Source organism: Helianthus annuus, chromosome 2 (assembly GCF_002127325.2).
Source record: "Helianthus annuus cultivar XRQ/B chromosome 2, HanXRQr2.0-SUNRISE, whole genome shotgun sequence".
NCBI classification, from domain to species: Eukaryota; Viridiplantae; Streptophyta; class Magnoliopsida; order Asterales; family Asteraceae; genus Helianthus; species Helianthus annuus.
Genome location: NC_035434.2, coordinates 134,966,515 through 135,038,603, shown reverse-complemented (window position 1 = coordinate 135,038,603; position 72,089 = coordinate 134,966,515). Strand labels below are relative to the sequence as shown.

Below are 72,089 nucleotides of genomic sequence, written 5' to 3'. Positions count from 1 at the left end.
GGACTGTTCAACTGTTATTTTTTCTCTGTTTAAGCGGTTTGGTTTGGTAATGTTGTTAGATTTAGTATTGAGATTGTGTTTTTAGTGTCGGATTAGCTGAATGTGGGCATTTTTTGTTAAAATGTGAAGGCGTAGGGTGGAAAGGTGTGTGCAGAAAAAATGCAACGTCCCGAGTGCATCAGAGAGTGTGATTGTGTAGTTTCGGTGCAAAATACAGTTTCAGGTAACATGTGTTACCTATCTCGTACCTGTTTGTTGAGTTAAATAACTCCGGAAATATTACTTGTGTTATTATGTATTTACTATGGCTGTTGTATTTGCAAGAGTGAGGAGAATGACCAGGTCCGTGACGGGTAGGCTGGCTAATAAGCGAAAGCAGAACGATAAAGAAACAGAACGATAACGAAAGAAGGTAGATGGAGAAACCGATGAAGAATGGGAACAAGAAGTCGATGAAGGGCAAGTGGTGGGTATCTTTGATGTTGTACAGAAGTTACCCTCCAGTGTAACACATGTTACAAACATGTGTTACATATGTTAAACCTCTTTATTACAAAAAATCGGGGCTGCACATATGTAACACGTGTTACAACAGGTTTTTACCTACTTGCACAAAAAATCGGGACTGCACATATGTAACTCGTAAAGATGGTAATGTGGAGTATGTTCTAGATCATCTGTGGACATAGGGATGGATGTTAGTATAAGTTTACGTGCGTTATGAACGTTGTAATACGTTTAGCACCCTAGGGTAACAAAAAAAGATCACACATGACACTTGTCGCCATGTTACACATGTTAATTGTGTGTGCACATGTAACATCTTATCTACAACGTTTGTAACATCCTTAAAAGTTGTGTTCCTACTATGCTTTATATTTTTTAAGTACTTATAGGTAAACATGTTTTTTAAGATACAACATGTAACATGTGTTACACCGAAATGTTACACAAGTGTTTCCAGTTTACACATGTTACATCTTGTGTAACTCTGCTTTATATTTTGTAAGTGTTTCCAGTTTCCAGTTTAAACATGTTTTAAAGATACAACCTGTAACATGTAAGTATTTATAGGTAAACATGTTTTAAAGATACAACCGTATCACCTTACAAGTTATATGTTTTGCTGACAAACACCATGTCACACATGTTACACACTATAGAGTGAAACAACAGTATTAAACGCTGCTACACATTTCCCATTCTATCATAACATGTGTAACCTTTTTGGGGGTTTCGATGTTGTAGGTTTATACAGACTTAAATATATACAAATGATCCAAAAGTGATCAATCATGTGTTACCCTCTAGTGTAACATAAGTTACAAACATGTCTTACATATGTGCAGCCCCGATTTTTGGTAACAAAGGGGTTGAACATGCGTAACACATGTTTGTAACATATGTTACACCAGAGGGTAACTTCTGTGCAACGTCAAAGGTACCCACCACCTGCCCTTCATCGACTTCTTGTTCCCATTCTTCACTGGTTTCTCCATCTAACATATGTAACACATGTATAGCCATTTTACATGTGTTACAACGTCAAGGATATACATGTTACATATAGTTGTTGCATTCCAAAAAAATACATGTTTTTGATAAAACAATATGTTGACCACCCATAGTAAATACATGTTTTTGATAAAACAATATGTTGACCACCCAATGCTCGTCTACTACTTTTCTTACAATTGGTAATGAATAAAACATGTTAACTAATAACACATGTAACTGATAACTGGTAACCAAGTACATTTCCCACCATAATTATTTAACATCCAGACACCAACATATTACAGAGAAGACCAGAATGGTCATATTGTATTTTGGGTTATGGCCATAATTTATCCCATTCATCGTCCGTTTCTTCTCTTTCTTCATCCCATTCATTGTCCGTTTCTTCGTCTACTTTCTTTCGCTTTTTCGGTATCTTACTAGTTTGCGATCTTGTTACTCTCTTTGTTGCTGCAAATAAAACAGGTTTAACACATGTTACTTAATTTCATTAAAATAAAACAGGTTACATAATATGTTTTTGATAAAATAAAGTCAGGTTTAACATATGTTACCTATTTTTATAAAAATAAGACAAGTTTAACACTTCTTACATAACTTGGAAAAAATATGAGAGCTTAACACATGTTAACTAATCTGATAAAAATAATACAAGTTTAACACATGTTACATAATTTGATAAAAATAAGACAGGTGTAACACATGTTACACTAACATGTTTACCTAATAGGAGAGGTTTAACACATGGTAATAAGACATGTTTAACACACGTTTACATCATATGATAAAAATGAGACAGGTTTAACACATGTTACACTAATATGTTTACCTAATCAGGGAGGTTTAACACATGGTAACTTAATAAGAAGGTTTAACACATGTTACGCTAATATGTTTATATGCTTTTGATTCCGTTGACTTGTACCCTAATATCAGACAGGTTTAACATATGTTACGCTAATATATTTTATATGCTTTTGAGACCGATCGGACCAACATTAACACTTTAAAAAAAACCCATCCCGATCGGACCAACATTAACACTTTCAAAACAAAAACCCCATCCCGATCGGACCAACATTAACACATTCAAAACAAAAACCTCACCCTGATCGGACCAAAACACCGATCGATCGGAGAAAGCAGAAAACCCAACATTTCGGGCATTCAAAAAAAAAACATGTCTTAAACCTACATTTCGGGCGTTCAAAAAACATAAGAATATAAAACACTAAATCAAACTTACTTGCGAATCAAACTTATAGTTCTTTCTCCAGCTTCTTTCTTCTCCGGCGAATCAAACTTATAGTTCTTTCTCCGGCTTCTTTCTTCTCCGGCTATAGTTCTTCTCCGAATCAAACATGTCTTATAGTTCTTGTCCGGCTTCTTTCTTCTCCGGCGAATCAAACTTATAGTTCTTTCTCCGGCTTCTTTCTTCTCCGGCTATAGTTCTTCTCCGGCGAATCAAACTTATAGTTCTTTCTTCTCCGGCTTCTTTCTTCTCCAGCTTTTTTCTCTCTCCTGTTTCTTTCTTATCCGACGATGGGTTTTGGGGTAGAAGGAAGGTCTGAGAGAGAAAGAGAGAAAGGGAAGGTCTGAGAGAGAAAGGAAGGTCTGAGAGAGAAAGAGAGAAAGGGAAGTATTGGTTATAGGTAATTGTGCTTCTCTCTCCTTTTCATATCATGCATGTTTAATCAATATGAATATAATATATAAAATGTAATAATATCATAGGTAATTTTACCCATATGCCCTTGAAGTACCTTTTTGACTTTACCACTCTATTTAATTTAATCCAAAAATGCTTCAAATTTTATGAGCCATTGGATGATCATGATCAATGGTCTAGATTGGGTTTCCTAGGTTTTCTTAGTAGAAATAAGTTTTCTGTAGATCCATGCCCTCATTATACATACTCATGCTGGATAATCTCTATGTCACTCATACATATATAGGGATTATTTTAATGCTTGGAGTTAAACTAAGAAAATTGCCATTATGTTGCTTTTTCTCTTATTAAATAATTGTTTCACTTATTTTTTGAAACTCAAATAACTTTTCTATAATAATAATAATAATAATAATAATAATAATAATAATTATTATTATTATTACTATTACTATTACTATTACTATTACGATTATTATTACTATTATTATTACTATTTTTATTATTATTATTATTATTATTATTATATTATTATTATTATTATTGAATGATCATACTATTATTATTATTATTATATTATTATTATTATTATTATTGAATGATCATACTATAAAATCGAGATTTGTAATCTTTTTAGTTACAAGTATATAGTATTAGCATGCGAAAAAAATCGAGATTTGTAATCTTTTTAATACAAGTATATAGTATTAACATGCGAAAAGTTCTAGTGTGCCATTATATTGTGCGAAAACTATGTTGGTTTACCATTAATATAACTCTATTGGTTACAACTTACAAGTTTAGGTTTTTTTTTTTTTTTTTGAACGGCCAACAAACTCAATCCCAAGTACTCTCGGGGCACCCACTGGACAAACGGAGTACTCCAAGAGTAACCCGAGTCCACCACCAATTTCGGGGAAAACCCGGTAACTCACCCGCCCGTAGGCACGACGATGAAATTACCGGTAAAACCCGTTTTGCTCAAGGATCCAACCCATGTTTTCCTGGGTCTCCTATCATTGCCCACCAATACCTCACTCTGCACCAAGTGGGAGTCGAACTTGTCTCAAGAGAAATGCAAACCCTCTACCACTTGATCTAGAGATCATTGGCACAAGTTTAGGTTTATTAATATAACACGCCAATGATTTAATATAATATAACATAACTATATGGTATAATAACATAGTCATATGGTATAACAACATGCACACATTTATACCATATAAATATATTTTTTGCATGCATGCATAAAGATACACAAATACCCATCATCTATAAAACAAAGAATGTATACGTAATCATATTCTCATTATCTAGACAAGACTCGTTTTGTGCTCGCTAATCTCTCTTTGTAATTATTTTTGGACGAAGTACGTTTCACCAGTGGCGGACCCAGTAATTTTTCTATAGGGGTGCGGAACATTTTAAAAAATTTTAGGCCCTTAGATATATAAGTAAAAAAATCGGTTCGTATCGGGTCGGATCGGGTCATGTAAAATAAACGAACATCAAAGTAAATTTATATAATCATAAAAAATATGTCAAAACTTGTTACAAACATAATTAAAACGTCGACGCCCTACGGGTTTTCATTTTTTGAAATCTATCTAAAATATCATCTAAAACTAATTTCTTAAGCAATTCTTTCTTTATATAACATACGTTCATCGCTCCATAACATAATGTTTCAATTTTAGCTTTCAACTATTCAAGCCCTAGAAATCATAACGTAAGTTGTAAGCACCCTAAAAATATATAAACAACATAATCACCTGAAGGGGTATGGTCCCAAATCGACCATTACCCGCATCAAACAAACCCCCACCAGTAAGCATACCGCACCCATGCGGTCACATCTTTCGAATCCAATCGGTCCGAAGATGAATAGCTTACCTTAAGTACAGAAGAAGATGAACATATCGATGCGGCTGGCACCGCACCCTATGAGCATTTTCGTCACGACAAGGGAAGCGAGCAAATAGTCTCCGCAGACGATGATGCGGCTAACACCGCATCTCGTGTATTTCTTGCTCACAAGTAGGAGACGCGGTAACCTCAGACGTTACCGCATGCAGCGATGCGGCTCGCACCGCACCCTGCACATTCAACAAGTGGGACTGACACACCATGCAAGTGGCACCAGCGACAGTCCCCTGTCAGAGCTACATGAGCAATGGGCTGACGTGGCGTAACCTCCATAACCGACAAGGCTGACACACCTGCAAGGGTGCAGCTCGTCGTCAGCCCATCCATCAATCTCCTCCTTCACTCCTCGGCTATAAATACCGACCCCAAACCAGGTTTGAGGTATCTCTTCACAACTCTCTCACTACTACTACTATCTTACTTTGCTTCCCAAGCAAACTACTGATTCTCACGCCGGAGAGTGGTAACAAGGAGCACCCCCCACCCCATCCTCCTTGTTACGAGTCACGGCTTGTTTCCTTGTGCAGGAGATCATCCACCGGTGACCCAGCCAGCGATCCTCGAGAGGAAGGGATTAACCCTTCTTGACGAGACCAGTGTGTTAACCCTGCCCGGTTAACCATTGTTTCATCATTGGCGCCCACCGCTACTCTTAGCACTTTTTAATCCATCCCTCTCCCTCTCAAGATCATGACTGATCACCAAAACACCAATGCGGATAACCCAAATCCCCCAATCCCAACTCCGACAGGGGTCCATCCTTCGACCTCCCAACCCGGACACATTGGCACGTCCACCCAAAGGATCCCATCCTTTGCGTTTGGACATGACTTGTCACAGGCTCCAACTGTGCTCCCACCAGGCACGGACTTACATTCCTGGTACCAACAGCAGACAGACCTGCTGATAGCGGCTTACAACCGCGCTTGTACGGAAGCAAACGTACAAGCTGGGCCTACCCCAATACCACACACCCCTGCCAACCGTATTTTCCAATACGACGGCAGGTTACACTCACGTCCGGCTTCCAGAAGCCGACATGACGACCGTGGATCGTCTTACTGTTCGGTCCACACACTCAATGAGGATAATTCCTCATATGAGTCCCGCTCCAGGGGACCAGTGCACACCCGCCTGGGCCCCTATGGCGAAGATAGGAGGCGATCAGCCTCCCGACGCGGCCCAGGCATCCAAAGCCGACTGGGCCCACAACCATACACTGAAGGGTACGGTCATACCGACCCCGACGATCAAACCTACCGCGGGGAGTCTCACGACACCAGCAGTAGACCGGGGGGCGCAACTATGTCCCTCCCACTCACCCCCGCAGTACATACCTCAGGGCGGCAAAGCGCCCTGTGAATGAACCATACAGGCCAAAGGCCGCGGCCGAAAATTCCAAATTCGTCCCGCGGATCGCCAACGCCCATATCACCACAACAAAATTCCCAGTCAACGTTGGGAAATACAGTGGTTCGACCGACCCGGACGACCACATGAACATCTTCACGGGCGCAGGCATCAACGGCCAGTGGGACGAACCCACTTGGTGCAATTTTTTCCCCCAGACCCTTATGGGCCTGGCAAGGGCATGGTTCGATTCTTTGCCAGTGGGATCACTGGAATCTTTCGAGGACTTGCGTACCAAGTTCCTCGCCCATTTTAGCCAGCAGCGACGCCACAAGCGCGATTCGTTGGACGTCATGAACATCTGGCGAAGGGATGACGAATCGCTCGAAGCATTCGTCATCCGTTACAATAAAGAATGCCTAGAGATAGGCGACATGGCGGACCAGATGGCGCGAAATCACTTCATCCGGGCCGTCAAAGACAGGGAGATGATCATGACCATCTCTGGCAAGGAGGGCTTGCCTAAAAAATGGGAGGATGTCATGACCGCGGTCAAGACATACGCCCAGACACAGCGGTCACTCGAACCGCATGTCAAGAAGGCGAAGCCCCAAGCCGAAACATCCCACCAAGGGTCCAAGCGTAACAACAAACGCAACCGGGATGCGGGAAATCGGGATATTTCCAAACCGTATTTCCCGCAACCCAACACGTTCGACCCACAATGCTACAACTCTGCCCGAGACAATCGGGCACCAAAAAAAGAGTCTCGGGACCGCAAGTGGACCGAGATCAACCAGTCGCCAAGAGAGGTCCTCCTTGCGGACCCTCAATTCTTGCGACCAGCCCAACCAATGAAGTCCAAGAAAAGTCAGGACCTCACACTCTACTGTGAGTACCACAAGGACTCGGGCCACACCACCAATAACTGCATCAGTCTCCGGCTGGAGATTGAGCGGGCATTGAAAGAGGGGAAACTGCAACACCTTTTGCCAGGTGGGCAGAAGCCCACCAAGCGCATCACCCCTCACGATGAAGGTACCTCCTCCGGGAAGAAAGCCATGTACGTGGCTTCCACCCACATGATCTACGGAGGCAAGGGTAAGCCGCGCAAAGCGGCGAGAAGACCGGACAATGACTGGAAAGACGAGCAAGTCGTCTTCCCAAAAGTCTGAGGCGGACCGCGTGATCGACGCGCCGTCGTCATTTCAGGCCAACTGGCCCATTACTGCACCGAGCGTCTATTCATCGACCCGGGCAGTACATCCGATATAATCTACGAGCAATGCTTCAACCAGTTTGACCAGGAGGACAAAGACCGGTTGCAAGCCGTAGATTACCCACTGGCCGGGTTCGTAGGGGAAACTGTCTTTCCCCTAGGCCAAATTACATTTCCCGTGCGTCTTACCAGCGGTAAACACACACGGACAGAAGAGGTAAACTTCATGGTTCTACCTCACACTTCCAATTATGACGTCCTCCTTGGGAGAGAATCCCAAGGAGATTTCAATATGATCATATCTGTCCCACACTCTGCGGTTGGTTTCCCAACCGAATCGGGGATCGCGATCATCTACGCCCGCAGGGACGTCATGATGTCGGATGAAGTGCGTCCGACCAAGGTCGCAAGGCCTACCCCTGTTGACCAACCGGAAAAATGGGTTCTCAACCCTAAACATCCGGAACAGAAGGTCACATTGGGTCACGCCTTATCCTCCACCACCAAGGCGCACCTGAAGCAGCTTCTCTTCAGGAACCAAGACATCTTCGCGTGGACGCCCGCAGACATAACCGGGGTCCCACGCGAGATAGCGCAGCACCACTTGATTACCAAACCAGGTATCAAGCCAGTGATCCAAGGCCAACGCCACCTTGGATCAGCTAAAAATCAGGCGATGCAAGAGCAGATCGAAGAACTGCTCTCCGCAGGCATACTGCGGGAAGTCAAATACCAGACTTGGTTATCCAACCCTGTCATGGTAGAAAAGCCGTCCGGGGGCTGGCGCATGTGCGTCGATTATAAAGACCTTAACAAGGCCTGCCCCAACGACTGTTACGCGCTTCCAGAAATCGATGAAAAAGTCGATAACCTTGCGCCATTCAGGTGGAAGTGCTTCCTCGATTGCTATAAAGGGTACCATCAGGTACAAATGGCACTCGAGGATGAAGACAAAACGGCATTCCGGACCCCAACCGGGAATTACTGCTATACAAAAATGCTGTTTGGGTTGCGCAACGCGGGCTCAACCTATCAAAAACTGATGAACGACACTTTCCGCGGTCAAATAAGCAAAAGTGTCGAAATCTACATGGACGACCTGGTCGTCATGAGCATGGAGGAAGATACCATGCTCACTGATATCGAAAGAACATTCCAAACTCTGCGAAGCGTTAACATCAAGCTCAATCCAGGAAAATGCTCGTTTGGAATGGAGGAAGGCAAATTCCTTGGGTTCATCGTCACAAAAGATGGATTCAAGGTAAACCCGGAAAAAGTCCAGGCGATCGAGCGCATGCCATCGCCTGCATCGATGAAAGATATGCAACGCCTGGCCGGCAGGCTTGCGGCACTCAACAGATTCCTAGCTAACCATGCAGCTAAATCATACCCTTTCATCAAGACCCTGCGGAGCTGTTCAAAGAAAGAACAGTTCCAGTGGACCGCAGAGGCTGAAAAGGCCTTCCGGGAAATGAAGGAGTGTTTGATACAACTCCCAACGTTAACCGCACCACGAAAAGATGAGCCACTCATCTTATACCTATCCGCCGCAGACAACGCGGTGGGCGCGGTATTAATAGTGGAGCGAGAGGGGGTTCAAACACCCATCTATTACATCAGCAAAATGCTCAACGACCCAGAGACGCGGTACTCAATCATGGAAAAGTTGGTACTAGCACTGGTGCATGCTTCAAGACGGTTACGACGCTACTTCGTGAACCACGTCATCACAGTGCTAACCAATTACAGGATCGGCCCGATCCTATCCAAACCCGACATCTCTGGGAGATTAGCAAAATGGGCAATTGAGCTGGGCGCACACACGATACATTACAAACCGCGCCCCGCCATCAAGGGCCAAATCTTAGCTGATTTCGCCGCTGAAGTACCAGTGGATCGCATCCAAGAATGCGAAGAAACACAAACTCCTGCGCCCCCACCGTCCTCCTCAGAAATATGGGCACTATTCACCGATGGTGCATCCAACGAGGAAGGCGCGGGCGCAGGTCTGCGACTCGTCAGCCCTGACGGCCAAGAGCTTACATACGCCATCCGCCTTGATTTCAAAAGCACAAACAATGAGGCAGAGTATGAAGCACTGTTAGCTGGGCTACGTTTAGCAGTCAAAATCAGCGTGCAACATCTGGAAGCACACGTCGACTCCTTGTTAGTTGCAGGCCAAATACGCGGCGACTACGCCGCCAAAGGGGATATCATGATCCTCTACCTTGGGCAAGCCCTGCAACTGATATCCAAATTCGCTTCATTCAATATTCGACATATTAATCGAAGCGAAAACAAATCCGCGGATGCACTATCCAAACTTGCATCCACCAGCTTCCAACACCTGGCAAAGGAAGTACGTATCGAAATCCTGCAAAATCCTTCAGTACCCCTACGCCAGGTCAATGTCATCCAATACGGAACAACGTCATGGATGACACCAATTATCGCATACCTGCAGTCAGGTGTGACTCCCGAGAGCAAAACAGAGGCACGTAAGTTGCAATACAAAGCGTGCCACTATCAAATGGGAGACGGTATCTTATACCGAAAGTCATACCTCGGACCACTCCTCCGATGCGTTAATCCACAAGACGCCACATACCTCATCCGAGAGATACATGAGGGCATATGTGGCATACATGCCGGACCACGCATGGTCGTGGCAAAAATCATGAATGCCGGGTATTACTGGCCCGGCATGCACCTGGACGCCGTCAAAGAATTACGCAAATGCATGGACTGCCAACGCCATGCTCCAAAAACTTTGCGGCCAAAGAACAATCTGGTCCCCGTCACTACCGCATGGCCCTTTCAAAAATGGGCAATCGACGTAGTGGGACCATTCCCCGACGCACCAGGTGCGGTTAAATTCATCATAGTGGCGGTTGATTACTTCACAAAATGGGTAGAGGCGAAACCGCTCGCTTCAACCACTGCTATGATAACAAGAAAGTTCATTTGGGAACACATCATCTGCCGTTTCGGTTTACCAATGTACATTGTTACCGACAACGGCACCAACTTCGCTGCTGACGAATTCCAAAAATGGCTAGAAGAACTGAACATCAAGCACATATTCTCATCAGTCGCACACCCGCAAGGGAACGGCCAAGTTGAGAGTATCAATAAAGGCCTAGTCGAAGGAATCAAGGCACGGTTGGGAACAGCCAGACGTGGCTGGGTCGATGAACTCCCAAGCATCTTATGGGCTCACCGCACAAGCCCAAAAACAAGCAATGGGGAAACATCTTTCAGCCTCGTCTACGGATCTGAAGCGGTGATCCCCGCGGTAATGGGTCTCCCATCTCCTAGAATGTTGGCTATCGAAAAGCTAGACAACAACAAGGAGCGCAGGATTGATTTGGACCTCTTGGAAGAAAGGCGAGAGAACGCCGCCATCAACGAGGCCAAATATAAATCCAAACTTGAAAAGTACTACAACGCGCGAGTCCGCGTCTGTACTTTCAATCCAGGGGACTACGTCCTACGTGATAATGAGGCATCTAATGCCGAACGCCCAGGAAAACTTGCCCCCAAGTGGGAAGGACCCTACCTCATCAGCAAGGTCTTAGGGAAGGGCGCGTACAGGTTACAAACACTAGAGGGCGAGCCTATCGCCAGAACATGGAACGCACAACAGCTTCGACGCTGTTACATGTAAGCCATGTTCTTACGTTTCCCATGTAACCTATCGGGCCGCAGGCCATTCGCAAATAAATAAACAAGTCGTTTTATACATTATTGTTTGTTTACTGCTATTACAAATGCGTGTTTCCACTATGCGGTATCCCAAAAACAGATTGGCAAAATCTTCATTCACGATACCCATACAAAGTGGTAACCACACGCAACTATTGTAATAGGCCAACACAAGGCAAAAAAGACTTAAGTGTTATCCAACCGGATAGACACATTTCTTACCTACTACAATTCCTGAGCCCAAAAAGGCAACCAATGGAATTGACGCATGCTCATACTACAATAGTATAGAGTATACTTGACCCCATTCACAATGGGTAGAGACCCGCATACATACGTTTCAAACATGCAAGAACTGACAATACTTGTATAATGGAGCAAAACACCTTATATTCAAAAAATTCATGCACCAACGTGATGCTTACACGGATTTACATAAGGTTTCCTATTCTATACAAAAGGAAAACAAAAAGGGGGCACACCGGCCAACCTAAACCCTACTTTGTACCACTGGTCCCCGCATCATCTCCGGTAGCACCAGCAGGGTCGTCCTCTTCCACATCCGGATACAACATCCGCAAGCGGTCAACATAGTCCGCGGCCTCCAAACAACTGTCCAATTCCTCTATGCAGGCAAGGGGCGTATCATAAAAGGAGGCCTCGGCTGCTTTCAGGCGCGACTCGGTGTCCACGCCATGGAACCCCGATCGCTCATCTGTATGACCGCCCTTAGTCATCACATTCAGATGACCAATGCAGCGGTTGTACCCTGCCTTAAAACCAGCATCACGAGCGCGGTCCCGCACCAGGTCCAAACCAGCCGCAGTCTCAGGGGCATTCATAATAGCCTCAACAATCTGCAATTCAAGGATCATAAGTCTCAAGTATTAGTCTAAACAAAACTAAAGCAAAGGGATACTTACGCGCCCGATACCGTGAGCCCGCATCCACTCACGGTCAGCCTCCAGCTGATTAAAAGAGGACACCAAGGCATCCTTGGCCTCAACGGCGGAGTCAGCACGTTTCTCCGCAGCAGACACGCGGGCAGTAAGGTCTGTAACCGCGACCTCCCGGGCCTGAACCTCAGCCTGTCAAAAATAGCAAACGGTTCACACGGTAACCATTTACGAACCAGAAAGGCAATATCAAGCAAAGTTAAAGAAACATACCTGCAAGCTGGTAACGACCTTGTCTAAACGACGGCGCTCCGCATTCGCCTCTTCAAGAGCTTTAGAAGCCCGGCGCTCTTTCCCTTCGGCCTCCTCGAGGGCCTTGGCAGCACGAGCCCCGACTTCTTTCGCCTCTTCGAGCGCTTTCAAGACCTCGGCTTTCGCCTGCACCGCTTTAGCCGATATGGCCTCAGCCGCAGCTTTCTCGCTGCCCAAGGCAACATTTGCCGCCTTGGCATTTGCTAACTCCTGCCGAGTATGAAACAGAATGTTATTCTGCTTAGCCCAAGATTCATTCCACTTCTTGCGCTCATTGGATAATTTTTCGTCCCAACTCTTGCGCTCATCAGCAAGAAGTTTAGCAAGGGTACGCACCTGTTTCAGTTGGGCAGCGGTAGCCCACTCAGAAGTCTGTTTCTGCTTCTCAAAAGCAGCTTTATCTTTCTCCAGCTGCTCCGCACCCGCACGGGCAGCTTGGACCAGCTTTTCCGCCTCCGCCCGCATACGAACGGCCTCTTCCTCTCGGCGGCCCAGCACTTTGTAATCTTCCAAAATGGCATTCGCCACAATGGAAGTCACTACCAGCATTGTCGAGAGCTGGTTTATACGCAGCTCCCGAGGTGCGGCACGGGCCCGCTCAACTTCAAAGGGGGTCCCCAGACCGCCCAAAATCTCCTTGCATGCCGCAGGGTCATTGGAGATATCATCCCCCTGCAAAACAGTCCAGGGGGGTCGATGGTAAACAGTACTGCGACCCTGGGAGTAGGTGCGGTAGTAATACTCCAACTCAGTCTCCCCAGGCTGAATTGGAAGCCTATCATACCCCGCACCACCGGCACCAGCACCGATAACCTTCGCACCAGCCACAGAGCTCTACGGCTCAGTATCAGTCTTCTGCGCCTCCGCATCAGACTTCCCTTTTCCAGCATCAGAAAACCGCAGATCCAAATTATCCCCGTCAGGGGGAGTAATAAGGTTGTTGGACGAATCCACGGTATCATGAATCTGGGTCGCCACTTCCTCTGCGGTCCGCACCGTCGACTCAAAAGCCACCTTAGCAGGGGGTGTCGACGGCACTTCAGACGTACCCGCATCAGTGGCACGCGGGGGTGACCCGGGAGCATCAAACACAGAGAAATCTCCACCTTGAGGCTCTGCAAAAACAAAGTCAAAAAGCTATCAATACAAGATTACACAAATACTTAAAGACAAGCTATACTACACTTACCCACAACAACCGCAGGCTGCTTCGGCGCCGGAGCAGATCTTTTGGTTTGCAGCCTCCGACGTTTGGGTTCACCACCACCAGCAGCTTTCCGCTCTGGTTCTCTTTTTTCACCAATAACGGGAGGACCCGCAGCAGTCCCTCCCGCAGCCGCACCACGACCTATAACACCCAAACCCTCAAGGGTGTTAGATACTACCACGTAATCGGTATATCGACGAAGACAAGATCGATAGGTACCTGCGGCTCCCGACACAGAAGAAGGGGCAACTGAGCCTTCAGCATTCCCCTTACCACGACCTCGCGTGGTTTTCTTCACCGGTTTCTTCTCCACCTGCTTCTTAGGGACACGTTTTTCAAACTTCCCCAAATCCGCAAGGGCAGCTGAATTAAAGAGTCCAAAGATAACCGGTTAGCAAGATAATCCGAGGGCAACAAACGCAACGTAATAAATACCTTTTGCATCGGCCGGCACAGGCGCCTCTAGTACCGCACGTGACGGTACGCGGAAATTCTTCACAATTTCCAGGTTGAAGCCCTCCTTCAGCCCAACCGAAACCAACTCCACCTGGCCCTCAAAGTCAGGCTCGAACATCCTCCACAAGCCAATCGCCTCAACTAAAATAACGCATGCATGCATGTTATTACAAAAGCAAAAACAAACAAGGATAACAATCAAGCACAGCGGGCTTACCTCCACTTTTTTCCCGCAGCATGGGCCTGGCCTTCCTATCCGGCCTGGTGAGCATCATCCGTAACACCCACAGTTGGTTGTTATCCAACTTCCTAAGTTCAATAGGCCGCAGCCTAGAGAACCAGTCTACAGTTTGGGCGGTGGCAACAGGGAGGTCTTCATCAGCAACGCCAACATTGACATTCCTAAACGTCATAGCGGCATAAACCGCACAGGCCTTGACATAGAAGAACTTCTTCTTCCAGCCGGTCACACCCTTTGGAGGTGTCATCAACTTCAGGCTCCCATACCGTTGGTTAAACGAAAAAAATCCGGTGTTCACCGTCAACTGGTAGAAACGCCGGAAGTTTTCAACGGTAATGGGCAGATTATGAGCCCGGAAGGTATACTCAAAGTTCCTAATCCGGAACATCCCAAAGGGGCTGAGTTGAGAGATGTGGAGATGATAATACTCCAACACCTCAGCAACAAACACAGTCACCGGCAACCGAAGGTTACCGTCGTAGAAAAAATCAGCCCACAGGGTGATGTAACCGGCCGGGGCATCGGCACCAGTATCCCCCTCCTGGGGATAAGTAAAATCCCAGTCTTTCGACATTTGAATCGTGGTCATCAAAGTCTTAAAACTATTTTTTGACCACTTCAACACCGGCAAACCACCGCCGGCAACCTCTACATCATCGTCGTCATCTTCCTCCTCAGCCACTAACGGCTGTTCAGGGTTCACACCCTCCACATTGTGTGGATTTGATGGTTCAGCCATCAAAAATATTCAAGAAACGGAAGATGGTGAACAGAAACACTAGCAACCTCACCGGAATTTCAAGAAACAACGTCGGAGAAGACAAAGTACAAGTTTCTCTCAAACGGCAAATTTTTTGAATTTTCGATCAAGTGAGGGGAAACCACGAACGGTTTCCCCTTATATACCCATCGCAATTAATGCGGAGGGAGAAAGCAAATCATCACGTTCAAAAAGAGCGTATCGCGCGACACCACGTGTCGAGCGCCGTTTTCGCTAACGGTTATCACGCGCGCGTGGCCGCCCACGCGCCTGACAAAGAAGACGTTTACACTCCTTGCTACAGTGCATTTAATGCCTCGGGCAGTGCAAGTGTCCTTTCATTTCAGCACATGCCAGAAACGTCTCACCAACTTCTACCAACTCACACGTGAGATCAGCCACGTAGGCAAGAAAAAGCGACTACATTATCCAAAAAATAAGCGGCATGCGGTTTCTCTGGTTTACCGCACCATAACCCATACCGCATGTCGTTTTTTATATACCCCTAAAAAATAGGTAGAAATATATCTATCTATACTATAAAGGGATATATTACCTTTTCCGCATCACTCATGAGCACACGTGGAATATGCGGAAGTAACACACACGAACCCATTCAGGTGTGTCAGATGCTCAGAACCAGTGTTGTTCTTTGGACTGAACCGCATCTCAGGAACAGGCAAACCGCATTGCCTTCATTCTCTTCAAGCTTCAAATCCCTCCTGTCCGGTTCACAACCACAGAGGGTGCATGCACAACTTCTTCAGCAAAAAGAAGGAAGGGAACGTACGCGACCGCACATCAGCAGCCTTGACTCCTGAACCTTCAAGAGCTACATCCGTGCAACACGCACATTTTGAGCGAATATGCGACTGCAAAACCGCAGACACTCATAAGGAGCTATAGACATAACCATAGCTTCCGCAGAGTGGTTGCTATGGAAGAGCAAAGCTCACTCCACATCACCGAACGAGGCTACCTCGTTGTAAACTCGGTATTGGAGCGCGAAGGAAAGTGGCTCCAGAAAGAACGCAGATACGTGCTCTGAACAAGCACTTATCAACCAGCAAGCGTCCGAACAGCGGTAACAAGTCTGCCTATGACTTTGTTTACCTGCCAACGGACCGCATGGAATAAACAACGGTGGGCATCCCTTTGCCTATGACCATGTTTATTTACCCATAGTACAGATCCACATTGTTCGACCAAACATGGCCAACAATGACGCAACGAGGTAACCGCAAAGAACATGCGGTTACTTGAGAGCTATCAGGATGAACACGAACACCCCACAAAAAAGGGTTCGTCATCTCATCACCAGATGCTGAACATAGAGCTTGAGCAAAGCTCTCACAGCATCAAAAACCTTTGATCCCAATCTCAAAGATTGGTTTAAAGTTTTTCTTTTCTTCTTCATGCACCATTCTGGCAAATGGTTTGAAGAAGGTACTACCTCCCAGAGGTTAGAAACATGTGCAAACCTTCGAACCACCGTCTCAAAGGTTGGTTCGAAGTTTGTGCAGCATTACTATGAAGGTCCCTAACAGACCTTCAACACAACAACAGGTGGCAATCCACCTGATGACATAAAACGGCTGAGAATTTCGCATCAAGCGAAGTTCCTTCACCGGTACAGAAGAGGCATCACCGGATTTTTACCAGATTACCAGTCTGATCTGGCCTAGAATTTTCTCCAGACTGCCAAACTACCTTCCTATACCATAAGTCCAGTGCTCCTCCCACGTGCAACTTGCACAAGGCAGCAACACTAGACTGGGGGGACTTGAAGGGGTATGGTCCCAAATCGACCATTACCCGCATCAAACAAACCCCCACCAGTAAGCATACCGCACCCATGCGGTCACATCTTTCGAATCCAATCGGTCCGAAGATGAATAGCTTACCTTAAGTACAGAAGAAGATGAACATACCGATGCGGCTGGCACCGCACCCTATAAGCATTTTCGTCACGACAAGGGAAGCGAGCAAATAGTCTCCGCAGACGATGATGCGGCTAACACCGCATCTCGCGTATTTCTTGCTCACAAGTAGGAGACGCGGTAACCTCAGACGTTACCGCATGCAGAGATGCGGCTCGCACCGCACCCTGCACATTCAACAAGTGGGACTGACACACCATGCAAGTGGCACCAGCGACAGTCCCCTGTCAGAGCTACATGAGCAATGGGCTGACGTGGCGTAACCTCCATAACCGACAAGGCTGACACACCTGCAAGGGTGCAGCTCGTCGTCAGCCCATCCATCAATCTCCTCCTTCACTCCTCGGCTATAAATACCGACCCCAAACCAGGTTTGAGGTATCTCTTCACAACTCTCTCACTACTACTACTATCTTACTTTGCTTCCCAAGCAAACTACTGATTCTCACGCCGGAGAGTGGTAACAAGGAGCACCCCCCACCCCATCCTCCTTGTTACGAGTCACGGCTTGTTTCCTTGTGCAGGAGATCATCCACCGGTGACCCAGCCAGCGATCCTCGAGAGGAAGGGATTAACCCTTCTTGACGAGACCAGTGTGTTAACCCTGCCCGGTTAACCATTGTTTCATCATCACCCTAAAAATATATAAACAACATAATCACCCTAAAAATCATCTAAACAACCATAAACAACGTCAAAACACATAAAATTTTAAACCTATTTAACAACTTTATTACCCTTTTTTTCTCCTACAATATCAACCAAAATCATCAAAATAACAAAGAAACTTACCCGTGTTCGGATTCCGGTTAGATTTGGTGTCAAACGACGGTGGTATGGTGGCTGATTACGGTGGTTGCTGGCTGCTGGACTGTTGTCGCTGGGTGATGTTCGTTGGCAGTGCAGGGACGCAAGAGAGAGAGAGCGGGAGAGAATTTCTAAAGGTTTTGGGCTTTAATTATTTTATTATAGTTTGAAACATTGTTGGGTTTGGTTAATGGGCTAAGACTTAGTGGGCTAGCTAGTTAGGAATTATAAGTGGGTAAAGGTATGGGTATTTGGGTTTAAAATATAAATTGATAACACTTTTTACCTAAGGGGTGCGGACGAAAAATTTCAAGGTAGCGGTCGAAAAATTCCAAGCGGTGCGGATGGGATTTTCGACGGAATTTAGCACTAAATTTTTTTTCCCCCGGGGGTGCGCCCGCCCACCTTGGGTTGACTTTAGGTCCGCCCTTGCGTTTCACATGTACTTTTTAGAATCTACCGAGAAAGATTTTCTGCCAGGGCCGGCTCAACCTATTTGAAGGCCTAAAGCGAAATAAAAATTGAGGCTCTTTTTCAAAAAAATAACATTTTATAACGACCAAATTCATACTTTTGATGTGACAAAAATATAGGAAGCAATTAACAAAAATACAAAAAGGAGGAGTAACATAATTGTAGTTTGTAGCTTTTTTTTTTTAAAGTAAACTTTATTAAAAAACACCTCCGACCCAAACGGGCAAAAGGCCAAACAACACACACACCCCCGACCTAAACGGGCAAAGGGCAAAAATTACTGTAGTTTGTAGCTATTGTTTCCCATCCCTTGGTTCTGATTTTGATTTCAATGTTAATAATCACAAAGCCTAACAAAATAGTCAATGTGTTTAAAAGATGAACTCTAACATAAAATAAAAGAAAAAAATAATTCAAAAAAAAACCCTGTCCACTTAAAAACCACAAAAATATAAATTAAATGACTAAGCTCCATGGATTTGAACCAGAGCTTTTACGAAGACAGTAGGGGTATTTTACCACCACAAGACATAAGCATTAGTAGTATCTGTTATCTAATATGGCTTTATAGGCTAGTGGTATCTTGGGGGTGGGATAAGACTTTGGACTAATTGGTCCTAGGTTCGATTCCCACAAGGTGGGGTTTTCCCATATTTATTAGGTTTCCTCCTGAATTGGTGTATAGGCATTATGCCTAGTGGAGATGGATATGATCGGGTGGTTTCACTGGTGGCACGATAATACTCCAATGGTCCGTCAGTGATCCAAATTTGCCGTTCAAAAAAAAGTATCTGTTATCTAATTAAATATTAATATTGAATTAAATTTATATATAATATTTTTGTAAAGAAGCCCTTAATTTTGATGGTCCAAAGCCTTTGCTTCACTTAAATGATCCATGGGCCGGCCCTGTTTTCTGCTATAAAATGTTGGAAACAATTTATACTAGAAAAACAAAAAAACATGATTGATAATTAATGTTAAATATCAATCATATCTTTTGTTTTATAGTTACCAGAAATGTTTACTATTATCTACATTTACTTCTATTGCATGTTATACTAAAAAAAAAAAAAAAAAAAAAAAAAAAAAAAAAACATGATTGATAATGTTAAATATCAATCATATTTTTTGTTTTATAGTTGCCAGAAATGTTTAGTATTATATTTTATATATACTCCTATCGCATGTGTTCAATGTGTGTGTATAAGCTTTAACTAAATATGAGAATTATAATATATGCACTCATTGTTTCTTGTGTTCGACTGTTCAGTGTCATATAATAAACGTGTGAATCATAATTAACTAATACTTTAAGTTTCATTCAAGTGTTATGTCTCTTAATATTTAATAACGTAGTTCTGATTTGATAACTTTATGAATATGAATGAATTAGGGGCTCTTTGACAACTTTTGAATCGTTAAGTGTTAAAACTAGTAAAAGGTCTGAATCATTTAGTATTGAATCAGTAAGAGTTCTAAACCATTAAAAGTCAGTATAATGCTTACCGTTCAAAGGCAAATGTCTGACCAATTCAGATTAGAGGTCCTATCATTCAGACTTAGGTGGTGTTTGTTTTTTCAGATGTAAAAGGTCTGCAGTCTGTGGACCACATCTACAAACCTCTGCACGAGAAGAGGTGGACCAAATGTCTGCAGAGTGAAATAAAAGAGTGGTTGATTATCTCACATCTTTTTAAAACCCACAACATCTGCAAACTATCTTCCTTTCCAAAACCCTAATTCCTACAACCACCTCTCCACCCAACCCACCACCGTATCTCCACCACCCACCATCGTATCTCCACCACAGCCCCTCACAAAACCCCAACTCAAAACCCTAATCCTCTCCCACTACAACCAAATCTGAAATTGACGGTAGCAAACCTGAAATCGACGGTAGCAAACCTAAAATCGACGGTGTGTCGGGTGGAGGAGGTGCAGCACGTGGAGGTCGATGGTGGAGGTCGACGGTGCAGCAGGTGGAGGTCGACGATGTGTTAGGTGGAGGAGATGGGGGTGCCGGCTGGAGAAGGTGAGACGGCGGAGGCAGCATGGGTCGACGGTGGGTGGCGGACAGTGGGTGGCGGACGGTCGGCTGGAGGAGATGGGGTGGAGGAGAAGGGGTGAAGAGATGCTAGGGTTTTGTGGAGGAGAAGACGTCTGCAGACCTATGAAGATATTGATCCATGTCTGCACCAAAAGAGGTCTCGCAAGCCTTTTTTAATGAAAGGTCTTCGAGAAAACAAACAGTCTTCAGACGCAAAGGTCTGCGTGTGGTCTGCGCGGCGCCGACATAAGAGGTCCTGAAGACCTTTTCAGGAAAACAAACACCACCTTAGTATAACGTTTAATCATTCAGAGACAATTGCCTAAATCATTCAGACATCTGCTCGTGAAACAAACAGTCTAAACTATTAAGTGTTGAACTAGTAAGATGTATGAATTACCAAAAACTTATTAAAAGCTAAACAAACAGCCCCTTCTGTAGCATACTACTCTCATATACTACTCTCATATCAATTTGTAATATCTGTTTTATTTGTTGAGAGTTTAAAATTTTGGTTTTATTTTGTATTTTTTTTTTTTTTATTCAGATGACGATTGAAGTATGGGATCATCTATCCATGTAATTTTCAACTAAACAAATTTAATTACATTTAATTATAGAATTATTTTGTCATCCAAAATAAGACATCCATTGGAAACTTTAAATTGGCTTGAATCGGTTCCACGTTAAAGAAGGTTACTGTGGCCTAAACCGCATGTAACTGTCAAGTATGATTTGGTGTAGCTACATGTAATTGTTTGATAAAATATCAAATACAAATACCCTTATCATACAAAATGTACGAATACGATAAAAAGTTAAAGTAGTTTTGTATTTGCATTAACATTCATAAGCTAGCTTGGACACACAATCATTTCATGACAATGAGGACACTGAAATATATGACAATGAGGACACTGAAATATATAAAATTGTTACAAGAAGATAAACATTAAGCCACCGTAACCTCCAGTTGAAAATACTGTAATGCGAGGTGCCTAGACAAAACAGAAGTACCATATGGTAAGTGTAGACATCACTACAAGTATAAGCATACAAAACAAATAACTAATATAATAAATCTGGTGAGGATAATTAGGGTTTTCTCAACATTTTTGAAAGCGGCAAACAAACTATAAAATTGTGTGCCTCTTTTACAGTTTATCATGAGCTCTTCTATTTTATTTGGGTTTTGGACCAACAATAATAAAATCAGAAGTTTATAGTTGCCGGAATTAAAAATTAATAATTTGTGGAATTTGTTTATCACTGTCGCTGCATTGCTGCAAACTTTTTTTGTTATTTAGTATATCTTTACATGTGTTTTGAAATCACTACGAGCGCGTTACGCATGGAATCGTTGGCAAGAATAAAAAGAAAATATAAATAAAAACACTAAAAGATAAGCGAAAGAAAATCAACAAAAAAGTTGTATGGTAATGATGTTGTTCGTATGAAACCCGTGGTCAGAGATAAGTAAACTGGATACCGGTACCGAGTTTCCCGAACCGAAAGATCTTAAGTACCAATTCGATACCAACTTTTTCCGTTCCAGCTGGTACTGGTTCGTTACCGGTTTTTACTTTCATATACCGGTGCTGTAACCGGTATTTTATGTACCAGTACCGATTCAGTATGGGTTGGCACCGAGCTCATCTATTCCCATGAAACTAAAAAATTATATCATTAAAAGTTGAAGTAAATCAACAAAAAAAAGTTGTACAATACCGTTGTTGTGCGTACAGTACCCGTGATCAGGGATGAGCAAATGGTATCAGATAGTGATACCGAATTTCCTAAACCAAAAGATTTTCAATATCAATTCGGTATCGACTTTTGACATTTTCTGTATCAGGCTGGTGCCGGTTTTTACCTTCAGGTACCGATACCGAACTGGATCGTACCGGTATTTTCGATACCAATACTAGATGACCCTAAGCTTATCTCAACCCGTAATATAAAAAAGAAAAGATTACAGTTAAGAAAAATATGAAAATGTATTCGATTTAAAAAGTAAAAAAATATTATTATTATTATTATTATTATTATTATTATTATTATTATTATTATTATTATTATTATGATGATGATGATGATGATGATGATGATGATGATGATGATGTTAAAATAATAAAAGTATTAAAAATATATATTAGTATAATATTAAAATTTTTATTTATTAGCTTGTATTATTATTATAGTGTAACGTAATGTAATTTTAAAAGTGATCGATCGATTAATTAAATCTTCATGTTTAAGGTGGTTTTTTTTTTTCATAACTAGATTTGTAAGTTCCTTTTTAATTTGACACTAAATCCTTTTCATAGCATAAGATAAGATGGGTGAATTACAAGCTTTGTCTTTTATCTTTATATTTAATTTTAGGCTTTATCCTTTGTTTTTAAAATTGGTGACTTTTGTACCTAATGTTTTAAATTCCTGCATTTTATGTCCTTTAGCCATAACCCAATTAGATTTTTCAATTACATCTGGTCATGTGACCTGCACATGAGGGCATATATGTCATTTCACCATTAAAGAGAGTACTGTATAAATATTTAATATCCAGGGACTAATAGTGTAAAACACTATATTATATAAGGAGTAAATTACAAGTTTTGTCCTTTATGTTTGTACCAAATTGCAGGCGGTGTCCTTTGCCTTCAATTTTGACGAGTTTTGTCCTTAACGTTTCAAAATTATGCACGTTATGTCCTTTAGCCCTAACTCAGTCAGTTTTTTTGTTAAATATGGTCATGCGACTTGCACAGGAAGGCATGTTTGTCATTTTATCTTTCAGAGGCTATTTTGCAATGAATTATTATTCAGGGGCTATTTGTAAAAACACTGAAAAATAAAAAAAAGAAATATAAAAACTCTCCCTCCTCTCACTCTCTTCTCTCTCTCTCTCCTCTCTCTCTCATCGGTTCTCCCCTATTAAATAACAATAAGATATTTTCAATATTCAAAATCATGTAATATTGTTTCTAGACATGATTAGGAAACCAAATCAAATAAGTTGATTCCGTGTTGCCGGAATCTCACACGCCTGAAGGTCCGATCGTGCCAGCAATTGACGGATATAGGTATGGAAACTCTTGCTAAGAATTGTAATAATTTGAATAGGTTTTCGTGTGGATCATTTGCTTTTGGTTCTAAAGGAATCAACACTGTGATTAATAATTGCTCGTTGTTAGAAGAATTATCTGTTAAGCGGTTACGTGGCATTGGTAAGGGTGGTGTAGTGGAGCCTATCTGACCAGGTTTAGTTGCATTGTCTCTTAAGTTTATTTGTTTAAAGGATCTGTATAATGCATAGTGTTTCGGATCGTTGATAACCGGATCAAAAGATTTAAGAACATTGAAGTTCTTTAGGTGTTCGGGAGATTGGGATAAGTTACTTGAGTTGGTTTCTGATCATGTGGATGGATTAGTTGAGGTTCATTTGGAAAGGCTGCAGATGAGTGATGCTGAGCTTGTAGCAGTCACATTGTCAAAATTTGGAAATACTGCACATTATGAAAACACCGGATTGTTAGAATTTAGGCTTAGTTTCTGTTGCTGAGAATGGTAAGCTTTTAAGGAAGCTGCATATCGATGGTTGGAAAACGAATAGGATAAACGATGAATGGTTGATTGGCGTGTCGAAGTATTGCGTTAATCTTTAAGAGTTTGTGCTTATTGGATTTGATTGTACTCGTGTTAGTTTAGAGTTGTTGGCTATAAATTGCCAGAAGCTAGAGCGGTTGGCGTTATGCGGGAGTGAAACGGTTGGGGATGCTGATATTTCCTGCATTGCTGAAAATGCACAGCTTTGAAGAAGCTTTGCATCAAGAGTTGCCCTGTATCTTATCTTGGAATGGAAGCGTTTGCAGGTGGGTGTCCGAATTTGGTGAAAGTTAAGGTGAATAAGTGTCGTGGAGTGACGAGTGATGGTGTCGGTTGGTTGGGGATTTTGAATACTGAAAATATCTTATTGTTATTTAATGGGGGAGAAGTGATGAGATAGAGAGGAGAGAGAGAGGAGGGAGAGTTTTTATTTTATTTTTTTATTTTTTTCAGGGGTTTACCAATAGTCCCTGAATAATAATTTATTGCAAAATAGCCCCTGAAAGATAAATGGCAAACATGCCCTCATGTGCAAGTCACATGATCATATTTAACAAAAAACATCTGACTGAGTTAGGGCTAAAGGACATAACATGCAGGGTTTTGAAACGCTAAGGACAAAACTCGTCAAATTTAAATGCAAAGGACACCGCCTGCAATTTGGTACAAACATAAAGAACAAAACTTGTAATTTACTCTTTATATAAATAAAGAAAACTACTCTTATTCTTACCACACACACTCTCTCTCTCTCTCTGTCTCTCTCTCTCTCTCAATTACCACCACCATCATCATCCACATGTCGTCATCCACCACCAACACCACCATCACCATCCACCCCACACCACTTGAAACCTCTGTAAAAACCCATATCTGCTTAATTGTCTATTTAGACCCCAAAATCCTAACTTGCAAAGCTGACAAAACCCTAGAACCCAAAGTTAATGCTTTACACATACATCACACAAATAATCAGATATGTCACACCCTGACCCGCAGCGCAATGGTACGGGGCATGATTGATTGCTCAAAGCTTATAACAAGTATTTAAAAGTTAGAGTATTTAAAGCATCAATATTTAATTGTCACACATAACATAGAATTCAAATATTAACAACAAGTTACAAATTCAAATAAATAAAAGAAACATAACATATCCGGTTTATTACTAAGGCAGTCCTACGTGTCTTCAACTCAAAATCCGCCCACCCTTGCGTACTTGTATCACGCGTAAAAGAGTTTTTGGTCAACAAACATGTTAGTGAATAGATTCGGTTTTTATTTAAAAACGTTTTTAAAATATTATTTTTTTGAAAAACAGTATTTATAACATGCCTTAAGAAATGTGAAAGTATGACGTACATTACAACAAGATGCATAACAAATATCATAAGCAACACAACATAGTAATAATAGTAACAACAGTAGAAATTTGCAACAAGTGAGACATAGAAACACATCGAATAGCATGTTATCAATTTACTTAATAAATTTGAATCGAGCACGAGAACACCCCAAAAAGAGTTAATGGCAAAAAAAGGAAAAGAGTCGAATTTACTCACAGTCTGCAAAGATTGATCCACAAGTGATTTCCGCACGAAAAAATGAATGATGACACGAATCCTATAATGGCGTTGGCAACCTACACGTCTTCGATTAACACATTATAACCTAATCGTTCCATACCTAACCTTCATTAAAATTTGTAATCAACCTTTAAGGTTTGCCATATCAAAAAGAATAATTTAGTCTTTGTTAACATATCTATTAATAAAGGTTTTAAATATAATTTAACCATAATTAAAATTTTAATTTTCCTTTTATCTGTTAGTCTTGTTGATCACGTGAGTTTGGACAAAACCATTGATGTTCCATACCCTCTTTTCATGTACATAAATAAAAAGTTAAACATAGTATATTTACTTATTCCCATTAAAAAAAAATTATTCTAACCCAGTATCATCGTTTGTTGGTAAACTTATCACACATAAATTTATAAGTTTTAGTGACTAAATCAAAACTAACACTTTATGGAGCTCGGATGTATTTGTGTTCAAAAACAAACATGTAATGGTTGCAACTACTGGCCATAAAAAAATTAATCCATATATTAATAAGCAACTTCTATATGCATTCATGGCTTGTACCTTATGTTTATGGAGTGTTACAAAAAAGAAAATTATTTTTCACTTCTAACCCAAACATTTCATTTTTTACATTTTAACCCTTTCTCATTTTTTACTTTTAACCCAAAATTTTGCATCTTTTATAATTTAACACAACACTTTATTATATGCAACTTTCGTACCCCATATTTTTTATCTTTCGCAAGTTTTTCGTTTTACGTGTCGTTCTAAATTTTGCGAGTTAACATGTCGTAGCGTGCATGTGAGGTTCAACGTTTTTGCTCTATTTTTTCATATCTAACAGACCAGTCGCGACGCGTCCATTTTTCCCCTTTTGAAAAGCTGGCCGCAACGAGCGGGTCGTAGATCGACTAAGTTATTATTTTCTACGTTTTACGTTTCTGGTTAATTTCTTCGTATTAAGACACTGTAACGGGTGTGTGTGGTTCGACGATTTTACTCTGCTTTTCATTCAGTATAATTTTTACCATTTCATCTATTTTATTTTTACGATGTTGAGAGTCGATTTGGTTGTGTCATTGGTGCTACTTGGCACGGTTTTACGACCGTTTTTTAACCTATTAAATTTTTTACTAATTTTTTGTTTCGGTTTACCCCTATACTTCCTTTACTTAGAAACTATTTTTTACGTGCATATTTTATGTTCGGGTGTGTGTAAATATGATTTCTTCTACATTCCGACGTAAACTTTTTTTAGACAAGTCAGGTCAAATATAACACGTTTTCGTTTAAAGAAACCATTTTTACGTGCATATTTCTATGTACGTTTTCGTATAAATTCAAGTTGTTCTACGTTTCGACGTAAACATTTTTGGGAAATGATTCAGGTCAAATTTAATATGTTTTCGTGTTTATTTATGTACGTTTCGTAAAGTTTGTTTCGAACTTAGTGGAATCAAATTATAGTTTCTTTTTCTCCTCTTTTTTCGAAAGCTCTAATTAATCCCATTCGATTACATGTGCATATTTTCCTTCATACGCGTTACATTTTCTTTGTATAAGTTGGGTCACATATAATACGTTATGATTGTTCGATATGAATTCCATTTACTTTATGTTTGATCCAATCACAATGCGTATACAGGTTACACTGAGTTCAACTGGATACGTCAAAATGTGTGTTTTCATATGGTTAATGCATCATATAATGTTTGGACTCATGCATTCAATGTTTACGATGTACCCGCACCGCAACGCGGGCGGGTCTTAACCCTAGTTAAATTAAATTTTGAGTTCTTGTTCTCAAGGCTCCCCTTAGGCTGCACGGTATGGCAGCGTCCCCAGCCCCGTCCTCCCCCGCGACGCCACGTCCCTATCGTCACACCACGCCGCCCCCCCCGTCCCGTCCTCATCGTCCGAATTCAGACGTTTGCGACGGAGCAAACAGGTGGGGCCCCTTTCTTTCTTCTCGACGAAACACACGGTTTCACAAGTTGCAGGTTTTTAAGAAGATGGCTCCCTTTTAGGGGGGGCAGTTCTGACCCAAACTCTTTGAGATGGGTCATTTTGGGTTATTTATAAAATAAAATGGGTGGGTTTGGGTGAAGTAATTTAAGTAAAAGGGTTGAAATGGGTTAATTAAAAAAGCAAGAAAGGTAACTACGGGTCCAAACGGGTTGAACATTTTAGAACAACGGGTCTTTAGGGTGTGTTCCCGAGTTAAAAATCCCTCCCCATCCCTCCCCTCCCCTCCATGTCTTTCCAAATTGGAAAGACTATTATCAGGCAAAAAAAACCCTATTTTCCCTCCCCTCCCCTCCCCTCCCCCTGTTAAGTGGATCTCTGGAACACAGCATTAGGGTTGAGTATCATCAACCACGGGTCTCCGCCACAGAGTCACAGGCCTCCGCCCTCCGCCCTCCGCCCTTCGCCATCTCCTACGCCACAGACCCACACCAGCTGATTTAGGTTCTTTCGCCGTCACACCCATCAGATCTTTGATTTTCATCGCCAATCACTTCAAAACAGTTCGATTAAGAAGAAATTTCACCTTCTGGCGAAAGTTGCAGGTAATCTTTGAGTTTATAATCTCTTTGTAACCAGTTTTCAGCAATGTTTTGGTTTGATTTGCAATTTGTTGTCTAGAAGTCTTTGGGTGATTCAAAACCTTCTCTTGATGTAGATTTTGTGTTATTGTTTAATTTAAATTTACAAGTTGAACACAAGTACAACCTCCTGAAGAAGAATATATGATGCTAGATTTGGTATATTTATTTAGAAAAGTAGTTCAGTATACTGGTAAATGCATATGCTGGGTCAGATTTGATCTTTTTTACTGTTGTTTGATGTTTTCTAGGAACACCAAATTTTTATGGGCAATTTTATTGTATGAAGTTGGGATGAGCAGGGTAGATAGTTTAAAAACGTTTATGTTAATCTCGGTTGATTATATACTGTAAGATTTGTTTGATTTTGAATGTTTTTAAAAACAGTATGATTTGAATAGAGTTGTTGATTGGAATAGCGGATGTGAAATGAGGCGATTTAGGTTTATGTGTGTTTTGCTTCGAATTGTATTGTGAGATTTGTTTTGATTTTGGATGATACTGAGAATAATATGCTTTAAGATGCCATAGAGATGGTTTATAAACGCTTATGTTTATCTCGGTTGATAAGATTTTAAGACTTATTTGATTATTATTTTGTTTGTGAAAAGATTCAATCTTTGTGAATGATTTGAAGATACTCATTGTTCTGCAGCAGGTTAGTGTTTTTTTTTTTTTTTTTCAACTTTTAAACTTGTTTACTGCCCCAATATCTTTGCATCCAATTAATAGGCTGCATAATGCATATGAATATGCACTGAAGTTATTTAGTTATCTTTGTCTACTACATAATGCATTATGCAAAGTAAATGATCGGGTCAATATCTTTGTCTACTGAATAATGCATTGATGTTACCATACAAGTAACCAAGACATATGGAGTGATATTTATTTGCTATAAGTAATAAAATTATTATAATTCAACTTGTTTGATCCGGACCTGACCCGAGTGTCCAAAAAAAAAAAAAAACTGACCCGACCCGACCCGAAACCCGTTCTGACCCGGACCCGTTCTGACCCGAACCCGTTTCGACCCGAACCAAAGCAACCCTTTTGTATAATTGACCCGTTTTGACCCATGACCCGACCCGACCCGTTTGCCAGGTCTAATCTACATAGTAACCTTATTGCTTGTATATGCGGTATCCTTTTGCTCATAGCTTGACGCCATCCTTTGCAAATATATAAACTTGTCGACTGGTACTGGGAGGGATTGAGATTTTTGAGGTGTAATGCACTAAAAAGGAGACGCCTTGTGTGCGTGCGATATTAGTCGTGTAAAGTAATAGCAAGATGGATTTAGCAAACTATGTTCCGAGTGCTTTCACGGGTTTGATGAAGAATGCATCTGAATTGATCACATTTGCATATGATGTACCGTTTGCTCGGGCTGTTGTTTTCGGGGTGCCCATTGGAGGTATGTTCTTTAACAGAGGTCTTTGTTAATCGGTACTAATATACTTATGATACGGAGGTTGACTTTTTTTTCAATGTTGACTTATAGGCCATCTGTTTGTAGAAGGTCTACTGTTAGTAGTTATCATATTCTTACTATCGCAGAAGAGTTACAAGCCACCTAAACGCCCTTTAACGACGAAGGTTTGACTTTTTTTTTCTAACTTGATGTCTTATTTTGAATTTTTAATTTGTTGTATGATGTTTGTAGGAGATTGATGAACTATGTGATGAATGGGTGCCCGAGTCTCTTATACCAACTGTAACCGAAGAGATGAAAAAGGAAGTTCCAGTACTGTTAAGGTCTCTCTCTCTCTAAACACACATATAGACATATACATACACATAATGTGTACACACGCCCACCTTTATGTACATACATACAGTGGCGAAGCTTGACCCGAGTGACAGGGGGGTCGAAAACGTATATACCCAAAAATTTCTATACGAAAACTACATATATAACACTACTGAACGAAAAGGTCGGGGGCTCGGACGCCCCCTCCCGCCCCTTCTATACTTTGCCCCTGCATACATATATAACTATACACAACCCCTATTGTACACACACATATATATGAATGGTTGTAAGAATTGCTAGGCGCTAGTCAACCGCTGGGGTACCAACTAGCGATTAATCGGGATTTTATTAGTTAAAGTTCAGTTTTTTATATATATGCGCACATTTTTATATGTAATTTTTTAAGTAGACATGTTTTAACCCCTCCTCGACCCATTTTTTTAAGTATACAAGATTAATCGCCGGATTTATAGGTTTTGGCCGGAATCTGTCAGAATCGTCGATTTCCGGCCGACTAGGGTCGGCTAGCGATTAAATTCACCGATTACCTAAAAATTAATCAGTGGTCGACTGACTAGCAACTAGTCGCCGATTAATCCCGATTTTTCCAACACTGTATATATGTACTGCTATTCATATATGTCTATCTACACAACCACCTTTTAATTGTAGAGCCACAATACTAAAACAAAAGATACCCTTTTGCTTTTTGTGTCAATCTATGTTCATATTTATAATTTATTATGGTTATGATACTTTGATCATTAACTTTATTAGGATTGTTGATAATACCACAAATTTTTAAAGTGTTGGAAATTTATATTATTCTATATTAATAAGAACATGATAGGCTTGACTTTGATGCTGATTGTTCACACAATTTACCTCCGTTCTTCATTTTCTTAAAAACGCAAGTACACAAGCATTCACACAAAAATGAAAATATTAAATGACCTTAAGGTGGTCATGTAACTATGTGATATTCCAAGCGTAACATTCATGAAACATCTGCACAATATACTTTAACTACTGCATTACTTACAGTGCTGCAGGAACTCATACAATAATCAACGGCAAAGAAGTGGTTAACTTTGCTTCAGCAAATTACCTAGGCTTAATGGGTCACGAGAAGTTACTTGTGAGTAACCTACCCTAATAATTTACTTCAACTGCTTACATATAGTTTTAATTATATAAATTCAAAATGGCAGGATTCATGTACTTCCTCTCTAGAGAAATATGGTGTTGGTTCTTGTGGTCCCCGTCAATTTTACGGAACCATTGGTATAAACCTATTGGTGATGCAAATAATCTTATTGAACTTATTTTCAAGCACTGTTGTTAATAGTGAGCATAGCGCCCGCTATAGCGTTTAGCGTGGCGACGTGGCAATAGGTCGCAATCTGATTTTGGCACCTCCATAGCGTGAAAATAGCGGGATTATAGGTTTTTTTTTTAAATATAGATAGCAATAACATTTACCTATAAAATTGCGGGATTTTTGATTTTTTATAATATACATATAAAAACGATAAAATATACAAGTAAATTATTTCTAAGATTTTCTTCTAGTGCATTGCTAAACATAAATTAGCGCCCGCTATTTCATCGCTATTGCTACGTAGTGTATAGGTAGCTTGTCACCATCATCCGCTATTCGCTATTAACAACTATGGTTTCAAGTACTTTAATGTTTTAGAAAGCTACTATAGCTCTTTTAACTGTATCTTTTTATTATTTTATTTAGATGTTCACCTTGACTGTGAAACGAGAATAGCGGAGTTTTTGGGAACTCCTGATTCCATACTCTATTCTTACGGACTCTCAACTATGTTTAGCGCAATTCCAGCATTTTGTAAGAAAGGAGATATCATTGTTGTGTAAGTCTTGTTGTTTTGCTATTTTAAAATCAAATATATAAGATGGACTTGATTGCGAAGCTGTACGTGTAATAAGGTCACTTTTACAAGTCCAACTTTGTTATTTTAGAGATGAAGGTGTGCACTGGGGGATACAGAATGGCTTATACTTGTCAAGAAGCACAATTGTATACTTTAAGCACAACGACATGCAATCTTTACAAAGTACGCTTGTCAAAGTAACTCAAGACAACAAGCGAGCTAAGAAACTGAGACGCTACATTGTTGTTGAAGCGGTATACCAGGTATTTCTAGTCAATTATGCTTATAATTCTTTTTTCTTGAACTCACTTCTGATTAAGTTGAGCACTTGGCTCATATCAAACTAAAAGTGAACATTACATATAAACACACATTTTCTAGAAGGTTACAATCAGAAGAAACAGGCTACCCGTACAGGCTTAGTGTGCTTGACTCATTATGATGTTTAATATATGGTATCAAAATGTTCAGAATTCTGGTCAAATTGCTCCACTTGATGAGATTATCCAACTGAAGGAGAAGTACAAGTTTCGTGTTTTGTTAGATGAAAGCAACTCTTTCGGTGTGCTTGGCAAATCTGGTAGAGGTCTAACTGAACACTACGATGTTCTGGTACACTCCCTCTCTCTCTCTCTCTCTCTCTCTTTATGTATATAATATATATATATATACACATATAGGATGAGGATCAGATGAGAACCACCCCGAGTTGCAAGAACTTGAGAACTCCTTGAAAAAAAGTTTTTTTTTTTTAAAAAAAAATTTCGCCATTTTTTGTAAATCATGTAACTTTTTCAAAATAAAAGCCTAGCGTTCATTTATGTAGGGTTTTGGATTGCTTACACTGCCGTAAAAAGTTACAAAAACATATGACGTCACCCTTTCTTGCGAGTTACACTCATGTAAATTGTTGTTACGCTATAGTAAATTTTTGTATACGTTTTTTTTTTGAAAAACTTGCATAATTTTAATTTTTTTTTTGCGAAAAAATTAAAAAAATAAACTTTCTTTTAAAGGAGTTCTCAAAGTTCTTCCAACTCGGAGTGGTTCTCATTATATCCATCCCCTACTTATATATATATACATATATATATATATATACATATATATATATATACATATATATATATATACATATATAGTGTGAGGTTCATTGGGGAACACTAAAAAAGTGGGGAACAGTGGGGAACCGACTCAAACGAACTCCGATCGGACTCATTCCAGCGGCGTTGGAACCGTCTTGTCGAACCCTAACTAGGATCTTTTAACCCTAAACCCTAAATCATAACCCTTAAACCCTAAATATATTAGGTTTGGCTTTAGGGGCTGTTTGATAGCCTCTTAATGACCATTCAGATGCTACCTCTTAATGGTTTAAAACCTCTGAATGAATAAGAGATAACCTCAAGTCTGAATGGTTAAGAGGTAACCTCTGAATGGTAAATCATCACATGTCACATTCTTCTACCTTCTCATTAGTAAAATTCTTAATGGTTCCATTAAGAGGTAGCCTTTCAATGACCATTCAGAGGCTACCAAACAGCCCCTTAGGGTTTAGCCTTAGGGTTTAGCTTTAAGGTTTAGCTTTAGGGTTTAGAGTTTAGCTTTAGGGTTTAGGGTTTAGCTTTAGGGTTTAGCTATAGGATTTAGCTTTAGGTTTAGCCTTTAGGGTTTAGTTTTTAGGGTTTATAGTTTAGATTTTACGATTTAGCTTAGATTTTAGCCTTATTTTTTAGCTTTAGGGTTTAGAGTTTAGGAGTTAGGATTTAGAGTTTAGGGTTAAGAGATCTTAGTTAGGGTTCGACGAGACGGTTCCAACACCGCTGGAATGAGTCCAATCGGAGTTCGTTTGAGCCGGTTCCCCGCTGTTCCCCACTTTTTAAGTGTTCCCCAATGAACCTTATATATGTATATACATATATATATATAGGGTAAGGTTCATGTGAGAACCACCCTTATTGCGAGAACGCGAGAACCAATGTGAACACAAAATAAAATCTAAAAAAAATCAAAAAAGCACTCAAAAATTTTTTATTTTTAATATTTTTCCTAAAAATATCGCTATATTTTGTTCCCCCCAGAAAAAAAAAACGTTTTTTTTTTCGAGTAACAGTTATCTATGCACATGTGCATATGTATCATTACTTCGACAAATTCGGTAATACGTTATCAGGAGTAGACAATTGCACTTTAATTTACAACTAGATTTACGACCCGCCGCAATGCGGCGAGGATCCTTTAGTTATAACTAAGTCGATTTAAGACGCGCACGTTATGTTGAACCTGTCAAACGGGAAAAAATAGACGATGTAAAAACATTCACCCACACACGCACGTTGCGTCGTGTTAACTCGTAAAATTTTGAACTGTTAGTTGTAAATAATTAAAGGGCCTAGTTGTTAACTAGAGGTCCCTACATGCAATTCTAGGTATACCCTTATGTAAATAGTTATTTACTTGTTGATCCCTCCTTCCCCTATAAATAGAGGGATCCTCTTCATTTGTAATTACACATTCAATCAATACAAGTTCGGTTTTCATACCATTACCATTTACATGGTATCAGAGCTAAAGGTTTCTTAGCTCACGAGTGTCTTTCGGGTGACCATTTCCGGCCAAATTTCCGGTCACCACCAGTTGGGTATTACCTTCCTACTCCTAAAAACCCGTTCCAGATCTGTTCAAACACCCAAAACCACCACAACCCGTCACCTACTTTTTCAGATCCGTTCCTTTTTCCGGCGAGTTAACATACACCACCACCACCATCGTGTTCGCAATTGCCCGATCTACAAAACCCCCAAAAAATCGCCGCCGTCCGCCGCTCCACGCGCCCCCACGCGCCGCCGCCCCTTCCGCCGCCCTCATCCACGCGCCGCGCGTGACGGCGCGTCGCCATCTCTCCGGCCGCCGTTTTTTGCCAGTCTGATCGGAATTACCTCCCCGTCCATCCTGTCAGGTTAATTTTTCGATCCGAGAACTTTTTCGTTTCTGTCTCGTTTAGCGTGTTCGTATTCCAGTTCAGATTTTTCGAGGTTACTGTTCACCAGTCCCAAACCTGTTCCAGATCTGATCAGCCAAGTTTCAGATCTCACCTCCTCAAAACCACCAGTCCCAAACCTGTCCCGGAGTTACTGTTCATCGCAGTACTGTTCATCCGTTACTGTTCATCCGATACTGTATTTTTCAGCTTCGTCGGAATTTAGTTTTGATCATTTCCGTGAAATCGGTTTTCCGATCTGAGCAACTTTCGTTTTCTGCCTCGGTTCGCGTGTTCGGATTTCATCTCAGTTTTCCGCTTGAACATCTTTTCAAATGGGTGACGAACGAAATCACACCATTTCATGCACCAAGGAGGAGTATGATTTGCTTCAACGGTTCCTTGCTTTTTGGTCATCGAGTCCTCAAACCAACTCAGTACAATCAGGTACGTTTTCTGGCTTTGACTTATCCTGGATTATTGATTCTGGAGCTACTCATCACATGACTGCGAATCAAGAAATTCTCACTAGCCTTCATAATACCTTTTGCTCACCAGTTCAACTTGCAGATGGTTCCTCGTGCCCCGTACGCGGCATTGGATCCATTCAGAACCCAGATAGCCTAAACCTGTCTTCTGTTCTTCTTGTTCCTAACTTCCCGGCCAGTCTTTTATCTGTCAGTCAGATTACTAAACGAAATAATTGTTCCGTTACCTTTTATCCTACTCATTGTACCTTTAATGAACTAGGTACTAACCGAGTAATTGGTACCGGCCTCGAATCAGAAGGTCTCTATCGAATGTCTTCATTGTCGCATCCCAAAGCAAACATCTGTGAGTCTAGTATCTTTGAAACTCATTGTCGGTTAGGCCATCCCTCAGCAGCCGTCCTACGACAAATGAGACCTGGCATCTCTATTCCCGATAACTTCCATTGTGAGTCATGTCAGCTCGGTAAACATACTCGACGTCCTTATCCCCCAAAAGTGTCAAGCCGAACCATTTCCATATTTGAACTTGTCCATTCAGATGTATGGGGTCCATGTCCAGTTAAGACTACATTGGGCTTTCAATACTTTGTTATTTTCATTGATGATTATTCTCGTGCCACATGGGTTTACCTATTGAAATCCCGTAGTGAAATCAACTCGATCTTTCGTGAATTCCATGCATATGTCAAGACCCAGTTCAAAACATCCATTCAAACCTTACGCACCGATAATGCTAAAGAATATTTGTCCACCGATTTCTCTACATATCTCAAATCACAAGGTATTATTCACGAGACTTCTTGCGCATATACATCCCAACAGAATGGTGTTGCTGAACGCAAGAACCGCCATCTGTTGGATGTTACTCGCACACTCATGATTCATTCTCATGTTCCTCGTCACTTTTGGGGTGATGCCGTTCTTACTGCGGCTTATCTGACTAATCGTATGCCATCATCCGTTCTTCGTGGTCAAACCCCGTTCTCGGTTCTATTTCCTAGAGGAACTCCGTTTCCTCTTGAGCCACAAATTTTTGGATGTGTAGCTTATGCCCATGATCATCGTCCCGGAGTCCCTAAAATCGACCCTCGAGCCATTCGTTGTGTCTTTGTTGGTTACTCGCGTGTCCAGAAAGGTTATCGATGTTATAGTCCTTCCCTTCGCCGATACTTTACCAGTGCTGACGTCACTTTTGATCCATTGCGTCTTTTCTTTCCAGAATCTTCCATTCCAGTTTCTGATCTGTTTCCCGATCCTGATATACCTGAGTCTCACATCATCCCCACCTTTCCTGTAACTCCTGTTCCATCTGTCCCTCAGGTCTCAGACACCACAACCCAGGGTCCTACTGCTGAGAACCTACCAAACGATCCCCCGCCATTACTCTTTACATATGCTCGGCGAGGAAAGGATCACACGTCAGCAACCGTTGATCCCCAACCTACCCATACCTCTGGTACATCCGTTCAACCTGCCATGACTGAACCAGATACACCCTTACCAGTTCCTACCCATACTACCTTGGATATCCCTTCGGATACTTCTGCTTATGACCCTCCAGGTGCCCCATATCCTGATATACCTATTGCCTTCCGCAAGGAACCCAGACGCTCCACTCGTTATCCCATTCAGGATTACGTTGCCTACGCTCATCTCTCTACTGAGTCTCATGCCTTTACCACTTCCCTGGATTCCTACCCGATTCCCAAGAATGTGATGACAGCTCTGGCTCACCCAGGATGGCGTCAAGCCATGGAAGACGAGATTGGGGCCTTACGGGCCAATCAGACTTGGGATCTTGAACCACTTCCTCCTGGTAAGCGTGTTGTTGGTTGTCGTTGGGTTTTCACAGTAAAACTTAACCCTGATGGTTCGCTACATCGTCTGAAAGCTCGTCTGGTAGCTAAAGGTTATTCTCAAGCTTATGGTATTGATTATGACGAGACTTTCTCCCCGGTTGCCAAGATGCCCTCTGTGCGTATTTGTATTGCTCTTGCTGCCATTCATCATTGGCCGCTCCACCAGCTAGATGTCAAGAACGCCTTTCTCAATGGTATTCTTGAGGAGGAGGTTTATATGGAGCAGCCACCTGGGTTCATTGTTGAGGAGGAGGCCTCAAAGGTATGCAGACTACGTCGTTCCCTATATGGCCTTAAACAGTCTCCAAGGGCATGGTTTGGTCGTTTCTCTAGTGTTTTGGGAGAGTTTGAGATGGTTCGTAGTGCATATGATCACTCTGTATTCTTTAGACATCATCAGGACCAAAGGATCATTCTAGTTGTTTATGTGGACGATATCATAATTACAGGGGATGATGAAGATGGGATTACCAAGCTCAAACAGTTCCTTCAGTCTCAGTTTTAGATTAGCGACTTAGGTCGACTTCGGTACTTACTTGGCATAGAAGTATCTCGTTCCCCACAAGGAATACTCCTTTCTCAGCGGAAGTATGTCCTTGATATGTTAACTGAGTGTGGCTTATTGGGTTGCAAACCGGTTGATAGTCCTATGCTTCCTACGAGGAAGCTTATTCCAGAGGACGGAAGTCCAATGAAAGATCCTGAGCGATACAGACGATTGGTCGGAAAATTTAACTACTTAACTGTCACCCGACCAGATATCTCCTTTGTCGTTAGTGTCCTAAGTCAATTCATGGCCACTCCATACACAGGACACTGGGATGCTGCTCTCCGTGTCTTAAGATATCTCAAGAGCACACCAGGCCTAGGGATCTTATATTCCGATCAGGGTCATTGTCGTGTAGGTGCTTTCACAGAAGATGGAGATGGACGTATATCTGGATTCTCAGACGCAGATTGGGCAGGCTGTCCTATTTCCCGTCGATCCACCACTGGGTACTGTGTTTTCGTTGGAGGAAATCTTGTTTCCTGGAAGAGTAAGAAACAACACACCGTATCTAGATCAAGTGCCGAATCAGAGTACAGAGCTATGGCAGATGTTACATCAGAGATGATATGGGTTCGTCGTCTTCTCAAAGAACTTGGGGTTATCTCTGAAGACTTGATGCGATTATACTGTGATAATCAATCAGCTATACATATAGCCAAAAATCAAGTATTCCATGAGAGAACTAAACACATTGAGGTTGATTGTCACCTAATCAGAGATCGGATAGTCGGAACTCAAAAGGATCCTCCATCAATTCAGCCAATCCATGTTAAGACGGAATTCCAACTAGCAGATATCTTCACAAAACCACTCCGAAAGGCACAAATAGATTTCATATGTAACAAGTTGGGCATGATTAACATCTATGCTCCAACTTGAGGAGGAGTGTTAGTTGTAAATAGTTAAAGGGCCTAGTTGTTAACTAGAGGTCCCTACATGCAATTCTAGGTATACCCTTATGTAAATAGTTATTTACTTGTTGATCCCTCCTTCCCCTATAAATAGAGGGATCCTCTTCATTTGTAATTACACATTCAATCAATACAAGTTCGGTTTTCATACCATTACCATTTACATGAACGAAACGTAAAAACGTTAAACCAAAGATGCACGTTCCGGTGTGTTAAGTCACAAAATTTAGAACGAAGCATAAAGCGAAAAATTTGCGAAAAACAAAAACTATAAAGGACCAAAGCTGAAAGTAAAAAAAAAGTTGTGAGTATAGATTGCAAAAGATAAAAAGTTTTGTGTTAAAAGTAAAAAAAAATAGTTTTGGGTTAAAAGTAATTCATGAAATACTTTCCGGGTGAAAAGTAAAAAAATTAATTTTTTTTAAAAAACCCCCAAAAGCCAAGGTTTAAACAACAATATGCATAACCATTTTTTGTTTGAAAAAACCCACCAAAGCCAAGATTACCACACATAAGTAAAAAAATCAAAGTGGTTAAATTGCAAAAGATGGAAACTTTTGAATTAGAAGTGAAAAATCAAATTAATCAAACGGGTTAAACTGTATAAGATAGAAACTTTTGAATTAGAAGTAAAAAACCAAATTAATCAAAAGAGTTAAATTACCAAAGATTAAAACTTTAAACTTAAATTGTCAAAGATTAAAACTTTAAGGTTAAAAAGGAAACAAAGATTAAACTTTAAACTTAAATTGTTAAAGATTAATACTTTAGGGTTAAAAAGGAAAGTTCTATTTTTTTTTTTTGAAAAACTCACTAAGCACATGTTACAACACATGTATGCATATTCAACTTGCTTATTTATAAAGTTTAAAACCTTAAACTTAAATTGTCAAAGATTAAAACTTTAGGGGTAAAAAGGAAACAAAAATTAAACTTTAAACTTAATTTGTTAAAGATTAAAACTTTAGGGTTAAAAAGGAAAGTTCTAGTTTTTTTTTTTTTGAAAAACACCCCAAGCACAAGTTACAACCAAGGTAAGCCTAAAGTTTAAAACTTTAAACTTAAATTGTCAAAGATTAAAACTTTAGGGGTAAAAAGGAAACAAAGATTAAACTTTAAACTTAAATTGTTAAAGATTAAAACTTTAGGGTTAAAAAGGAAAGTTCTAGTTTTTTTTTGAAAAACACCCCAAGCACAAGTTACAACCAAGGTAAGCCTAAACTTGTTGCTTCTTTATATGGTTTTAATACCATTCGTAATACACTACTTTTTACATTACCAATATTAAAAATGCACATGTGCATCATTAGGTATAACCATGATATAACATGTTTTGGTACAAAAAGTTTGTGATTTTGAATGGAGAAGTAGGCCCATATACATGTTTTTTGATTAGTTATATCTAGTGGTTGATGGTTTGGTTATAGTTGTCAATTTATGATTTAATATGTTGATTGGATGGTATAAATGGTCTTTACATACATGTAATAAAGTGAAAATATTGGTAATGGTATTGTATTATGGATGGTAAGAGGTAATGGTATTGTATTATGGATGGTAGGAGGTAATGGTAGTGTATTATGGATGGTATGATAGATGAAAGGGAAAGTGTATTCAAAGTAGTGTATCAAAACACCTTATTTCATGTTGATACATATAGATGCACATGTGCATTTCTAATATTGGTAATGTAAAAAGTATTGTATTACACATGATAGTGTAAATGAAAGTGCAATTGTCTAATAGTTGTAATGAATTACGGAATTTGTCAAAGAAATGACAAAAATGCACATGTGCATGTTTGTGTATTATGGATGAAATGATTGATGAAAGAGAAATTAGTGTACCAAAACACCTTATATGTTGATACATATAGATGCACATGTGCATTTCTAATATTGGTAATGTAAAAAGTATTGTATTACACATGATAGTGTAAATGAAAGTGCAATTGTCTAATAGTTGTAATGAATTACGGAATTTGTCAAAGAAATGACAAAAATGCACATGTGCATGTTTGTGTATTATGGATGAAATGATTGATGAAAGAGAAATTAGTGTACCAAAACACCTTATTTCATGTTGATACATATAGATGCACATGTGCATTTCTAATATTGTTAACGTAAAAAGTAGTGTATTACACGTGGTAGTGCAAATGAAAGTGCAATTGTCTAATAATTGTAATGAATTACGGAATTTGTCAAAGAAATGATACAAATGCACATGTGCATGAATAACTGTGACTCGGAATTTTTTTTTTTTGAATTTTTTTATTGTAAACTAAATATAGCGAATTTTACACAAAAAACAGTAAAAAAATAAAAAAAATTTTTTTTGGGTGTTTTTTAGATTTTTTAGGTATTACTGTTTGTGTTCACACTGGTTCTCGCGGTTCTCGCAATAAAGGGTGGTTTCTAACATATCTTTGTCCTATATATATATATATATATATGCATGTGTGTGTATCTGCACACATATACATATACCTCCAAAGTTATCAAAAGCGAGCGCTTTTGGCGCCTAGGCGCTTTTTCTGGGCGATTCGCATTTACTGCGCTTATAGTTCCCAGGTAATAATAGCGCAGCTTAATTCTTCCCATGCGTAATTAATGATTTATGCTTTTTATTTTTTTAATTGGTAATTTCCACTTTTTCTGCAGTATTTATAGGGCTTTAAGTTTAAACAAATGATATCAGTTTATTATCACATTTTTCAGTTCGAATTATCAAAATATTCAGTTCGAATTATCAAAATTATTCAGTGCTATGAACATTTTGGTTTTAAGTATTTTGTTATCTGAGACTTTTTAAGTGCTAGTATGAACATTATTGTTTTGGTTTTGTGTACTTTATTCCCTTAATGAACTTTTTTATTTTTTTATTTAAGTGCGCTATTCTTTTTCTCGGGCTCACGCTTTTTTTGCGACTATCGCCTAGGCCCTAGAGCCTATGCGCCTAGAGTGGGCTTTGCGCCTTTAATAACTATGTATACCTCTTACATGTATATTTGATTTTTAGTGAGTAGAAGGGTGATGTTGGTCTTACTGTTGTAGGTTGATAAGATAGATATAATAACTGCTGCTATGGGACATGCATTGGCCTCAGAAGGTGGGTTTTGCACCGGGAGTCACAGAGTTGTTGATCACCAAGTAAGCACTCCTGCATCTATAACATGTCTGACATTTAACACCAATAGGAAAAATTGTTATTTCAATATTGATACGTGATGGTTTAGTTCAAGAAAGGACCCACAAGTTACAAGATAATTACAAACATATTTTAGCATTGTTTTGTGTCTTATGTTAACGTGTTATGTTTCTGTAGCGCCTCAGCAGCTCAGGCTATGTGTTTTCTGCATCTCTTCCCCCATATTTGGCAAGTGCTGCAGTTGCTGCTATCGATGTTATAGAGGAAAACCCTCAACTCATAACGAAGTTACGAGATAATTCCAAATTATTAAGTACAGGTGATAGATTTTGGCCTAAAAGATGACTCTTTATTATTATTTATTATTATTATTATTATTATTAGGGAAATTGAATTTTAAAAATCCTACCTTTAGGTGGTTGGCCAATAATAATCCCACCTTCAAATATCGCCACTGCAGTCCCACCTTAATTTTTTTTCCTCTCTGGACATCCGTTTACAAAACTTAACTTCGTTAAGTTTTTTCTGAATTTCAAACCGATGTTTTAGGGCTTTTGATCAGAATGAGGATACGGGCCGATTGATGTAAAAATTACCTCGAAACGGTGCTTCAATTTGGGTGTTTAGTTTGAAACTCAGAAAAAAAAACTTAACAGAGGTCCAGTGATGAAAAAAAGTTTAAAAGGTGGGACTTCAGTGGCGACATTTGAAGATGGGATTATTAAAATCCAATTTGCCTTATTGTTATTATTATTATTATTATTAATAATATTATTAATATTATTGTTATTATTATTAGGGGTATTGGATTTTAATAATCCCAAGTTTCACTAATTGGACGATAATAATCCCAACTTCAAAAATTGCCTACAACAGTCCCAACTTGTAAGATTTTGGCCACCAATGATCCTTGTCTAACTGGGTTATAACCTTGTTGGGCTGGTGATCTGCAACTTATTCCGGCGACCCGTTTTACCTCTGAAACCACCAAACGAGACCACCACCAATCATCTCCGACCTCCTGTAATCTTCTCCGCTTCTCAAAAGTTTAAAATTTCCACCATCTACGCAACTCCGGTGACCTGCAACTTATTCCGACGACCTTCTTTACCCCTGAAACCACCAAAGGAGACCACCACTTGTCATCTCCAACCTCTAGTGACCTTCTCCGTCGCTCAAAACTTCAAAAAAACTAACTGGGTTATAACCCAGTTAGACAAGGATCATTGGTGGCCAAAATCTTACAAGTTGGGACTGTTGTAGGCAATTTTTGAAGTTGGAATTATTACCGGCCAATTAATGAAACTTGGGATTATTAAAATCCAATACCCCTTATTATTATTATTGTTATTATTATTATTGTTATTGTTATTGTTATTATTATTATTATTATTATTATTGTTATTGTTATTGTTATTATTATTATTATTATTATTATTGTTATTGTTATTGTTATTATTATTATTATTGTTATTGTTATTGTTATTGTTATTGTTATTATTATTATTATTATTATTATTATTATTATTATTATTATTATTATTATTTTTATTTTTACTTCTATTTCTATTGTTATTGTCTAAGTAGCACTGGAACGGGTACGGGATCGGGTTACGGGGACGATACGGGAACGAGGAATGGCAAAACTCAAAATTCCAAGATACGGGTACGACAATAAAAAAATAAAAATACATTAAACAAATTCCAAAAATACTACATCTTCCAAAGGTAATTAATATCAATAATCAAATCATTTTCAAATTCCGGTTCATCTAGTGAGAGATCGGCAATCGATAGAGAACTAGAGATGATGAGACTTGAGAGATTAGAGATTAGAGAAGCCGAATATGATAGGTCTATTTATTTAATGGCCGGTTGTGGAATTTGAAAGGGTAAAAACCCTAAAAATAAATGGAAACGGGCTGGATACTTCTACCAGATACGTCCCCGACATTGGAAACGTTTAGGAAACGTCCCCAACGAGTACCCATGGTGTTTCCGTCCCCGACAAGTTGGCCACATAAATGGAGTCCCCGTGCTACATAGGTTATTGTTATTGTTATTGTTATTAATAATAATAATAATAATAACCATTTGAACCCGTCAATACCTGCTAACGCGTCTTGAGATGGGTAGGTGGCCTTAAGACCCTTTAGTTTGTCTTTCTATGATGGTGTTTTATTACATTCTTTGACTAATACTGTCCACATTATTTTCATGGATGTTTCATGAAACCTTAATAATATGAAGCCATTTATTATGCTTTTATAAATGCAGGATTGTTGGGAATAAAAGGCCTGGAACTTGCAAATGATATAATGTCACCGCTTGTATTCCTCCGACTTAAAAACTCCACTGGGTCATTGAAGAGTGATCTTCAAGTACTTGAAGATCTTGCTGATCGGGTAAGTGTTAAGCCTTTGATTTAAAAGTCTTAACAGTCGTATGCAGTTATGCATTGTTTTGTTGTATGGTACAGCTCATACGCCCATTGTGAATGTGCTGCAATTGCAGGTATTGAAGGAACACTCGGTTTTTGTAACAACTTCAAAAAGGTCGTTTGTTGATAAATGCAATCTTCCTGTCGGGATTAGGATATACGTCTCAGCTGCTCACACAGAATCTGATCTTCAGAAAGTATGTGAATCATTGAAGAGCGTTGCCGCTTCATTATTCACGGATTAAATCTACTCGCTACGGTATAACACCTCATACATGAACAAATTGTGTGAAAGAAAAATTTAAAGAATTGTTTCTTCATATTTTTAGCCATGTTTTATTTGATTTCTTGACATGCTAGTTGGTTTTTGTTCATATGCCTTTGTTTTGTAAACTTTAAAATTACAGACTTACAGTTAATTTATGTCAATTTCATATGATCTCTCTTACATTTGAGTAGTCAATTAAGAACACACGGTGTGGAGGGGCATGAAATGGTGGTGTTATTCGACATGTGGTTGCCACGACAGCACACATCAGAAAAGTGGCGTGGTACGAAAAAGGGAGTGGGATGGGGCATGGAAGAGTGGCGTTATTCGATACGTGACACTTTTTTATTAATATTTAATATTTAGAAAATATGTAAAATCTATTATTTTTTTTAAAGTAGCATTAATACTAATATAATAATTAACAATATTAAAAAAATATATTATTTAAAAAAAAGAAACCTAAAAAAACTGGAACTTAAATAAAAATTAACTGAAACTAAGTACGATGCTTTGTCTTTATTTCTTTTATTTTCTTGTACATTTCGAAACATAAAAGGTAGGTTCGCAAGAAGATGTCCGTACGCTAATATGTCCAGATCGTGATTTCGGGGTTGCTTCGGTTGAGACAAAGTAGTGTTCGGTACTTTGCCCACATCATAGGGGTTGTTCGGATCGAAGTTGCGGCTGTGTGGATGCATTATTATTTATAAAGTAGAGAGATTTTATTAAGTTTAGAGTTGGGTAGAGGAGAATGAGGTGAAGAATGGTAGAAAAGGTTGAGGTTTTTTTTTTTATATATATATAGGTGAGTTAATATTTTTTTAATTGATTTTTTTTAAATGTGCCGTTGGGGTTCAATGGCTATGACCAACACCAATTGCTCAATACAACGTTGACACCAAGACCATGGAAAAAGTGCCCCCCCCCCCCCCAACAACGCTGCCTTCCACGCCGTTCAAGGGGTGGTGTGTCCGGCGTGGAAAGGTGTGACACTTCGGGCTTTCCCGAGCAACCTTCTTGTATTAGCAGTGTGTGTACATATAATATTAAATGGAATTTTGTGAATTATCTTGACGTGTTATGTGATCCTTGTATTAAGTATGTGAATATTATATATATATAGGTATAATAGTGAGCTGAGACCACAAGGTCGGACTCGAGACCACTCGGTCTCGAGTAACCCACATCAGTTGGGCCGCAACCCCTTTAGCCCATTCAAGAACCCATTAGGGTGCACCGACTTGGGGCTAGTATATAACTCATGTTGATAGCCAACCTTGCCATCATCATTCCCTCACACTCATTCTCACACACTCTCCTTCACCCTCTCAACAAAACCCTAGCAATATCACTCTCCCCTCTTGTCTCGGATCAATAGTAACAAATCAAGCTCTTGTTCTTGCTCATATTCTAAGCTAGGAGGTCCCCTTTCGGCTGAATTCACAACACTCTCACACTCGAACACCATCCGGTTAGTGTTTCACACTATTTGATATTGTGATGCTTGTTTGATGAATGATACACATGCTTAGTTTAAATGTCTCCTTGCATGATTTTGTATGATAAAGATGCTAACTTGGTGAGTAAATTGCATAATAAAAGATTATATGCAATAATGATTCATGTTTTGGAAGTGTTAATGAGAATGTGATATTGTATTTTAATGAAACAATGTAGATGATGATGTTGTACTATGAGTTATAGGCGGAAATTGTTTACAAGAATGGTGTCCAAATGGTTCTAGGATAAAATGATTTTTGGCATGATCATACTGATTTAAATGAAACAGTGATGTATGTTAGAGTTGTTTTGATAAGATGATGAAAAACCCTAGTGATGAACTATTTGAATATGATATGAATGTTTTAAATTTGCTATGTTTTGATCCGTTTGATTTGGGAATTAGACAAGAAAACATGTTTGTGCATTCTGGTTGGTTAGTACACAATTTCATGAAATCGAAATTCTATTGGTTAGTACAAGTCTTGACAGGTGTTCTAGAATCACCAGACAAACGAGTCGAGACCTTCGGTTGCGACTCGAGACCATCAAAGTTGCAACTCGAGACCAAGCAGCAGACATTAATGACTCGAGACCAGCAAGATCTCGACTCGAAATCTCATGATCTCGACTCAAGACTGGACTCGAGACCTCCATGGTTGCGACTCATTTATATACCACTCGAGACCAGCCATTCACAACTCGAGATCTCCTGGTTGCGACTCAAGACCGCATGTTCTCGAGTCGAGACCACCTGGTCTCGACTGGGCTGCTTGTTTCCGTTATTGGGCCAAAGTGTGTGGACTAATCATGCATGTTACTGTTTAATATGTGTTACTGTTGCTATGTCCTGTTATGGATAACTGTTAGAACATGGCCAATAACTTAAAGGATAATCGTATGTCCTGTATGCTATGTTTTAGTTATGTGTAGAATATACGTGACTTATTCGTACCCGAGCCTGACCCATACTGGTAACCATATTAGAACGTGGTGACCAACATACTTGACCAAGTAAACTATCTGCCGAACAACCCAAGGTGAGTTCACTACTTTTTACTTAAAGCATGCGTTCCCGGTGGTTGGGAAACGGAACGAAACACTTTTCTTGGTTTGGGATTTCTTACTATCTCCTTGTGCGGGATACGGTATTTCTATCTCCTTGTGTGGGATACGTGTAACAACGCTATCCCCTGTGAGGGATACAAACCTACTTTTCTCCCCTTATACGGGACCCTTAGTTAATTACTATTTATACTGGATGCAACAAACAAAACTAAACGAAACTCTATCACTCAAGTCCCTACTACTTAATACCGATTAGTTGCCGGGGCCTGGCGAACGAGTTATTAGTTGATAGCGCTATTTAGGTCTCACCAGCCTCACACCGAGCCCGTGTATGGGATCGGGAGTGAACTAATAGACTCTGGTAAACCGTCAATGATGATAGAACATTGACAAACGGGGCACTCTACGGAAACGTACGGTCGCATAGTATTCGGTATTGTAAAAACCAGTTTAGTAGCTTACTTAAGGGGTAGCTCCCCTTGGCATGGTATAAATGAGTAAATTAACTGGTGAAACAAGTTTTTGGAATTAAAAACTGGATAAACTCGTGAACTCGCCAACATTATGTTGATACCCTACTGCATGCTTTGCAGGTACCTAGTGACTCAGGAGCTTGCAGCTTGGGGATGTGTAGTGGTCGTCTTAACCCGTGTGTTGGGTTCTATAATAAACTTAAAACTATGAACTTTGTTTGAACTGTGTTACCCATGCTTCCGCTAGTTACTTAAAACTACTATTTAAACTTAAAACTTTTGAACTTTAATTATGATGTGTACTAACTCTTGTGGTTGGTGAACAATATTACTATTATACATCGAATGCTCAGTATAATTGCTGGCTGGATCCTGGTCAGTCGCACGCCTCGCGGTAGTACTCCACATGTGGATTTGAGGGTGTGACAAAAGGCCTAAGCGCCACGAAACCACGCCCACACAGTCTAAGGGAAGATTAAACTTAATGGTGCTTTGTGGCCACGTTTACGGTCACATCAAACTATTTAACAGAACTCCTGCCACTCAATTGGTTAGTGCTGATGTGGCAAGTACTTTGAGGACCACCAGTTGAGAGAAATTTGAGAATTTCTATGACACAAGGTTTTTTTTTTTTTTTTTTTTTTTTTTTTTACAAAAAAGAATCTTCTCAAGATTGTGTATTTATTGCTAACTTAAACTCAAAAATTAAAAAAGAAAAAAGATTTGTGTATCTAGTGCCAACTTGAACTCGAAAATAAAAAAATAAAAGATTAATTGTGACATTACATATAAAAAAACCATTTTAACACAATTGATGGAAAATAAATACTTCTACAAATATTAGTTCACAAAATGAATATACAACAACAAAATGTGAGTTTTATAAATATTAGACTAATGGGTGTTGTTAGGATCCAAGTTTGATTGTTGTGATAGTTAAGATGGAAATAATGAATGAAGATAAAAGAGAGATGAAAATATGCAGCGGGATAATTAACTTTTCAATCACCACATTGAAGATATTGCTTTCATCAACATGCTTTTATAAATTTGCAATTACAAGTTTACGTATGCATGAAGAGTTACAATTCCCCCTCAACTTGATCACTCCTTGTTTGTTCGTACAAAAATGTCAAGAGGAAAGTGATGAATAGAACAGTACAAACATTGTTCTATTTATAGTACAAACGAAACATCTGAAGCATCTAAGCTTACGTCACCTAGACAGCGACATCTAACAGCCTAACAAACTCCTAACATCTGCAAGAGCCTAAGCACTGTTATATTGATAATAAAGTAAACTCAGTTGATCAATCATCTGTTGGACTTCATCATCTTTTGATTTCCAGCAGACCTTAGCTTCATCAGACTTTGTCTTCATCAACAGAGGGTGATCAGACCTTTGCTTCAACAGACTTTGTCTTCATCAGCAACGGTTTTCTTTAGCAGACCTTTGGCTTTAGCATACATTAGGAGAAGCAGATGTTAAGTATTTTTCATTGGGAGGAGCAGATCTTCAAAGCACGGTTATTTGTGATAAGAGGTTGTAGACTATTTTGGCTTTCCAATCATCTGTTCTTTTATGGGTCCACTAGATCCAACAATCTCCTCCTAGAACAGACGATGCCAAAATTCTTTATTTTTTATCTTTATTTCTCATCAGCATTTCCCTGATTTGGCCTTCGAATTGTAATTCAAATTTCAAGGAAACCATATCTTCAAAATCCCTTTCTAGTTCAAGGTTTAACAGATATTAGAGGTCACCTGCATCCAGTTTCTTGTATGTTTCAACAATTCTGGACTCTGGCCATCTTGCAACAGACCTTGCATTTCCATACTCTGCAGCAACTAGTTATTCTCTCATTCTCTTCAGCTTCAATGCCTTGTTTTGATCCACTTGTTTGTATTTCTTCCAGTCTGGTGGAGTTGGCTTATGTGAAGGATCATTGAGCATCTTTCGAATTCTTTCTATTTCTTCTCTGAGAGCATCTGCTGACCAATCTTTGAACTGTGCTCTGTTTGCTTTGTATGGTTTTTGTTGCATGATGAGATCAAGGTAATCCTGTTTCAGTTCCTTATCAAGCTCAACATTTATTGGCTTCTCAGACATGGACTTGCTCGGATCCTTAGCATAATTTTCTATCTTGCTTACCTTGCTAAGTTCTAGTGACAAGATTCCCTAAGCAGTCTTGTCATCCATCCTTTTGCACTTCTCTTTTCCAATATAGTCAGCATGTCTTGCTTTCAACTTCAGATATTCATCTAAGTTTCTGGGCTTGCGATAACATAGAGAGATGGTAAGGATAGTTGTGATGTATCCTCTGTTGAATAGAAAGATTCAATTTCTCCTTAGATCACACGAATCTCTAGAGGATACTGAGCAGCCAGAGGGATGATTGATGGTTGTGGTTGAATCGGTGGAAGTGAAGTGGATCTAAATGGAAATGATAAGAGTGGTGTGGCTTGAATGGGGGCAGATGATAAGGAGAATGGTGGTTGAATCTCCTCATCATCTTCTTGCACAACAAAAGTTTTTCTTTTGTGTGTGAATTTGACTTTAGGTGAAAGTGGGCGTGTTGGAATTCTTGGTGGTGTTGGCAGTGGTTGTGTTGGTGGTGTGGGAAAGGTTATCATGGCAGTGGTTTGTGAAACATCTGCTGATACATTTGTTGTACCAGCAGTGGTTTGTGGAACATCTGCTGATACATTTGTTATACCAACATCTATTGGTTGATATGGTGGTGATGGTTTCTTTTGAGGTGGCTTTTGTGGTGAGGGTTTTGTTTTGGTTGTAGCAGAGGATACACTTCTTGTAGGCACAGTAGTGGTTTTGAGAGGGGTGGTGATTGGCTGTCTAACATTTCTTGTTGACTTTCTTCTTTTTTAAGTGCCAATGTCTTCCTTTTTCCTCTACTCGGCCTGTTCTTATTCAATTAACCTAGAACCTTTGGCTTCAATTGTATATGCCTTCTCTGCTTTTCTAACGCAATCTCTTCTGCTATCTTGTTCAGGGTCTCATCAATCCCTTTTTCACTTCTAGCATCTGATGCCTTAGCAGAGGTTTTGGTTGAAGGAACATACTCTGACTTTTGTTGTTGCACCTTTGATGGTTTTGTTTGTGATAAAAGCTGCAACTTTCTCAGCTGATCATTCTCCCCCTTTTTGTCATCATCTTCCACTTCTTCTTGAAGTACAGTTGGAGGGGCAGATCCAGTAGTCTTTAAGAGATATTCCCTGATGGCCTTGATGTCAGCTTGTGTCACTTTATACCTGGCCTCAACCATGTTCCTTATCAACTCCATGTGAGAGTTGTGATTAATATCAGCCAAATTCCTTTGAGCTTGGATAATTGGTTGCACTGATTTCCACAGCTCATCTGCAATTTGTTGAGTTGAAGGTTGACTTTTAGAATGCTCTAACATCTGTTTCATTATGTTTTTTTTTTTCATTTCTACCGTTGAAGATTCCATAGATTTCATTCTATCCGTCAATTCCTTGTATCTTAATTCATCACCTAGCTTAATAGGATCATCTGAATCCCTAGCAGAGGTAGTTTGATTTGGTTCCATAACACGAGAATTCTCCAAATTATCAGAACCAAATGCCCATTTGTCTTGGTACTGGAGACTTCTAACTAGAACAGAGGTTACAATTGTACCATCAACAGTTGTTGCCTTCAAGGAAGTCTTATAGATGAAACCACTGTCCAACTAAAAAACTGTTGTTTCACCAATTGTAGTGGGTGCTTCACTTTAACTACCACCAAGAGTTACATGTAACTCAAGGGGTGTAGCCTCCTCAATTGTTTGTGGTAGCAAATTGATTTTTCTTAGACCCAATCACTTGTGGAAGTGTGCTCTCTTGAATTGGTGATTGAGAGGGACTGATTTGTATCTGAGTTGTATCAGTTGTATTAAACAAAGGTAAAAATGTGGGTGGAATTGGAGTGGATGGTTGTGGAGTTGAAAGAGAGACAACCCTGGGAGAGGGCCTTAGAAATAGACTTTCAATTGATATGTCTGCCTCCTGATATGGTGTCCCTGTGCTTACAACTTGATCCTTTTGCGAGGATTCAAGAGGAGTTTGGATGGGTGGAGATCTTTCCAACTGTTGAGGAAGTAGCAACAGTGGTTGCTAGTGACTTTTGTGTTGTCACAAGGTTATCCTCTGGGATCTCATCTTCCAGAGGTGCCTTTTTATTTTGTTTCTTTTTTTGTGGGCTTTTTGGATGTTACGGGGGGGGGGGGGTGTTTTTTTTGGATTTTTCTGGTGTGGGTTTCATAACACCAGTTGTGGTGTCGTGATCACAAGGAGCAGTGAGCTCATCAACAAAGGGTTTGAGCAACAGATGTGGACTCATCTAAAACAGGCTCATCCCCATTTGCTTGTGTTTTAGAAACTTTTGACTCTTTGCCTTGCAGTCTTGAAAAAGTTTCATTTGTAAGACTTTTTATTTGGAAAGCTTCACTTTGTTGAAAATCTTTTTGAGACACTTGTTTCTAAAGGTAATAGCTTAAAAGTCTGGGATACATAAGAAAAGCATTATTTGATCCCTTTTTAACAACATTCACATTTGCCACCAAGTCCAAGAACAATGTCTGGGATAGATTATAATATGTTTTTGTCAAAATTGCATATCCCAAGTATTGAACTTTTTGTGGAATCTCATTGAATGAGGTTGCCTTGGCTGAGAGACATATAAGTAGGGTATGGAAAAAATATTTCACTTCAGTAGGAAATTTTGGTTTAAAAATTGGAACTCCTGTCAATTGACCATCATACCCTCTTTCTATGAACTCTACGTGAATGTCCTCTTTTTCAAAAGAATTTTTACCTGCCTGGTCGTTCAAAGCAAATACTGTGGATATGGAAGATGGGGATATCTCGTGACAACTCGTAAATTCAAGAGTCTTCTTTGCGTATTGATTCCTTGTTACACTTTGTGTTTAGTGTAACTCGTGTGTTTACTATATGTACAATTAGAATGTTTGGTTACAAGTGAATAGTTGCAAGTTGGTGTAGTATGTGGATGTTATGTATGTTTAATGTGTTAGGCTCGGTCGCACATTCTAGTCGAGTCACACACTTCTCACTCGGGCCAAACACCTTCCTCTTCCCATTGAATATCCTCGGCCCACTATCCACAAGTCAGAACTGGGCTCGGCCCATGTATCTCGGATACATACGCATACGATATGTGTGGGGATTTCAGTTATCTCAAGCACACACAAAGTAGCAAAACCCTAGTTCCTCTCCACATTGGATGGCGACTTCAGTCTCTTTCGACGGCAACCTCCTCATCCTCGAAGCATTCATAGATCGACACCCTCTTTCCCTCGTTCTAGCCGTCTTACACACTCATCACTTCTCGGTTAGTTATCATCCTGTAAACGAGTCCATTGTTGTTGTTGTGATTGATTGTGTTATCTTGTGATGATTGTTATTTGATGTAATAGCCATGAAAGTTTATGATTGAATCTTTGTAATAATCGAATTGTAGATGTTGGTTATGATCTAGGGTTCACATGATGTTAATGGTTCGATTGCTATGATAACAGTTTCATGAACATTGGGGAATGATATGGAACTGATAGTGTGTGATTGCATGATTCAAGAGTGTTTATGGCATTAGATCTGATAAAAAATGGTTGTTAATGTTAGATCTGAAGGGTACAAATCATAGGGGAATGATTAGGGTTCATATGAGTTGTGAGTAACTGCTTTAATCTTGGGAATCATAAATGTGAAATTGTTTGATTAGTTTGTGAAACTGATTGGCCGTGAATAATGGGATTGAGTAACAGATCACACACACACACACACACACACGATTGAATCGCACAACCCAGATCCACTTGCACAATTCATGGGCTGACCTTGGTTAGAATCACACAAGCTGACCCAATCGCACAAGGTTAAATCAGTTGCACAAGCCCACTCTAGTCGCACAACACTAGACTTGGGCGAACTGTTGGGCCGATTCATATTGGGCCTGCATTGTTGGATCGCACGACCCACAACACACACGAGTCGCACAAGTCATTGTGGGTCGCACAACATAGAGCCTAGCCGCACAATTCTTTGGGCTAGTAGTTAATTGGGCCTTGGGTAGCTCTCGGATCGCACAAGGCCATTTGGGTCGCACAAGACGTGTGGGCCCGAATGCCTGGGCCGCACATGGTTTTGTCTAATGTTTTAACTGTTATGTGATGCGTGTATATGAACTTGCATGTTAGTTGTATATCATAGAATGTGAACTTGGGATATGAACCCTTGAACGTACTAAACATTTGATGTGTATTACTGGATGAGTCGTATGGGGTGCAATGTGATAATTATGTGAAAGTGAGACATATGTTACTGTTGGATTTCGTGGACGACTGTTATAACTCATATGATGATGTGTGTATACTACTTGTACAATGTGAAATTGGAATACGTGATTCATGTGTATACGAAACCGACTGTCTTTGGTAACCTCGGTAGGGTTTGGTTGACCAACTAGGAATGGGTAATGTAACGTAACATACTGAGCAAATCTAAGGTGAGTTCACTGCTCTTTTCCAAGCATGCATCCCGAGAAGGGATATCGGGTAACGTTTTCAGGGAAGAACGTCATGATTAATGGGATGTTTGTTATTACTCAGTTTCTATCATATAAGAGCCCTTACATCTACTGATTGTTGCCGGTAAGGCAACGGGGTATTAAGTTGATAGCGCTATTAGGTTTGGCTCCCTCACACTGGGCCGGAATGGACGGGCGTGAACTAACTACCTTGACCACTTGACCAATGCTTTGATAGAGGCATTGGGGTTTGGGCAAACACATCTAGTAACCACATACAATAATCGAGTTAATGACAACATCAACACAAAACGATGAACTGTTTAAACACACAACTGGTAACTAAACACGTTAACAAAACTTTGAACTCACCAGCGTCGTCTGACACACTTGTCTGCATGCTTGCAAGTTTATAGTGTAGGTCCCTCGGAGGTTGAGGTTAAACCTTATCCTTGTTATGTTTAACACACTAGCAAGTGCGGAATCCAAGCTAGAGTGCAAACCGTAGTTTATATGAAAGCACAAGTTACAAAGAGAAAGAGTAGACACGCAATATATCAAAGTTTTCTCTTGTATTTCAGTGGACACGGTTACAACCCTTGACCAAACTGAAATGCTCTCTACAAGACCTTGGTTCACTCACAATGCTCACTGATATCTCTCGAGTGTCTTTTTGAAGTGAAACCATACATGGTATATATATACCCATAACAGATAACATGCTCGAAGGATAAGGTAGTCTAGTCGAAAGATCATCTATCGACCAGAAACCTATCGAAGGATCCATACATACCTCGAAGGATGATATATCCTTCGAGGTCCATCTGTATCCATCGAAGGTTGTCTTTCGAGGTCATCAAAGGATACAAACCATCCTTCGATGACATCCTTCGAACACAAGTAAACCTACACACTAAGTGTTGACTGTTTGGCCAAGTCAAACCAGGAGGATGGTTGACTTGGTCAAACTTACAATCAAACACATAAACAAACCAACACACGACGTAAACACGACTAACAAAAGACATCGTTTTATAACATTACAAAATACAGACAAAGTACAGACACAAGTGCACCAACAAACTCCCCCTTGGCTGTAGCTTTGTCTCGATCTTCGAGTCTTTAAGTCTCAGACGTCCTTTCAACTGTCAAATGATGTGATAACCATGCACTTCCCGCATTAACCAGGAGATTGAAGCAGTACAAGGCCATCTTTTGAAACTTCATTTCCTGTTCACGATCTCTAACCAGGTAGTTGATCTCGTGATCCTTAAGAACGATAATATCCGACCTGGACATGTTAGTAATCCACATCGGATATATTATTCGAAAGTTCTCTTGATTATCTCGGAATAAGATCACGGCTTCACCAGTATCCGCATCATAGACCCAACAACGAAAGTTTCCTAGAAAGTCAGTCTTCATTTTCAGCAAAGGTATCTTCTTCATCACTTTTGGAGGATCATAAACCAAACGATAGCGAGCAGTGTTTGTTTCTGGATCAAGTGTAAATCTGATCTGCTCGTATCTAGGAAACTGCGGCTTGTATAACGGATCCTTCCAACCCATTCTTCTTTCCAACCTGATCTTCTTTGCAAACAGATCCACCATCTTGTCTTCGACTCGATTTATAACATCAAGTTGAGCCAATACTGCAACGTCATAGTAAGGAAGTGAAAGAATGCTGAGAAGAGTTCTGAAATACTGAAGACCACTTTCTCGTTTCACGACCATGCAGTGAAGCTCACTAATGAACATCCAACTAATAATGCGACCTCGAGCCTCATTCTTTTCCAGACTCATGTAATTAACCTGATCCAACGGAGCGAGCGGAGGAGGATTCCTAGCTAAGAAATCCGCTCGCCATTCGTTCACTGTTTTCTCACGGTTTTCTTGAGCTGTCGGAGAATCTGAAGAAAGATTGGCAAATTCTGCTGTCTTTTCTGCCACATTCTCATCATCAAGAGCATTAACCTCTGCATTATCTTTCCCAAAATAGACAGGACGTTCAGGATCCGAACCGATGACGATTTCATCAATTGTAGAGAAATCGGTTTGGTCCTGAACCAACGGAGTAGCATCAATCATGCTCACATCAACTTCATCCAATTCTGTCAGAGCCAGTACCTGTTCATCAGACATTTCGGTAACATGTTCTCCCTCTTCTAACAATTCACCAGTGACTGGGTGATACTGATGAGCTGCTGAGGATTCAGGGAGATCTGCAAACGCTTCTGGTTCCAGACTAACATGCTCAAGCCCTGTAGAAGTCTCTAGCGTTTCTGTCTGCTCAGATGGGCCAGTAGTAGCTGTTGGAGGATCAGAAGGAGCATCTTGAGATGTACCAGACCCACCTGCAGCACCGGATGCAGTTGCACCGGAACCTGAGGCAGCTGGTTGATCCGGATTTGCTGCATCATCATCCTGGTCATCCCCACGCTTCGAGGGAACGATGCCTAATGCATTGCACCTTTCATTCCACAGCTTACCTACTTTGTAATTAATCGTCTTGAAGTTTGCGTAAACAAGCCTGAAGGATTCTACTAATCTATCATCACGACTATTATACCGATCTGACAGCTCTTTATGCTTCTGCCTTAACGCTTTCGCCTCATTCTCTAACACAGTACTATGCCCTTTCATTATTTCGACCTCCCTGTCACGAGCTCTGTTCGCTTCCTTCAACCTTTCAATTTCTAGGGCCTGTTCCTTAATCTTGAGGTTCTGAGCATTAACAATTGAACACAGCGTGTTGTGTGCCACCACATCCTATGATCGCTGCACACGATACTCTTCAATCGTTCTTGTATGCCGACCGACTATGGAGCCCAATTCACTGACTTGTTCAATCAGAAATTGAATCTTTTCAGCTTCAGATAAAACAGACAAAGTCTCTGCCAGAGTCGGTCTCGAAGGCTCAGGTCCTGAGGAGCCAGACTGACCAGCCTGACCAGAAGCACCTGTAGGACCATAAATAACGAGAGGAGTTCTGACATGTGTACCAGAGGCGGGAGTTGCAGGTGGCTGTTGATCAACAGTCACGGTGCGCGTCCCAGAAGACCTCTGAGGAGAAGACATCAGATCCAGCGTCTCAGATGCAGTCAGTTGATCACCAACAGGAGGTAGCTGTTGCTCTGGAGCCGTTGAAAGCTGAATAGAAACCGGAATAGAGGAATCACCAGCAGTTTTCTTTGATGCACGACTACCCTGCCTTTTTGCTTTCCTCTTTCTAAGAAAACCCGGAGCAGTAGGGATATAATCCTCATCCTTGTCAGATTCTCCAGTTCTAACCGTCTTCTATATTCGTTCAAAACGGAGATTCCCGCGACTATCATACACCTTTTGCATCCCTGGAGGAGGAGGATTATCATCCTCAGAAGATGAACCATCGTCACCAGAACCTCCTTCCTCTTCAGAAGACGAACTGCTTTCATCAATTAGTTTCCTCGGCTCATCTACCTTTCCCTTGCCTTTGTCAGTCGCAACATTACCTGACTGACTAGCAGAAACACCAACTTCACCTGTACTACCGCCTGTCTCACCAACTACAGTACCACCATCACCACCTGTACCAATACGAGCATCAGGATCGACAAACATTCCCTGAACTTCTTCTGCAGCAACATTGACATCAACTTCAACATGTGCTGCAGCACTAGAACTGCCAGCAGATCTCCTTGACGCTTTGATTCCGTGCTTAGCCCCGAGCTGCGTGTCAGCCAAAGCGATTAACCTTGGCTCTTCATTATCAGAATCACTCGCGTCTCGACGCCATTTGTTGTTCTGCGGTGCCTCGTAGTTAGGAACATCGAGATGACCGATAAGCTTCCTAATTGGATCCGATTCCTTATAGGCAGACATGGACTTGAATATCAACAGTGTACGCTCATTTATTGGATTGACAGGAAGAACATCTGCTTCACCTTTAGTAAGACCAGGAATCTGATCATCAATCATCATCTGCAAGAATCTAGGATATAGCCAAAACTTGGTAGATGTTCGTTGAGTAGCTGACGGGAGGGGCCTTCGAGCATTTTCCTTCAGATTGTCGAAAATATAACGAGATATGTTGAACGGCTTGTTCAGAATCAACGCCGTAAACAATCCCGTTAAATCAATCGGTGACAGATCATATCCAGAACGCTTGTTGCTCAGGCAGTGAATGAGAATATGCAACAAGAGCTTGTATCGAAGCGGCATAAACTTCTTGTTGATCTGATTTGCAAGAACGTTGTCGCTGTACTGTAGCCTCATCAGTAAGCCCCGCTGACATTGTAAATCAATAGAAGTAGGATCTTCTGGTTGATCTCCAAGTTGTAAACGTGCTCTGATAGTGTTCTCTGTAATTACCACGGGCTTCTCATCAACTGATCCTCTGACCACTTCTTGATTATCCACTATTTCAACCACAACCGAATTCCAGAATGCCTTAATATGAGACTGATAAGCAGTGTGCTGTGTAGTAATTGCATAATTGATACGAGCGCGATGAAGATATTCCATAATTCCCGTGAATTCCGGACTGATCTTGCCTTCTGGTTGTAGATAAGCAGCCATGTTATGTCGAGGTTCAGACATAGATTCAACCTCAGATTTTTCTTTCTTCATTGGCTTTGCCCGTTCTTTCCTCACTTTTGGTGCCATTTCTGTACATCAAACATTGACCCGTAATGAGAAAAAGTCAAACAGTCAACAAGGATTTCATACTTAGAAAAATTTCAATTTCTTGAAAAATTTCTAAGTGTTGAACCCTCGAAGGATGCTATTTGGCCATCGAAAGATTGAAGCATTGCACGAAGGATGACAAACTGTTCGAAGGATGTTGCTTTCCTCGAAGGATAACATTCCTTATCGAAGGATCATCTTTCGAAGAATCAAGAATTTGAAAGATGTCTTGATCATTCGAAAGGTCTGATCAATCGAAGGATGAATCCTTCGAACAACTCAACATCTTTCGAGATTGAGGATCAACATCCTTCGTCTTGTTTTCCGGCAACTGTTCATCGGAATATTTTCCGGCGGTCATTTTACGTGATTTCCGGTGAAAGTTTTTAAGTGGGTTTTAAGTGAGTTTTAGACCGGAGAATAACAACACTAAAAACCATTTAAACATCACATTTTATAATCAAACCGGACACTAATCACAACCATAGTCCACTGATTTAAACCAAACACCCAAACCTAGTTCTGTTTAACCCAAACACACAATTTTGACATCAAGATTCAATATAAAACTGTTATGAACATGATATTCATTTTTAAAAAAAACTTATCATTAACATGTTTATAACCTTTTCACATTACATCCATCACATGTTATTCACCCTTTTCAAAAGTTCAAGAACAAAGATGATTAGAAAACACAAGATCAAGGAGGATTATCCTAATCACAAAATGTTGTTTATAAAATGTATTAGAGTTATCCTACCGAGAATGTTATGTAAAAATCCTGATCTTAACAAGTTTTGATTTTGGCAGAGTTTTGGGGTAATGAGAGGTTTTCAGTGATGAGATTTGAAACTGTTAAGTGCAAATGAAGAAGATGATACCTTTATATAGTCTGACCTCGAAAGTCGAACCGTCTCGAAAGATCCATGACCTTTCGAAAGATGTAAAGGTGATTCGAAAGATCAACTTTTGGTCGAAGGATCCCTATCTGGATCGAAGGATACCCGATATTTGAAAGATCTGGATCGAAGGATACCAGATATTTGTTGTTATCCTTCGAAAGATATCTTTCAACCTTATCCATCTTTCAACAAGGGCTGATTAGCTCGAAAGATCAATTTGGTCAAATCCTTCGTTGACCAAATCATCTTTCGACTGAGATGATTGACTTTCGTTGACTTTCATTGACCATCTGATCTTTCGAGGGCCATTGCTTCCTCGAAGGATCAGATTTCCACCAACACTTTGGATTTTTGGGACTTTCCAATTCAAACCCTTCAAAAATTTAGAGGTTTTCAGAAATGACCATTTTGAAACGTTGTCCGTTATGAAGTTCTGCAAAGGTTAGTTTTATGAAGTATCTCGGCGTGTCAGTTATCGGATTGAGCACCAACATCAGTTAATCAAAAATAATATTAAATTGAAAATCTTTTTGGATTTTGAGATTTGATAAAATAAAAAGCAACAATTTTAATATCCTTTGAATGTTATCAAACGACATCACCGCTAATGTCGTGCTGATATGCACCAAACGACAAAAACTGTTTAAAATAAAGCAGTAAATAAATATGTACAAACACAACAATATTTTTGCGAGTTTCTGGCGAAGAGAATCATATCAGCTTGCGATCTTTTGTCAAAACATATTTCCTTTTAAAATTCTTTTACAGAAACGAATAAGTATTCTACCACAATTACTGATATTGTTATCCACTTAAACTCAACAATCAAGTGTAATCATAGTACAATGAGATACATTTAAGGTATGATTTATACTTACCGACCGGTGTTCATCCACTCACGACACATTCCCGTATCAAGGTATGCACGAGATTCATCATACTGGGGAGTATACCATTTATCATCCGTTTTTAACGTATATAAAATGTGAACAAGTCACTTATTTGAGTTTGAAAACAAGCCCTATGTGATAGAATCACTTATTGATGAGGAACTTGATTTTCGATGCATGAGGGCACAGGAGCAAGTCCGTGAACAGGTCAGTACTTCCGTACAGTAGAGAGACGAACTTGACTCCCGGATAAATGTGATATTTTATCACTTATTTTGTATGGACATGTGATTGTTTATCACTTATTGAGGTCGAATGCAGTATGAATTATGTACACGTATGTATGGTATCATGGAAGAACTTAGACTTTGTCTTTTATAGAAACAACCATGATACCCAGATGATAAACAACATAAACCCCGAATATCTCAGAACCTCGGCAATCTATCAAACGAAATTTCGGTACCAAGACCATATGCCAATGAGCGGTTCCCACGCGGTTTTCAGTTCGTTATGTTTATATCTCCTGCATATTTTGGAAATGATCGTGAGTCTACCGGTACATCATTAGTAAAGCTACTTATCATTTTCTTTTTCTTTTGATTTCTAGAAACATGTTTCGACCGACCTCTGATGTAATATCATTTTCTCTTATATTACCAAGAAACTCATTTTTGTTTTTTTATTGTTTTTGTGTTTTTCTGAATTTTCTCCCCCTTAAATGCAGAAAGTAAATAAAGTAAAGACATATTTTTGTATTTTTTGTGATTTTTCAATGTTTTTGTATTTTTCTTGAAACTTTCTCCCCCTAAAATTCAAAAATAAAATAAAGTAAAAAAAATATTTTTGGATTTTTGGTTTTAGAAAAATATTTACAAAAAACGATTTCCTGATGTTGGTTACTCTTGCTTCACCTTAATGCCGTTTACCAAAAGTAAATAATCGAATCTTGATTTATCAAATGCTTTGGTAAAAAGGTCGGCACGTTGGTGATCGGTATGAATGTGAACCACATCGATAAGTCTCTTTTCAAAACAATCACGTATGAAGTGATATTTAATATCGATGTGCTTCGTTTTTGAGTGCTGTACAGGATTTCTAGTGACCTGTAAAGCAGCCTCATTATCAACATAAATAGGAGTAGTTAGGAATTCAAAACCGTAGTCCCGCATCTGTTGTTGGATCCATAGAACCTGGGAGCAGCAACTAGACTTAGCAATGTATTCCGCTTCACATGTAGACGTAGCCACACATGTCTGCTTCTTGCACTGCCAAGTGACTAGGCGATTGCCTAAGAACTGACATCCTGCTGTAGTTGATTTTCCATCTTTCTTGCAGCCGCCGAAATCAGAGTCACTGTAAGCCTTGAGATCGAAGTTATCATCCTTAGGGTACCATAACCCGGTGTCAGGGCAACCCTTCAGATAACGAAAAATCCTTTTGACAGCAGCATAGTGAGAGACCTTCGGATTCGCTTGGTATCTTGCGAGAAGGCAAGTTGGATACATAATGTCAGGTCTTGATGCAGTGAGATACATTAAAGATCCAATCATAGCATGATAAAGTGAAGAATCCACAACTTCCCCTTTTTCATCCGGAGTAATCCCGTGATTCTGCGGAAGAGGAGTAGAAATTGGCTTCGAATCGGACATCTGGAACCGGCTCAAGATGTCCCCGACGTACTTGGTTTGATGAATAAAAATTCCAGATTCGGACTGATTAACTTGCAAACCCAAGAAGAACGTCATTTCACCCATCGCACTCATCTCGAATCGATCTTGCATCACCTTCTCAAATTCCTTACATAACTTATCATCGGTAGAACCAAAGATAATGTTGTTGACATACACCTGTACCAACAGAAGATCTTCACCTTTTTCTTTGATGAAGAGGGTACAGTCGATCAAACCCCGTCTATACCCATTGCCCAGCAGGTAGGTAGACAGTGTTTCATACCAGGCCCGAGGTGCTTGATGAAGACCATATAACGCATTGTTAAGTAGTAGAACCCTGTCAGGATGTAATGGATCTTCAAACCCCGGTGGTTGCTCGACATATACTTCCTCTTCGACTACTCCGTGTAGAAAAGCACTTTTAACATCCATCTGGTACACCTTGAATTTCTTGAAAGATGCGTAGGCTAGAAAGATTCTAATAGCCTCCAGACGAGCAACCGGTGCATACACTTCATTGTAGTCAATACCTTCAACCTGACTGAAGCCTTGAACAACTAACCTTGCTTTGTTTCGGACAACAATCCCACGGTCGTCCTTTTTGCACTTAAACACCCAGCGAGTTCCGATCTTTTTGTAGTTGTCGAGCCTATCAACCAATTTCCATACGCCCAACTTCTCAAACTGCTGAAGTTCTTCTTGCATTGCTTCCACCCAGGAATCATCTTTCAATGCCTCCTTCCAAGACCTAGGTTCTTCTTGGCTAACATAACAGGCGAAAGACCAATCATTTTGTTGTCCTGATTCTCGTATCTCAGCATACAAGCCAGCATTTTCGTTATTTCTGATTTGATTCCTTGTCCTTACACCACTGAGAACATCACCTATAATATTCTGCTGAGGATGAATGTTATGAATTCGGGTTTCAGGAACTAGAGGAATTTCAACATTAGACCTCAAGTTATTGATATTTAAATTCCCGATATCATTCTGAAGCTGTTGAGTTGTAGAAGATGATGCATTTTCTTCTTGAACAATTGGCGCAGACACTGGATCCGTTGCTTCTGAAGTACCTTGAATCGGACCCCGTGCTTCACCATCATTTGCATCAACATACTCCTAATCTTCCGACGACAAATTGTAGTCGACAACATCATTAAACACCTCATTTGAAACGAGATTGTTGACAGAAGAAGTTGCTTGAGAGTCGACAATAATTGGGCGAACTAACTGAGAGTCAGTCGCATTCTCGCTTTCAGACAACATTTGAACAATTGCATTGTCATCATCAAATGTCGGCAGATTAAATGAGTCGAAAAGACCATCATAATCGAACATCCATGGATCTCCAGAAGGCTTCGGTGGATTAGAATATCTTTGAACTCTTACTTCACCCCATTCTTCTATCCTTTTGGTAGTCAGGTTCCATACTCGCAGATTAGGAGTAGCATACCCAAGGAAGTAACCTTCGATAGCTCTGGCACCAAATTTCCCGTCAGGATCAATCATGGTACATGGTGCACCAAAAGGTTCTAGATATTCCAAGTCAGGAGTCTTCTTGTGTAGGAGTTCGAAGCACGTTTTCCCATGTCTTTTCACTGTGAGAACCCTGTTTAACGTGTAGCAAGCCGAGGCAACAACTTTAGTCCAGAATCGAACTGGAAGCTGAGACTCAACCAACATGGTTCTTGCAGTCTCAATTAAGGTTCTGTTCTTTCTTTCAGCGACTCCATTTTGTTGTGGCGTGTACCGAGAACTGTATTCATGAAGGATTCCTTTTGCAGTGCAAAATTCATCCATAACCCTGTTTTTGAACTCGGTTCCGTTGTCGCTTCGAATTCGCCTCACCTTTAGATTATACAGATTTTCCAACAAGGTGATCAAATTCTTTAGAATTTCTGGAGTCTCGCTCTTGTGGACCATGAAGTCAACCCATGAAAATCTTGAATAGTCATCAGTAACTACTAAGCAGAAAACTTCTCCGTGCACACTCTTATGTTTGACTGGGCCGAAAAGATCCATATGCAAACGTTCGAGTGGCATGTTGACACTGTTAACCTTCTTCAATGGATGTGATTTCTTGATCTGCTTCCCTTTCTGACACGGCACACAGACATCTTGAAGTTGAAAAATTTTCACATTGACACCTCTCACCAGATTGTTTTTGACAAGGTGATTCATTTTTCTGAGGTGAATATGACCCATTAGTCTGTGCCAAGAGATTGTCTCCTTTTCAGTGGCTTTTGAAATGAAGCAAGTAACTTGTTTGGACTGAGTTATTGCTTGGCTCATATCGAGGACATACAAATCATTAACCCTTGGTGCTGATAAGAGAATCCATTCTGGGGGAATTTTGAATCCTGGCTTCAGCACATAACAACCGGCATCATCAAAATGCACGGTGAACTTCTTGTCGCAGATTTGAGAAACACTCAGGAGATTGTGATCCAATTGTTGCACATAATTGATTTTGTCGAAACTCACAATTCCATTTGAGATCATTCCCTCGCCGGTGATATACCCTCCTTTATCTCCAGCAAACGCAACATATCCTCCTCTTATGCTTCGCACATCGAAAAGAAGACGATAGTCGCCCGTCATGTGCCTGGAAGTCCCACTATCAACAATCCAATGACTATTAATAGTTCCTCCTGGAGCCGCCTGCACATTCAACTAACTTATCAGTTTGAGAGGGGGACCCAAGCCTTTGTTGACTTGGGTCGTCCTTAATCATCAAGGAAAGTGATTTCAATCACTTGATGATTAGGAAAAAGAGCCTCTGGTGCTCCCCCTGACTGAATTACCTGTTTTTTTTTCCAAGCTTGTTGTCCTTTACCAGTATTTATATTTGTATTAATTGTTTTTGCATTTACTGGTTTTACAGTTGTAGATTTTGCTTGAACAGGTATCTCTTCTTTGACTTCTGATTTTAAGGCCTTCTCAATTACCTTTTGGTTCTTTTGTTTTAACTTCTTTTCCCTTTCTTTCAAGACACGTGGGTCTTGTTTCGGGGAAACTGGTCGTCTTTGGTAATTGATTTCTTGGGGAGCACTCGTTTTTCCCTTCAACTTTTGCAAGTATGGGCAGTATCTTACAATGTGCCCAACTGTGCCACATTCAAAACACATTCTCCGCTCTACAAACCTCGGAGAAACATGTTGATGACCAGACTGAGAATCAGACACTGAACTTTGTGATCTAGATGTGCTTGGACCTAAGTCACATCCATTGGTGTGTTGGGTATAATTGTTCTGATCATTTCGTTTTAAAATTCTAACTTGTTTTATAAAATCAATGTTAGATTTATTTTGAAATGTTTCAAGTTTGTCCGTACCCTTGGATCCAACAAAGTTCACTTTCTATTCTCTTTTCTTAACAGGAGCTCTTTTGTTTTGCACCCTTTGAACCTTAGGTTGCTCAACCTTAGATTGTTGAATTTTAGGTTGTGCAGCCTTAGATTGAGTAGCCTTAGACTGCTCAACTTTAGGTTGTTGAACCTTTGGTTGTTCAGTCTTGGGCTGCTGAACTCTTGGTGCTTGAGCATTCTTGTTTTGAGCTTTCTTTCCCTGTACTTGCCCTTTACCCTTTCCAGAATTGACTTGTTGTTTTTGCTCAACTGGTAGTTTTTGGTTTCCGTATTGTTTTCTAATTTGTTCACACGGAATTTGATCACATTGGGTGACGGTAACTTTGTTACTTTTGTTTCCCAAAAACTTATCAGTACGTCCTTCAAAAATTTGCTCAATTAAATCTTGATTGACATTGCTAATTGGAAAATCTTTGTTAGAGTATATTTTGCTATCTCCTTTGAGCGTATACAACAAATTATTCCCTTCAAGGCTAGATACAAGGGACTCCATTGATCTTGACAATTCAGTCTTACTCGGTTTCACTGGAGGATCACACAGAATGTGATTCTCGATTGGAATATCTGTTGCAACCGAGTTAGACTCTTGTTTCACAATTTCTTCAGATTCATCATCCGAAGAATCAGCATCCTCAATAATGGGAGGACTCTGTTCCTTAACACACGATGAATTTGTCACATTCTCAGATTCTGATTGACCCGAGGATGATGTACCAGTTGTGAACCCGAGGCCTGCTGCAAAGTCATCTAGACCGAGTGGCACATTAGGTTCAAAACGGGGCATATCCTCGTCATCAGGCAACTTGGAGTAATTGTGATTCATTGGGGGAGGACATGATTTGAATCCAATACATTTTGCATCCCCCTTTTTCCTTTGAACATCAATAATGTGATCCAATACATAGCGGGAATTGGAATAGCTTTCCAATTTCTGCTTGATTGTTTCACATTCGCATCGAGCTGTTGCTAACTCAACCATTTGCTTTTCAATTGTGTCAATTAAGTTATTGTTAGCATGTTGTTTTCTCAAAACAACCTTTTGTAATTCAGAAACATCATGTTTTAATGACGCAATTGTTGCTTTAAACTCCTTTTCATTTCTGGTTAAAAACAAGTTAGCTTCAGTTGCTTTAGAAAGATTAACAATCAATTCTTGATTGTGTTTGTGTGTGATTTCAAACAGACTTTCCTTTTCTGCATATTCTAAACACTTTGCACATTCAACAGCAGCAGAAATAGAGTCAGAGTTAGTATCACATACCTGAGAGGTTTGACCTTCTACATGAGCCATAAAGGCTGTATGAAAAGAAAAAGATCCATCTTCAGAGAAAAATTGAGAAAGCTTCTCGGAAGTTCCAGCAAATTTCTGGCAAAGAATAGATCTCCTCTTGCATAATGCTTCAGCTTCAGCCAAGAGCTCATCAACCTCCAAATCTAAAGCATCACTTGATAAATCACCAGCATCAAGTGATTCCCCATCCATGCTCCCACTATAACCCGAGCTATCTTCATCTTCTGAAGATTCACCAACAGACACGGGTTCTGCAACCTTCTCAACCACCTTAGCATAACATGCTGTTCCACCATTTCCTCCTTCACCAAGCTGAAGATTCCAGTTGCAAATTTCATCAGCTTGAACAACTAATCCTCTGTGGGGATTAGTGTTTGTGGATCCAGATGCATTTCCTCCAACAGGAACTATTGATCTGACAGAATTGTTGTTTGGTTGCTGTTGTGGCTGTCCTTGATTCCTGAAGGGATTCTGATTTCCTTGCTTAGGTGGCTTCTGACACTCCCGCTTGAAGTGACCCTTTTCACCACAATTGAAGCAAGTGACAACATTCTTATCAAAACCATACTTGGTGTTGTTGTTGCTTTCCAGGTTGGTTCTCCCCGTCCTTTCCATAAAATCTTTTGCTCTTCGAATTGCACTAGCAAGAGCCCATTTGATATCCATCATTTCAAACTCTTCTTTATCCACTTGCTGATAATCTTCATTGGTTAGATTGATATTCCAATCTGACCTGCAACCAGACCACAATAAGAACTAACCAAGGTGTTCAACATCTCCATATGCTCCTTGGCTATTTCGACACTGACTTTGGAAAAGTTGGAAGTGTCTAATCTGACTGTGTTCGGATTGGAAGTGGCTTGAAAGTTTGAAGAGCTTCCATAAAACCCTTGCTGTTGCGGTTGTTGCTGCTGCTGAGCTCTGCTTGGGTCTAAGAAAGGCGGTAGTGTGAATTGCTGAGCTGTCGGTTGCACATACTGTTGTTGAGAGGAAGAATCAGGTCTTGAAAACATCGTGTATGCTGAAGGATCAAACTGATTTGTTGTGGAAGGTCCGGTATTTGAGATGAAAGCTGTTTGAAGCTTCGCGTGTTGAGAGGCTGGTTTTTCTCCACTGATACCTCCTGCAATCCCATAGTACATCTCTGGATTTTGAGGAGTTAGTGTTCTTTTTGCCTTAAGCTTTTCTTCTACATCCTTGTTTTCCAACTTTTGAATTAACTCATAAACGGTGATTGTGTCTAGAACACCATTTTGTTTGAGAATTTCAAGAAAACTGCTCCACTTTGCTGGTAAGCTATCAGCGAATCTCTGCACCATTTCTTGTGGAGTGGCAGTGACTCTAAAAGCAAACATCTCACTCAACAAGTGATGGAACCTTGTAGATAACTCTGCCAAAGTCTCATTCTCCATACACGGGAACTAATGATCTGTCAGAATTGTTGTTCTGTTGTTGTTGTGGCTGTCTTTGATTCCTGAAAGGATTCTGATTGCCTTGCTTAGCTGGCTTCTGACATTCCCGCTTGAAATGACCCCTTTCACCACAATTGAAGCAGGTGACAGCATTCTTATCAAAGCCATACTTGGTGTTGTTGTTGCTTTCCAAGTTGGTTCTCCCTGTTCTTTCCATGAACTCCTTTGCTCTTCGAATGGCACTAGCAAGAGCCCATTTGATATCCATCATCTCAAACTCTTCTTTATCCACTTGCTGATAATCTTCATTGGTTAGATTGATATTCCCAATCTGACCTGCAACCAATCCACAATAAGCACTAACCAAGGTGTTCAACATCTCCATATGCTCCTTGGCTATTTCGACACTGACTTTTGAAAAGTTGGAAGTGTCCAATCTGACTGTGTTCGGATTAGAAGTAGCTTGAAAGCTTGAAGAACTTCCATAGAACCCTTGCTGTTGTGGTTGTTGCTGCTTAGCTCTGTTTGGATCTAAGAAAGACGGAGGTGTGAATTGCTGAGCGGTCGGTTGCACATACTGTTGTTGAGAAGAAGTAGAATCTGGTCTTGAGAACATCGTATATGCTGAAGGATCAAACTGATTCGTTGTTGAAGGTCCGGTGCTAGAGATGAAAGCTGTTTGAAGCTTCGCATGCTGAGAGGCTGGCTTTTCTCCACTAATACCTCCTGCAATCCCATAGTACATCTCTGGATTCTGAGGAGTTATTGTTCTTTTTGCCTTTAGTTTCTCTTCCACATCTTTGTTCTCAAACTTTTGAATTAACTCATAAACGGTGATTGTGTCTAGAACACCGTTTTCTTTGAGTATTTCAAGATAACTGCTCCATTTTGCTGGTAAGCTATCAGCAAATCTTTTCACCATTTCTTGTGGAGTGGCTGTGACTCTGAAGGCAAACATTTCACTTAACAGATGATGGAACCTTGTGGATAACTCTGCCAAACCCTCGTTCTCCATACACGTGAAACCTTCAAATTCTTTCTTCAGCAATTCTTGCTTGATCTTCCTAGACTGAGCATTTCCTTCACATCTTAACGTGAGCATATCCCACAAGCTTTTGGTAGTTGTGCAGTAAACAAACTGGTGGTATATGTCTCTGTGAAGAGCTTGCGTGAGAATCATGAATGCTTTCTTTTCCAATTCAAATTTCTTCTTATCTTCGTCAGACAAAGTGCTGTAAGTCTGTGGATTAGATCCTGCGACTTCCAAATCATTTTCAAATGGAGTGAAGAAGCACATCCATAGATCTTGACCTTGCCCCTGAACATAAGTTCTCAACCTTTCTTTCCACCATCCCCAGTCGTTGATGTGATTAAGCTTTGGCGGTTTTGTACTTGTACCCGTTTCATTGTCGTTCTGCATCATTGCTTGAATGCTGCTGCTTTGATTCGTGACTAATGCCCATTGATTTGCAGATATCATTGCAGCTTGAGGTGGGGCAATAGCTTGCATCCATGCATTTTTGTTGAAATCTGACGCAGATTGTGAAGCTGATGATTGCGCATCTGATGATTGCGGAGCCATTGTTGTTTGAGTCCATGCGGTGGGATCCCACTGACCGTTTGTTCCCATTTTATAAAAATTAATATATTATGTGAAAACTGATTTAACAATTAGACAAACAAGTTTTTCTTTTTGAAAATATAATGTTTACACACTATGTTAAATTGTGAAAATGAACAAACAGTCGAAGGATACTGGATCGATAGACCTGAAAAACACAACTGTTAAACTTAAACAGATAATGATCGAAAGATAACACTGGCCGAAAGATAACACTTGTTCGAAGGATTAACAGTGTTCGAAAGATCACTGTTGAATTTCGAACAATGATTTCGAAAGATTCTCCAAGACGAAGGATCCTTATCTTTCGAAAAGAAACTGTAGTTCGAACGATATATCCTTCGAAAAGATTCCTTGGCTCGAAAGATGACTCACAGACTTCGAAAGATGTTCGAAGGATAGGTATCTGTCGAACCTCCTTGATCGAAGGATGATCTATCGATTTCGAAGGATATCTTTCGATGAGCACTGACACACTGACAAAAGGTTGACAGGTTGGTGAAAAGGTGATTGGTTGGTGAACCAACTTTCGGCAGAAGGTATGTTCAGACTCAACTTTTCACCAACTCAGATTTGACTTTCAAAATATTGCCCAAAAAGGAAGCTTCTTATCCAGAAACCGGTCACCGGAGTATACCGGAATTTTGGCCGGAAATTACCAAACCTTTTAGAACACGATTTTAAGTTACCCAAACCTTCCCTTAACACACCCGGTTAGTTTAGAACACGTTTTTAAGTCTAAAAATGCAAGAAACACACTAAAAACGAGTGCTAAACCAAGTGAGTTTTGTCCAAACACTCCAAAGTCTTGTACAAACCCGGTTTTTAACAAGGAAAAGAGCCACGGCTCTGATACCACTTGTAGGTCCCTCGGAGGTTGAGGTTAAACCTTATCCTTGTTATGTTTAACACACTAGCAAGTGCGGAATCCAAGCTAGAGTGAAAACCGTAGTTTATATGAAAGCACAAGTTACAAAGAGAAAGAGTAGACACGCAATATATCAAAGTTTTCTCTTGTATTTCAGTGGACACGGTTACAGCCCTTGACCAAACTGAAATGCTCTCTACAAGACCTTGGTTCACTCACAATGCTCACTGATATCTCTCGAGTGTCTTTTTGAAGTGAAACCATACATGGTATATATATATACCCATAACAGATAACATGCTCGAAGGATAAGGTAGTCTAGTCGAAAGATCATCTATCGACCAGAAACCTATCGAAGGATCCATACATACCTTGAAGGATGATATATCCTTCGAGGTCCATCTGTATCCATCGAAGGTTGTCTTTCGAGGTCATCGAAGGATACAAACCATCCTTCGATGACATCCTTCGAACACAAGTAAACCTACACACTAAGTGTTGACTGTTTGGCCAAGTCAAACCAGGAGGATGGTTGACTTGGTCAAACTTACAATCAAACACATAAACAAACCAACACACGACGTAAACACGACTAACAAAAGACATCGTTTTATAACATTACAAAATACAGACAAAGTACAGACACAAGTGCACCAACATATAGGTTTATGTCATTGGGACTTGCTGTCTGGGATGCTGGAGTGGTCATGGGTCGAGATACATGAAGTCGCAATACAAGCTTAATGGTTTATGTTCACGTGGTTTACGAAACATTTAACAAATGAGATATGCTTCCGCTGTGTAATTGAATTATATGTAATGTTCTATGATACTTTATGTTAGTAAAGGAAAGTTTTAATGAAATATAATTATGAGTTCAATGTGATTGGTGGCTAAGATCCTGGTACGTCACACGCCCCGCGGTGTTTCCGCAAGTGGTATTTTGGGGGTGTGACAGTTTGGTATCACAACCACTGGTTATAGTGAACTTGGTTTTAAAACGTTTATATAAAACCAGACTATAACCGAACAGTTCTGAAAGCATGGATACGACCATGACACTCAACTCCAGATAGCAAGGTTCGTCTCTCGTTTACTCATTGCACAACATAGCTAGTGAACATTTACATATGATATTGCATGTGATT

At 40.2% G+C, this 72,089-nt stretch overlaps 2 protein-coding genes and 1 pseudogene across 4 annotated transcripts in view; 2 read left to right on the top strand and 1 right to left on the bottom strand.

Annotated features, from left to right (window-relative positions):
- Window positions 1-1,527, bottom strand: part of LOC110942700 (glycine-rich cell wall structural protein-like) — an 11,431-nt gene extending 9,904 nt beyond the window's left edge. The window contains exon 1 of the mRNA XM_022184469.1: window positions 1,411-1,527. Coding sequence (XP_022040161.1) covers window positions 1,411-1,527 — 117 coding nt within the window. The remainder of the gene's footprint in view (window positions 1-1,410) is intronic.
- Window positions 1,528-20,440: 18,913 nt separating this feature from the next.
- LOC110942701 lies at window positions 20,441-24,542 on the top strand (annotated as a pseudogene).
- Window positions 24,543-27,982: 3,440 nt separating this feature from the next.
- On the top strand, window positions 27,983-47,974 carry LOC110940008 (long chain base biosynthesis protein 1). Of its 3 annotated transcripts, XM_022181568.2 has the most exons (15): window positions 27,983-28,298; window positions 28,946-28,992; window positions 29,495-29,751; window positions 29,839-29,933; window positions 30,001-30,092; window positions 31,135-31,228; window positions 31,302-31,374; window positions 31,838-31,970; window positions 32,080-32,254; window positions 32,463-32,603; window positions 41,839-41,934; window positions 42,110-42,251; window positions 44,210-44,337; window positions 44,447-44,631; window positions 47,805-47,974. In XM_022181568.2, exons 3-14 carry the CDS (start codon window positions 29,628-29,630, stop codon window positions 44,615-44,617), a joined length of 1,464 nt encoding a protein of 487 aa, XP_022037260.1. In that variant the 5' UTR covers window positions 27,983-28,298; window positions 28,946-28,992; window positions 29,495-29,627; the 3' UTR covers window positions 44,618-44,631; window positions 47,805-47,974. The 3 variants fall into 3 exon arrangements, with proteins under 3 accessions (XP_022037260.1, XP_022037259.1, XP_022037261.1); XM_022181567.2 differs by lacking the exon at window positions 47,805-47,974 and having other exon boundaries at window positions 44,447-44,808; XM_022181569.2 differs by lacking the exons at window positions 28,946-28,992; window positions 47,805-47,974 and having other exon boundaries at window positions 28,091-28,298; window positions 44,447-44,808.
- Window positions 47,975-72,089: the final 24,115 nt, after the last annotated feature.

Excerpts from the sequence above, each read along its gene's own strand:
- LOC110940008 (XM_022181568.2), top strand. The coding sequence starts at position 29,628 with ATGGATTTAGCAAACTATGTTCCGAGTGCTTTCACGGGTTTGATGAAG. Across the intron at positions 29,752-29,838 it reads TTTCGGGGTGCCCATTGGAG|GCCATCTGTTTGTAGAAGGT; the intron begins GTATGTTCTTTA and ends GTTGACTTATAG. Across the intron at positions 32,255-32,462 it reads TTGTTGAAGCGGTATACCAG|AATTCTGGTCAAATTGCTCC; the intron begins GTATTTCTAGTC and ends CAAAATGTTCAG.